The 70,365-nt window shown below is 43.5% G+C and overlaps 3 protein-coding genes across 8 annotated transcripts; 1 reads left to right on the forward strand and 2 right to left on the reverse strand.

Annotated features, from left to right (window-relative positions):
* Window positions 1–5,866: 5,866 nt before the first annotated feature.
* Window positions 5,867–9,638, reverse strand: LOC107143781 (HLA class II histocompatibility antigen, DM alpha chain). Its single transcript, XM_015487520.2, has 5 exons — window positions 9,474–9,638; window positions 7,750–8,034; window positions 6,821–7,099; window positions 6,461–6,589; window positions 5,867–6,107 (listed from the first exon to the last, which is right to left on the reverse strand). The coding sequence occupies exons 1-5, from the start codon at window positions 9,559–9,561 to the stop codon at window positions 6,103–6,105; spliced, it is 786 nt and encodes a 261-aa protein (XP_015343006.1). The 5' UTR covers window positions 9,562–9,638; the 3' UTR covers window positions 5,867–6,102.
* A 17,582-nt stretch (window positions 9,639–27,220) lies between these two features.
* On the forward strand, window positions 27,221–38,709 carry Brd2 (bromodomain containing 2). Of its 5 annotated transcripts, XM_015487524.2 has the most exons (14): window positions 29,150–29,279; window positions 29,863–31,180; window positions 32,579–32,882; window positions 33,137–33,228; window positions 33,519–33,656; window positions 34,151–34,289; window positions 34,382–34,596; window positions 34,702–35,076; window positions 35,560–35,688; window positions 35,867–36,118; window positions 36,241–36,506; window positions 37,093–37,397; window positions 37,751–37,873; window positions 37,970–38,709. In XM_015487524.2, the coding sequence occupies exons 5-14, from the start codon at window positions 33,546–33,548 to the stop codon at window positions 38,104–38,106; spliced, it is 2,052 nt and encodes a 683-aa protein (XP_015343010.1). In that variant the 5' UTR covers window positions 29,150–29,279; window positions 29,863–31,180; window positions 32,579–32,882; window positions 33,137–33,228; window positions 33,519–33,545; the 3' UTR covers window positions 38,107–38,709. The 5 variants fall into 5 exon arrangements, with proteins under 5 accessions (XP_015343008.1, XP_015343009.1, XP_048661060.1 ...); XM_015487522.2 differs by lacking the exons at window positions 29,150–29,279; window positions 33,137–33,228 and adding an exon at window positions 27,221–27,356; XM_015487523.1 differs by lacking the exons at window positions 29,150–29,279; window positions 33,137–33,228 and adding an exon at window positions 27,632–27,661.
* Window positions 38,710–54,966: 16,257 nt separating this feature from the next.
* LOC107143800 (HLA class II histocompatibility antigen, DO alpha chain) lies at window positions 54,967–59,622 on the reverse strand. Of its 2 annotated transcripts, XM_015487552.2 has the most exons (6): window positions 59,454–59,622; window positions 58,138–58,386; window positions 57,662–57,781; window positions 57,500–57,562; window positions 57,269–57,404; window positions 54,967–57,047 (listed from the first exon to the last, which is right to left on the reverse strand). In XM_015487552.2, exons 1-6 carry the CDS (start codon window positions 59,533–59,535, stop codon window positions 57,044–57,046), a joined length of 654 nt encoding a protein of 217 aa, XP_015343038.1. In that variant the 5' UTR covers window positions 59,536–59,622; the 3' UTR covers window positions 54,967–57,043. The 2 variants fall into 2 exon arrangements, with proteins under 2 accessions (XP_015343038.1, XP_015343037.1); XM_015487551.2 differs by having other exon boundaries at window positions 57,500–57,781; window positions 59,454–59,621.
* Between the last annotated feature and the right edge of the window lie 10,743 nt (window positions 59,623–70,365).

Here is a 70,365-nt window from a genome sequence, read left to right on the forward strand (position 1 = left end):
GGATATGTGTGGCCTGGACTGTCCACAAGTATAACTTTCTTCTCTTAATACCCTCCTAAAGAACCCAGGGGCACTCGACCCCTGAGCCACATTCTCAGTCCTATTTTATATTTTGAGACAGCGTCTCACTGAGTTGCTTAGTGCCTCACTTTTGCTGAGGCTGGCTTTGAATTCGCAATACTCCTGTCTCAGCTTCTCGAGGCACTGGGATTATAGGCGTGTGCCACCGTACCCAGCCAGAGACTCATTTTTGTCCCTTAAAAGACAGTTACATGGGGAAATAATACATAAACCCTTAATCTGTCTGTCACCCCTGTGGCAGAGGCAGAGCTGCTGAGAAGGAAGAAGGCGCAGAAAGAGTGCAGAGTGGACTGCTTTCAAAGCAAGACTGCAGAAGAAAGGAAGTAGTTCCACTTTTGAGACAGGGACAGGACAGGAAAGTCCCCCCACGGCCTCCTTGCTTCTCCCATTCTAGCCAATCAAGCTTCATTTCTCCCTCACCTGTAACAGCTGTCTTCTGGAGACAGGAAACTCTAACCTCCTGTGCTCAGAGCCATCTCTGGGGTAGACCGCAGGGCAATTCCACTAAAGCCCTTGGGTGAATAGCTGGCCCTGGGTCTAAAACTCACCTGTCTTCCCCCAAATTCTAAATTCCCTTGAGTGTCTCCCCCCATAGTCCCTTCAGTCCCAAGGCAGGTGCATGCATTATGAACACCACCAAAACAGTGAGAGGAAGCTTCCCAGTTAGTATTCTCCTGGAAAAGACAGATTTTATTTAGGTGCCAGGAATTGAATTGGGGGCCTTTCACATGTTAAGCAAGCTCCCTTCCACTGAGCTATGTCCCCAGCCCTGAAAAGACAGATTTTAAATAGAAATTCACTCTTTACCCTATTGTGAACTATACAATTGATGAATTTTTTTCACCCTAAACTTAAAACCCTAAATTGACTTCCTTCTGCTCCCCAGCAGGCTTCAGGGCTACCTGTTCTCACCTTAGTTTCTGAAAGCTGTTGTATTTAATAGCAGACTAAACAAAAGAGGGTCAGGAGGGAGTCCCCCAACACCACACTTACCTGCCCACTGCCAAAGTCCCTGACCTCAAGAAAATCTGGTATTTATGAAGAAAAAGGGGGTGGGGGGAATGTACCAAAAATGAATTCCAAGATTAATGTCAGGAACAAAAGATTTATTTTGTGTAACTAATTAAGATTAACTGAAATTCTGCTCATATTTCCCAACTATACCCATGATTTGTGCCCACCTTGATTATAGACTCTGACCTCTGTAAGGAACCATCAGGTGTGTTTAAGTAGGCAGAACCCAGGTGGTGGGTCCAGAATTTGTTGAATTTCAACTTTGTAACAGATACTATTCTAGGTAGGTCTTTTAAATGCTATCTCATTTAATCTTAAAAGACTTGTTAATTGTCTTCATTTACTTCTCTTTTCTTTCTTTCTTTTTTTAATTTAACTAGGGGTACTTAACCACTGAGCCACATCCAGTCCTTTTTATTTTTTATTTTGAGACAAGGTCCAGGATTTTACTAAGTTGCCTAGAACTTGCTAAGCTTCTGAGTCTGGCTTCAAACTTGCAATCCTCCTACCTCAGCCTCCCAAGGAACTGGGATTACAGGCATGCAACACCACACCTGGCTCAACTGTCTTCATTTTATAGATTTGAAAACAATCCAGGGATTCACATCTAAGGTCTAGAGGATTTAACTTATTTTCTTCTAACACACACACACACACACACACACACACAGTGCCAAGCTTCATTCCCTCTTCAGCTATAACAAGTGTGCTCACATACTTAAATACCTCCTGGAACTGGGATGGCCCAAATAAGGGAAGTTAGTAAGAACTCTGTTGAGAAAAGGAGGAAGAAAAGGGCCACAATCCACACCCAATCTATCCAAGATTCGTCTTTCCTGTGCGCAGAATTCCTTCTGCTTTTAAAACCACTCTCATCTACTTTCTGGTTTTCATTTTTTTCTCTTGTTGTTTTTCTCTTGTTTGTTTGGTACGGGGGATTGAAGCTGGGAACGCTCTACCTCTGTTCTACATCCCCAGACACCACCACCCCACCTTTTTTTTTGAGACAGGTCTCACTAACTTGCCCAATCTGGCCTAGAACCTGTGATCCCCTTGCTTCAGTCTCTTTAAGTAGCTACAATTACAGGCATGAGTCACCACATTCAGCCCACTTTCTCTTATGACAGTTTCAAAATTATGCAAATCCTGCCCCCCCCCCCACCTAAACTTCCTCCTCACATTCCTCCCCATCCTTTCCAAGTAGATAGTGAGCCTGAACTTGCAGGAGCCAGGTCTTGGCATCCTTTTCAATGTCTACAAAGCCTGTCCCTGGCAAAGGACTGCGTGCTATGTAGTCCCGTGCCATCAGGATGTGGCCATCACCTGTGGCAGTGAGGCTGAGCGGGAGTTCCCTCCTGTGACAGGTCTGGCTCTTGACAGTCAAAGGAGATGTGAAACCTTTTGTGAAGCAGCAGCAGGAAATGGTAGGAGGAGATTTCACTTCTCTATTCATGTGAACACTGAGAGATTTTTAGAATAAGGCTGGAGAAAAAAACCACCCAGAGACCTGTGCTCAGTGAAGCAGTTTCTTCTTTCCTCTTCTCCCAACCACTATTTTTACAGATGTAGTTCTGTCTTCCCACTTCCAGCCAACTCAAAATGATATTTCAACTGTCCTGTCCATTGTTGCTTTTTTGATCATGATTTATGAGGCAATAGGAAGGAGTGGAACTCTAGGCAGATTCCCACAGGTATCCTTCTTTTAAGGCGACTATGCAAGACCCACAGGATGAGTCTTCTGCTTTCCTGATGCCTCTTCCCCTAGCCTGGTACCATATTCCTGCAGTGGATGAACCCCAGTATTTATGTGTGAAGTGCAACAGGGAATGCCTGGTGGGAGATAGGGACACTGCCTTCATATCATCTTGCTTGAGGTCAGCTGGGGAGTGAGAACAAACACCTATAGAAAGAAGAGTTGATGTTAAACCAAGAAAGGAATAAAGCTGGTAGACTTAAAAGGGGGGAAAGAAGTTGTTGTAGGCATGACGGGCAGGGAGTTCTCTAGATCCAGGGACACTGGAGGTGAGCCACTGGGCTGGATCCATGTGGGAGAGGAAGGTAGTTGGCACTGCAGTCCTGGCACATAGCCCCCAAACCTAATAGTGGCATGAGACGCTGAAGGGGGTCTACAAGGCACATGGTGGGCTGAAACAGAAACGAGCTACCATATCATCACTGTAATTGCATGTTAAAAGAAGTCATTTGTCTTTTCCTGAAAGTATGGCCATAACAACATGAAGCTCTTCTGGGCACTTCCTAAAACCACTCAGTGTACATTCTCAGGTTCCTCTTCTGGACAGATGGTTTTAACTTAAGCTTCCATTTTATAAACAGAAAAAAAAAATCATTCAACCAGTCAATCATTTGCAATCTAAAACCAATAGCATGAGACCACTGGGTTTTGACTGACAAAATTAGATAATTCTATTCAGGTAAAGAATTTTATGCAAAGTTAGTTGAAGAGCAGCAAACTGGAAGAAGGCATTAGAAATATCCATACCACCCAAGGTTATTACATAGAATACACATATCCCCAAATGCATGACAAAAAGACAGAAAATGTCATTTTCAAATAGACAAAAGATATCAATCAACGATTCACAGAGAAAGAACTCTATGGAAAGAAGACCAGCCTTGCTAGGAGTGAGAGAAAGGCAAATTGAAACAATGAGATACCACTCTATGACCACCATGTGGCCAACATTTGAAAGTCAAATATGTCAAGTGTTAATGAAGACAAAGGGAAATGAGAACTATCTTGCTGTGATAGTAAATCGTTTCTGAGTTTTGAATTAGAGAAACTTCAAACTGGCTGAGTAAAAAAAAAAGTAACATTAGGAAACAAGGCCATATATATTTGAGAGTAAAGTCTGGGTTGAGAGCTCGAAGATTGGGACGAGTTTCATAAAGATCAGTTAGGGCTGGAGGATTCGGATAAGTTCACGAAGAGGTTGAAGGTGAGCTGGGCCTCCAGTTGGTTAAGAGGGGAATGAGCTGAACAGAGTGAAGAAGGCATTGAGTGAGAGGAAAGAGCCTGGAGAAATGCTCTAAAGGAGGAACAGAGAGAAGGTTCATCCAAGAATGGGATTCCTGGGCTGGGGGTGTAGCTCAGTGGTAGAACGCTTGCCCAGCCCATGTGAAGCACCAGGATGGGATCCATGTTGGGCATATGGGTAATATTTCTTTGATAGAAGAAGTGCACAAGATCAGAGAGGGTCTTAAATGCTTTTAGAGTATTTAAGTGACAATGTCATCAAATGTTTGATGAGAAAGCATCTAATCTAAGTCCATTATTTGACAGAGGAGGAATTTGAGACCCAGAGAGGGGCAGTGACTTGTCTAAGATCAGACAGCACGGAAAAAACAATTTTAAGCTTAGATTAGCAGGAAATTGCTGCATACATTGGAAAATAGAACAGAAATTAGGAGGAACTAGACAAGGGTCTGATTCAGAGGGATAAAATGAGAATAAAAACATATAAAGAAAGAATACAATACTGAAGATAGATTCAAAGTGTTTTTCAGAAAAGAAAAAAAAAGTCGACGATGCTACTAAGCTTTGTGAAATTCAAGACAGTGATAATGCTAAGTCGCTGTGCTCCTTTTCTATATGCCAAACTCTATTCTCAGCACTCTACATATATTAACTTGTTTAAGATTCATAACAACCTATAAGCTGGACACAATTTTTACGATCATCCTTATAGAGAAAATGACACCCAGGCACAAAGAGGTTAAGTGACTTGTCCAAGGTCACACCTCTAAAAATTGAGTCTTGATTGAATTCCCGGCAGTATGGATCTGGAGTTCATACTTTTTAACCAGTTTACATGCAGCTCTTAGAAACAAAATAGTTCAGGGGACATTCTAACTCCTGGAATGAATTGGATATTTTCCCCTCGATTAGACTCTGATACAATTCAAAGAACACAGACTCCCTTACCAAGACCAAAATAATTTCACTCTTCACCTTAATGCCATCCCATCCTCCAAAGCAACTTCCAGAATGGAGTGAGAAACAAGGGAAGTAAGAGATAAAGCACATGCAAAGCAATTTCCCACCAGTGATCACGCACCATCCACTCTTGCTATCTGCCCAGGACAGCACTGTCACGGTTCTCCTTGGACAGTTCACCTAGGCTAAAGAACAGATGGTTGGGAAGGACACATGAATTCTTTACCCTAGGCCACTCTAAACAGAATCAATCTGATCGAGTCAGAAGAACACTTGGGATCTTCTCCTTCTCACTCCTGAGCTCCTATTTGTCCAATTATGGTCGGGTTAGAGGGGGTTATGTATTCCTCAAGGAAGCCTGCACTAGACAATCATTTTCACAAGTAGAGTACAAAAAAAAAAAAAAATGCAGCTTTCTCAACCATTTTGTGAGCAGATTATCAGAAAGTAGTTCTTATCCTTCAGGTATTTTGCACAAGCTGAGAGGAGTAAAAGCTGTCGTCCCGTTGGGACCAGGGAAAAGGAATTCTCAGCTAAGGAGCCGAGGAGGGAGGGGGTTTTTCCCTGTTTCCCTCCCTAATGAGGGCAAGCTGTGTTCAGGCCAAGGCATGCCTAATTTGAAATGACAACCCACTCAAGTTGAGGTCTCCAGGAACAAACATCATGGGTTAAGAAAGACGCTACACTAGAGGGGGGGGATGGGGGGGGGGCTCAGTGGCAGAGCAACTGCCCAGCATGCATGAGGCCAGGGTTTCATTCATCCCCAGTACTACAAAAAAAAAAAAAGAAAAGAAAAGAAAAAGAAAGACGCTACACTGATAAAAATAATCTGAGATTTATTGCCTGAAGTAAGAAGTTGTCATTGTGACAGGCCACTCTGGGCTCCTCTGGATGCAAACTCAGGAACAGCAGAAAAACCTACATGCACACTCCCCGGGGGAGTCCCAGGGACTTCTGTTCTGAGGAAAGATCTTCGGCAGGATGTGAGAAACCTGAGGATTCCCCTGCTTGAATGGCTAAAGGTATTGGCATCAAACTCCGATCAAAAAGAATCAGTCTGAGGAGAGAGGGATGGAGGAAAGCCATTAGAAGGATCCCCCTCCTCCCCAAAGGCCTCCCTCTGCCCCCAGCACACCCTACTCAGACTGGTCTCTCCTTCCCAAATCATCTCCAAGCACCTTTCCTACAAGTCCCCATATCACTCCTCCCCCACTCAAAGCCATTCCCATGATGCATAATTGTCTGACCGGGTCCCCAGCCAGGAGGATGGACCCATGTGGTGCTGGACACAGGCCCCCACGCTGAGGGGTCCGTCAATCACTGGACACCCGCCCCATGCCACAGGATGATCCTGACATGTCCACGCATGCACCACTCTATCTGGCTCACTCATCCCTCCAGATGACATACCACCTGAGCAAGGCTTCCGGAAATAGATGATGAGGACAGTGCCCACAATGATGCCCAGCACGCCCAGGCCAAAGGCTATGCCACACAGCACATTCTCCAGGAAATCTGAAGGCAGGGCATTCTGGGGCACTGGAAAAGGAGAGGGACAGGTCAGCCTGGACACCGGGCTAGAGAGTCCTCTCCCCAGAGGAAGGACTTAGGTGGCAGGGATGATGAAAGAGAAACTCGGGCATGGAAGATCAGGGTTGGCTAGAGCAAGAGTGTTCTAAACGAGGCCCAAGTAGAGAAAGAAGGCCCCTCCAATGGGTCTACCCCTTTTTGCCCTCCAAAGACCAGTCTTGTTGCGGAAAGGGGTCTTACCCCAATAGGCAATTGCTGTGTGGCGGTCAATTTCGTGAGTCACGATGCAGGAGAAAAGGTCATAGGGTTCCGGTGTGAAGTTTAAATAAGAAAAGGCCTGGAAGGTGAGTCCATCCATAGCTGAGACAAAAGTGGGCCCAACTCCTTCCACAGGGACGGAATTATGCTGCCAGTTCACAGTCAACGTGGGCGGGAAGAGATTACTGATAAAGCAGACCAGCGTGTTGGGTTTGCCAAACTCCAGGGGCTTCATTGTGAACACCTCAGCAACAGGGAAACCTGGTGGGAGATCGGGGTGTTAGGGGGGAAAAGGACAAGATCAGATGGTACCCCGGTGTTTAGACAAGGCGAGGCACCTGGAGGGGAGGGGCAGGAGGAGTCAGTGGGTGGGGATTTGGGGCTAGAAAAAAGGGAGGGCAGGGGCAGGGACTCTGAGGGAGACTTCCAGGCAAGAATAACAACTGGACCTAACAGCAGAGCCAGATCCAAGCCACCCTGCAAGCCTCTGCCCTGACTGTTGATGAGTGGGTTTTTTTTTTGTTTTTTTTTTAACTTCTTTTCTAAATCTCACATTGATATCAATCAAGCACTGTCTTCTCATTAAAATACAAGCACATCATCAGATCCTTTCAATCTCTCTTCCATCTTGCTGAGCCCAGTATCACAAGTGCTAATATTCAGTAGGCATCAACTGGTCCCTATTGAAATCATCAAGTTTAATAAATGGCTTTGAATGCCTACTACATGCCAGGTACAATCTACCCACCACAGAGGGCAGGGTGCAGACTTTAACTTGCAGAAAAAGAAAGATCCTAGGGGAGAACTAGAAAACCTAAGAGATGGGAAGGGTGGGAGGGGAATAGCTCAGTGCATAGATTAATGAGGGTAAGAGTGCAGACCTCCAACCTCTGCCCCCCAAAAACCCTGACCTCTGGATACCGGGATTTTCCCTTCAAGTGCGGGGCCTATATGCTCAATCATCGCTTCACAGAATCCTTTGTCAAATACAATGGCAGAGGCATCTCTCTGATCCTGAGCCCAGTCAGCAAATTCAGGGAGGCGGGGCACCCGAGTATTCCGGGAAAAGTCAAAGGAGAAAAGCAGGTCTTCGTCATAGGTCTCAGTGAGCCCTATACTGGGACTCCCATCCTGGCAGAACACAGTGTGTCGGAATGTGTGGTTTTGCAGGTCATCTCGCCACAGTGGAGCAAGAGCTGCAAAGAGAGGGACACGGCAAGTTTCAGGGAGGTGAGAGCATCCTCCTTTACTTTTTTTGTTTGTTTGTTTTGGCGGGGTGGGGGAGCTGGTGTGGAGTACTGAGGATTGAACCCAGAGGTGCTCTTCCACTGAGCTACATCCCCAGACCTTTTTACTTTTTATTTTGAGACAGGGTCTCACTAAGTTACCCAGGATGATCTCAAACTTGCCCTTCTCCTGCCTCAACCTCCCGAGTAGCTGGAATTATAAGCGTGCACCACCACACCTGGCGTTTCCTCCCTTCTCAGGCCATGAGGCAGAGGTGTGGTGGAAGGCCTCCTGTGCCTGTCACATAGTCTCCCTCACCCAACTGGGGTAAAGAAAAAAGTTAAGGAATAGCTCCAAACCTTCCTCACCCATAAAAAGTTTAAAGTCCCATAAAGTGTTTAAAGTTGTAAAGTGCAGAAAGGTCTACCATCTTAAGCGACCAATTCGGAGTCGGCCTACTGGTTGTGTGTTTATGTCACAGAAGTACCAGCAGAGAGGACAGGTGAAAACTGAAACGCAGCCCACACAGTGCTCACCAAGCCATGCAGCTAGCACAGGGGTCATCCTCCCAAAGGGGATACCTTTGTCTAATTCACAGAAGGCCACCCTCTGGACTCTAGAAAGCCATGGATAGCTTCTCTGTCTTAGAAGAGAAGGAGAAAGAATGGTCATGGCCTCCCTAAGTCATAATGACACTGTCCTAGCCTACCCCAGACACACATGCAAACTGAAATCCCAGCCTCCAGATTCTCTTCAGTCATGTCATCAGCACCAAGTCTCTATGAAAATGTCTTTCTCACCTAAACCCTCCAGATCACACAATGACAGGATTTGGGGAAGTGACTCCCTGGCTGCAGGAAATAATCCCTTTTCTTTGAAACTCTAGGCTGAAACCCCCCAAGCCAGCAGGAAACCTTCTACCCCATGCCTAATACACAGACATTTATAGTGAGAGGGATCTTCCAGGTTACACTTCCATTCTGCCAGGTCCTTTACAGAGAAGAAACTAAGGAGCAATAAAGTTGAGAGATTTTTCCAGAATCACAAGGTGAGTTGACAAGAGTCAAGTCGTATCCTGAGTGGAGGAATGGAAATAACTTTTGCTTTGCTCAAATCTCAGTTCTGCTAACTTTCCAACTGTGTGAACTTGCACAAGTTACTTAAATTCCTCGAGTCTCATTTTCTCATCTGTAAAGTGGATAAAGTCATCTCTGCTTCAAGAGAGTATCTTCAATGGAACACGTAAAACACCTGACACTGTTTACCACCCAAGTCCACAGTTGTTGCCATAAACTCATAAATCTTCCCACCACTTAAAAGCATGAGTCTCTTCTTCCCATGCTCTTGGGGATGGGATCCCCCAACTCTAACATCCTCAGGATGGAATAAAGGGGAGGCATTATCTTACCTGCAGGGGTGGCCCAGGAGTGGGGCAGCAGCCACAGAAGCCTTAGCAGCTGAAGCAGCGTAGCTCCCTGGCTCTGCTCATGATCCATATCTTCACACCACACAGTAGGTAGTGCTACCAACAGGCAGACCCAGGTCTCCAACTCCCTCCCCCAGAGAGTAGTCTTAGATTATGTTTTGCCAGTTCATCTCCAATAGTTGCCCTTGTCATTTTGGCTAAACCAATCACAGAAGTGTAGGATTCAGCGTCATGAGTCACTAGGGAGAGATCTAGGGCCAGCAACCTTCTGAAGACTTGGCTCTTTGACCAGGTCCAGTGTGGTGTGTCACTGGGCTGAGCCGCCAGCTGAGGAATGTCTGCCTCCTGGTGGAGCTCTCCTCATAGCCTCAGGCTGCTGGCTCTTCAGAGCAGTGCCATCTTGTGGCAGAATGCTGCGGTGGGTGGCGCATCTTTGTTCAGCAAATTCCTAGTGTTCTTCAGACCCCGCCTCTTCCTCCCTTCCAACCCCTCTTCTTCTCAGAAAGATTATTCTCCTGCAGGCATTAGTTCTAATTCATTCTGTAGAAATACATTGAAAAAGTAATAAGTGCTAGGGATGAGGCCCAGTACTAGAAATTCAAAGATGATTATAGTAGTCCCCCCATATCAAAGGTAGCAGCACTTCCTGAGGTTTCAGTTTCCTGCAATCAGCTTGGGTCCAAAAATATTAAATAGAAAATTCCAGAAATAAACAATAAGTTGTAAATTGTGCACTGTTCTGAGTAGCATGATGAAATCTTGTGCCCTCTGGCTCAGTTCTGCCTGGGACATGAATCATCTCTTTCTCCAGTGTATTCACACTGTATAGTCACATAGTAGCCATCTCAGTCATCAGATTGACTATCATTGTAATGGACCCAAAGCACAGAGTAGTTATGGCAGCAATTCAGATATACCAAAGGGCAAGAAGTACAAAAGACAGAAAGTGTTCCCTTTAAGTGAAAAGGTGAAAGTTCTCAGCTTTATAAGGAAAGAAAAAAAATGCTTGAGTATGGTACAGTAAGATATAAAAGAGACTACCTTGGACTGGGTTTGTGGCTCAATGGTAGAGCACTCACCTAGCATGCGTGAAGCATGGGGTTCAATCCTCAACACCACATAAACATGAAATAAAGGTATTGTGTCCAACTAAAAAAACTATTTTTTTAAAAGAGAGATTACCTTCACATAACATTTAATATAGTATTTAAAATAACTTTTAATATAATAATTATTCTATTTTACTATTGCCAATGTTAATCTCTTACTGTACCTAATTTATAAATAAAATTTTATCATAGGTTGGTATTATGCAAAAAACATATAGGTAAAGTAAAGGGGAGGCATTGTCTTAGAAGAGAAGGAGAAAGAATGGTCATGGCCTCTCTAAGTCATAATGACACTGTCCTCGCCTACCCCAGACACACATGCAAACTGAAATCCCAGCCTCCAGATTCTCTTCAATCATGTCATCAGCACCAGGTCTCTATGAAAATGTCTTCCCCACCTAGACCCTCCAGATCACACAATGACAGGATTTGGGGAAGTGACTCCCTGGCTGCAGGAAATAATCCCTCTTCTTTGAAACTCTAGACTCTCCCCCCAGCCAGCAGGAATTAGAGCTAATTAGAGCTAAGTATATATACTTATGTGTATGGGTATGTAAACATATATTTAAACATATAGAATATATAACATGTAATATATAGTGTAATATATTGTATGTAGTATATATTATATGTTTTAAAATATACATTTACACATACTCTGTGGCTTCAGGCATCTACTGGGGGTCTTGGAATGTATACCCCCGTAGCATTACAGTCTAGTGGGGTTTCTATGAATAATTACATAACAATGTAATTTAGTCAAAAAAGAATGTGCTGTGTATTCAGGAAGCAGTAATTTTCTGAGAATGGGAGAAAAGGAGGGACCTAATCAGTCAAGCTTCTAAGAGTCTCTAAGGAAAAACAATTTAAACAGCAGAACATGAGGGAAGAGAAAAACATTCCAGAGCATGGGGTAGGCAGATGTGTGAAGATCAGAGGCATCAGAGCTCCTTCCTTTGGAGACCCTTGTAATAGCTGATTTGGAAGTTGTAAAGATTACCTGTTTCTGGGGAGTCATCACAATGAACTAGAAATTCAGCAAGAGCCGGATCACATAGACCTTGGCACACCACAAAGAAAGTCTGACTTACTTAACAGATGACAGAGATATTAAAACTGGGGAGTGACACAATTATTTTAGCAACTTAGAGAAACTGTTCTGATATTTCAAACAATGGACTGGAGGCTGGGAAGAAAAGAGGCAAAATTGCTAGTCAAGAGTCTAGAGTGTGCTGGGTGTGATGGCTATTCCCAGTGACTCGGGAGGCTGAGGGAAGAGGTTCGCAAGTTCAAAGCCAGCCGTAGCAACTTAGCGAGGCCCTAAGCAACTTAGCAAGATCCTGTCTCAAAATAAAATATAAGAAGGGCTAGGGTTGTCGCTCAGTGTTTAAGCACCCCTAGTCCCCCTGGATTCAATCCCTGGTACCAAAAAACAAAACAAAACAAAAAAGTCAACATAAAAAGTTACATGCACATATTACAAGAAGGTAGTATGGCAATAATTTAAGTGAGAGATAAAGAAGGTCGTGAATTAAGTCATAACCAGAGGAGATGGAGGGAATGGAACACTGAGATACTTAGGAGGTAGAACCTGAAGAGTTTGGTTACTGATTACAAGTGGAAGATGAAGCAATGGAGAAGGCAAGAATAATACCCAGGTTACTCTCCCGGTGTCCAGGTGGGTGCTCAGTGATGGACTGAATTGAAGCAGAAGAGATGCCATGAGAGCAGGTTTAAAGACAAAGAGCTTGAACTTGATTTTGTGCATGCTGAATTTGGGATGCCACTGGAACAGCCAGCTGGGGCCCCCCCAGGAGACAGTGAGGTGTATGGAGCAGGATCCCAGGTGTGGGTGAAGAACCTGATTGTGGGAGTGGTGAGCACAAAAACTGAAGCAGAGGTCACTGATAAAATTAGCCAAGAAGAAGGAGAAAGAAAAAGAAGGATTAGTAGTCCCTCCTAATCCATAGGGGGTAACATTCCAAGACCCCCAGTGGATACCTGAAACCACAGATAGTTCTGATCGATTTCTCTAAATAAATAAATATTTTTTTCCATACATACAAACCTATGATAAAAAGATTAACAGCTGAAGGTCAGTCTCAGCAACTTAGCAAGGCCCTAAGCAACTTGGCAAGACCCTGTCTTAAAATAAAAAAATAAAAATGGACTGGGGATGTGGCTCAGTGGTTAAACACTCCGGGGTTTAATCCCTGGTACTGAAAAAAAAAAAAGATTAACAGCAGGAATAATAAAATAGAACTATTGTAACAACATATTAAAAGTTATATGAATGTAGTCTCTCTCAGTATCTTACTAAAAGAGAGGAAGTAAAACAAAGATGTAAATCTGCATAGGTCAAACCCCAAATCTCATGCCATTTATTTTCCAGGATCCAGACAGGAGAACACATCCAGTCCATGTACTTCAGACAGAGAGAATTTAATATAGAGAATTGGCTTTAAAGGTACTAAAAGGGAAAGAGTTACAAAAAGGAGAAAGAGGCTTGGCTGGAAGTTCAAAAAGGAGAGATGGATACCTGGGAATCAGAAGCTGCCAAAGTCCCTGAGCTGGAATCCACACCTACACCTGCTGCTGCCCAGTGAAGACGCTGTCATAGTCAGATTCAATCTATTCAAGGCTAGAATCACTGAGGAGGTATTTCTCCTCGGGAGGCTGGAGTCCAGAATCACTCATTTTTCCTGTTGCTACGTCTACCAGCAGTTGCCACAATTGACAACCCAGTTAGAGGCTGAAGCAGGAAGCTTCTGAGTTTCTCCTGTCTTTTGAATCTAACAGGAAGCCAGCTGACCAGGGAGGCTGGGAGACACACACCTGGCTGACTCCTGGTTCAGAACACAGTACAGGAGGGTGGGTGCGGCACTGAGACACTGGAGCCTAACCAGTAACCAACACTGTGAGATCCGCTAATGAGTAAGAATCTAGCAACACCAGGCGCACACAGAAAGTTAACGGAACAAGAAGGAAGCATATCAGAGAAATGAAGAGTGTTCTTCCATGAACAAGGGCAATGTCAGCAGAATGCTTCTCAGAAGTCAAGGTAGGGCTGAAAAGTGTCCTTAGATTTGGTGATTATGAGATGGTTGACATTTTTATGAGTGCAGTTTCAGTGCTGTAGTGGGAGTCAGCTCCAGATTGTGGTGGGCTGAGAAGTAAGTGGGAAGTGAGGAAGAAACTGTCAGTGTGTATGCCTCAAGTCTGATAGAGAAAGAGAGACAGAAGGGGTGGGGGAAGAGGCAATGGGAAGGATCTAATGTGGTAATTAAGTCTGAGAAATTAATCTATGTGACTATGGTTCATCAGTATTTCTGAAAGTTTCCAAATTCATATCCCATTTTAATGAATAAAAGTAGCGATAATAACCAAAAATACAAAGAAAAAACAATCTCATGACCGCCTAGAGAATCTGGAACAGCAATGTGTGTGTATGTATATATGTGTGTGTGTGTGTGTGTGTGTGTGTGTGTGTTATTTGTCAGGGTGGTGGGGACAGGGTGTCAGGGTTTGGAGATCATTGTAACATTCCAAAGAACAAAAGGTGGTTTTTCTCAATCTCTCAGCCTTTGAAGACTAACTCACCAGTGGTTCCGGCAGTGGGGAGACTCAGGCTTCTAGGTCAGTAGAAGTTCATGATACCACCAGGACTGTAGGGGAGGAGCGTGGCACAAAGCCACCTGGTGCTAAATGAGGGTAGGCAAGCTTTACCTATAAAGGACCAGATAGTGAATATCTCAGGCTTTGTGGGTTGCCAATGTCTCTCATGAGGACTCAATTTTAGCAGGAAAACAGCCATAAGCAATGTGAAAATGAAAGGGTCTTGATTCTCTTCCAAGTCTCATCCTAGCTTCCTTTCCCACTTTGGGAGCATTTCCTGCTCCATCTCCTTTGTGGACCTCTTTCTTTCAGCTGATCTTTAAATACTGGTGTTCCCTGGGGTTTTGTCCTCAACCCTCTTTTTATTTGTGGGCACTAAAATTCAAATTTCACATAATTCCCATGTGTCATCAAACATTCTTTTGCTTCCCCCTGCCCCACCCTCAATCATTTAAAAATATAAAATCTATTCTTAGCATTTGGGTCATAAGAATACAGGCAGTGGGCTGGATTTTGCTCATAGGCCCATAGTTTGGTGAATGTAATTCTGTGGGTATGGTTAGAATTAGGATGGAAACCCCAAGAAACCCACTTTGTAAGAGCTCCATTGCCCCCTTTTTTTTGTGGGAATGGCAATCACTTAATAAACAGTGTGCCCAGTGACAGCAGAAAATTTGGAAGATCTGGGGAAGAACAGAAGACAGTAGGCTGGCAGGGAGGGATTAGAAATAGGTAGAGTAGACTTGCAAGTACTCTGGATAGAAGAGGAAGGCAAAGGGGTCCAAGTTCTCTGGAGAGTGCAGAATGTGAACAAGACCACAATGGGAAGAAATACAAGCACCTATCACCAAGGCTATGCTGAGAAGTGATTAACTTCTTTCTCTCCCTCAGGAGGCTGGAGTCCAGAATCACTCATTTTTCCTCTTGCTACATCTACCACCAATTGCCACAATTGACAACCCTGTAAGAGGCTGAATTAGGAAGCTTCTGAGTTTTTTTCTGTCTTTTGGTCTCCCACCAGTGCCTCCCACTGGCAGAATCTATCTTCTATAACCCCAGTATAAATGGTAACAAATCACAACATTTATAACTACTCTTCCCTCTGTGTAACTCTCCTTCCTGCAGGGACCTCCCAGCAATCTCCACCAAAGATATCTGGGACATAGTCTCTGCTCAACTTGGGGAAGTGGAAATCATGGGCAAGGTTTGGGGAGGCAGGAAGTTCTGCATCACAGTAACTCACCATCTACTTTGTCATTAGATATGAAGACCTCAGACAATCATGGCACAGCACCTGTAAATCTAGAAAGCCATAGCTAATGTTCAGCTCTCCCAACCTTTTCTGAAATTGCCCATCTTTCCCCACCCAGCAGAGCCAAATATCTTTAAAAAGCCACAGGTAACTGTGTCCTCACCTTCATATTTGCCATTTATTCTTAACCCTCAAAACAGAAATTGTTCACCAATATATTTGCGTTGATAAATGGATTCTTTGGAGTCTGCCACATCTGACACAGTTGGCCTTGCCCTCTCTTCTAAATCCGTCTATTTGCCTGGCATCCCTCATGGTACTCTCTCCTAGTTTTTCCTCCTACTTCTCTGGCATCCCCTTTTCAGTCTCCTTGGTGGATTCTTTTCTTTCAGCTACCTTTAAGTATTGGTGTCCCTTGGAGGTTTTTTTTTTTGTTGTTGTTGTTGTTGTTGTTTTTAGTTGTAGATGGACACAATACCTTTATTAATTTCACTGAGGATTGAACCCAGTACCTCACATATCTAGGCAAGCACTCTACCACTGAGCTACAGCCTCAGCCCTGTCCTTAACCTTTACCCTTCTCAAACTACATACTTGCCCTGGATGGTCTCAGCTATTCCCACATGCCTTCAGTTACCACCCATTTGCTGGTGGCTTTTCAATTCACCTCTTCAGCTCAAGTCTTGCTCTTGAGATCCACACTGCCTATATACCCAACTGTCTCACCCCACTTGGATGTTGTATAACAGCAATTCTCAAACCGTATTATCTGAAATAGTGTTCCTTAAGAAATAGAAATATGTAAGTTTGACGGTAGCAATTTTATTTTAAAGTTTATTTCAACATAGATATCACAAAACACCAAAACATATTCATATAATATTTTTATTATGTAATAATTTATTACATTTAATAAATCTTTTTATTTGCAAACAACAGAAACCAGTTCTGACTGACCTACTTTTTTTAATGGAGAATTACTGGAATGATACTGATCTGGCTCATGGAATCAGAAGAATTGAATAAGCTAGCCTCAGAAAGGGTGGTCACAGGACCTTTACAGTGTGGACATTAGCAGTGGGGGTTGAGTTGACATTAATATACTCACTTGCAAAGACCTCCAGCTTATCTTTTAAGTTTCACATTGTTTGTAGAGACAATTTGATGGGCTCAGCTTATATTAGGTGTGTACCACTGGACTTATTAGCTGTGGCCAAGCACAATGTCACCTTTATGTATTACAGCTGTTTTTGGAGAAGGGAGAATCATAATGAACCGAGCAACCACCTTAGTACAACTATCTTCAACAGATGGCATCTTAGACAACTGTATGAGATCATTTGAGATATACAGGTGAGATTAAATCTGTGTATTAATGCTCTGCATTTCCCAACTAATTGCTCAGGTGATGTGTGTCATCTACTTGGCGATCTCTGCTCTGCCACACTTCTCACCACATAGTTAAATTATATTTGAATCCAAATTGTATTTGAGTTACAAATTTGGATTGATGACTAAAGCATAGATATAATAGTTAACTTTCTTTAGTATAACACCATCACCCCAACCAACAAAATCAAAAGCAATTGCTTAACTTCATTTAACACAGTCTGATCATCTTCCCAATTATCTTGAAAATGTCTTGAGAAAGAAGTTTCAAATGAAAAGCAGTGTCTTATGGTTTTAAAGCTGTGCCTTTGGTTTTAACACAAGTGGGTTTTCTGTTTTATATTATATCTCATAAATCCCTGTTGATAGTTCAACAACAAATTCTAATTCAGTTTAGGAATAATTACCCTGAATGTATCTCCAGTTCAAGATTTACAAAGATTCAAGATTTACCTTCAAGTTCAAGATTTACTTTCCATTCCCAACGTTTTCCAAATCCTGTGGTTAAGACTTCAGCAAATAACATGATTGTCCATTCAATCCCCCAAGCTACAAATGTGGGAAGCATCCTCAACAGGTCCATCTTCTTCAAACCTTCTCATCCAATCGGTCACCAAGTCCTATCAACTCTACCTTTTTTATGTCTTTTGAATTAGTCCCTCTTCTTTCCATTCCCACCAGCTCAGTCTTTCATTGGTATGTTTGTTTTCCTGGATTATTGCAACTTTCTTATAATTGGTCTGTCTCCAATTTTTCACAGTGCTGCAAAGAGCAATTTTTGAGACAGGATCTCACTATTTTGCCCAGGCTGACTTTGAAACTAAAGATTTTCCCTGTCTCAACCACTTAAGTAGCTGATAGTACAGGCATGCACCACTATACCCAGTCAGAGGGATCTATTTATAATGCATATTTTATCTCGCTATAGTTAATAAGCATGAAAACTTTTAATGATTTTCCATAATATGCTTTCCTTAGCATGACCTAATAATCAGGACACTATATGTCCTTTGAGATGAAATCTCACCTTCCTCAGGCAGCCTTCTTGAAATCCAGAGTTGAGATAATTATGTTTCCATTCTTCAGTATGTTTCCACAACACCCTATGGTTAGTATTATCATTTATATTGTATTATTCTCTTCTATTTTTACATCTGCTTTATGGTCATCTCACCTCCACTGCAAGATCATTAAAAGTTGGTGTCCTATTCTTTCTTTATATTGCTAGTTGACCAAATAGGTCCACTGTTAGTCAATTTTTTACTAATATAGCAAACAAACAAAAAACAGAAGTAGGCTAGCTTTATTTTGGGAGGCTGAAAGTCTAAACAGTTTGATGTAGGCTCTGGTGAAGATCTACATTGGTTGCATCACTTTGTGGCAGATACCTTCTCACAAGCAGAGTCCTAAGGTGGCACGTGGCATTACATGGCAAGAGAGAGGGAGCACATGTGTCTGTCTGTACCTCTTTTGGTTCTCTCTCCCTCTTCTTATAAAGCCACCAAGGTTTAATTGTGGGGGCTCCATCTTAATGAACTCATTCAATCACAATCACTTCCCAAAGACTCTACTTCTAAACAACATAATTAGATTGTTTTCATCCTCTTAATACCATTACCATATGATTTGGGGGGTTAAGCTCCCACATGAGTTCAAGGAAACAAAACACATTCAAACCACAGCATCCACCAACAAGTGACTCCTCATTTGATGAATAGACTACCAATCACTGGAGATGTTGAAACTGAGACTAGAAAAATCTTCAACTATTAGATAGCAATAGATCATCCCTTCTAACACAGGTGTTTCAATTGTCAATCTTCTCAGGCATGTCTACTGGCCACTCTACAAACACCTTCACTTGCATTGCATTTGCTATGCACCCACCTCCCTTTCTATTTCACTCCAGGGCCTTCCCAAACTCCTTATCAAATACTATATTCTTCCCACCTCTGGCACCTCCTACTTCAGAGGACAAACCTAGCGGCCCAGCTCCCACATTTACTCTTATTCCAAATTCAGTGTTATCTCTCCATATTCCATATTCATTCATTATTTTTAGCTACATTATTTTTTTAAAGAGAGAGAGAGAGAGAGAGAGAGAGAATTTTTAATATTTATTTTTTTAGTTTTCGGCGGACACAACATCTTTGTATGTGGTGCTGAGGATCGAACCCAGGCTGCACGGATGCCAGCAGAGTGTGCTACCACTTGAGCCACATTCCCAGCCCTTTAGCTACATTATTATGATGTAGCAACCCTCACCACCACTCTGGAATTTATTGTCCTCAATATATAAACAAGAAAACTGTGACTCCAAAAGTTTAATTTATTTATTTAGCAAGCATTTATTATTGGCCCAGATATTAAACAAGTAAACGTACACATTTGCAAAAGTAAATTGTGAAAGATGTAAAGAAAGAGAACTGAGATCTATAAGAGCAAATAAGTGGAATGAGGAAACCACTGATATTGAAATGAGATCTGAAGGGTAAGTAGGCATTAGCCAGGTAAAGAATGGAAAGCAGAATCTTCAGCAGAGGGAGCAGCATGTGTGTGGTCCTGAAGCAGGAAATGGACCAATTCCTTCAAGAAAATGAGGGAAGATCAATGTGGCTGCAACACAATTGCAGTAAGAAGAGATAGCAGACAAAGCCAAAAGTTGTCAGAAACAAGAGCACATTGAGATCTTGGGCACCACAGTGAGAAATGTGGGTTCTCTTCTAAATGCAATTAGTTTTTTTTGTTTTTTTTTAAATATTTATCTTTTTTTAGTAATCGGCGGACACAACATCTTTGTTGGTATGTGGTGCTGAGGATCCCCGGGCCGCACGCATGCCAGGCGAGCGTGCTACCGCTTGAGCCACATCCCCAGCCCTGCAATTAGTTTTGATTCTGTGCCTACTTTATTCTTTCTCATCCCATGTGTGAATTGTGCTAGGTTCCTAACTGACCCACCTCTAGTCTCTTCAAAATCATTCCATAGTTACCAAATAAATAGATAAATCCTACAAATAAATCTTCCTATAAATAAGTCTTTCTACAAAGGTAGCCCTCAGTTCCCTTCTTTAAAACCTTAATTCACTCCTTTCAGGCTAAATCACTTTTTAAAAAATTAGGTATATATGACAGCAGAATACATTTTGATTCACTGTACAAAATTGTAGCACAAATTTTTTATTTCTCTGTACACAATGTAGCATTGCACCATACATGTACCTAGGTTAATAATGTCCATCTTATTCCACCATCTTTCCTATTCTCATACCCCTTTCCTTCCCCTCTCTCTCCTTTGCCCAAAGTTCCTCAATTTTTCCATGCCCCCCTATTATGTGTCAGCATCCACTTATCAAAGAGAACATTCGGTCTTTGGTTTTTTGGAATTGGCTTATTTCTCTTACATAATATTCTCCAACTCATCCATTTACCTGCAAATGCCATAATTTTATTCTCTTTTAATGTTGAGTGATAGTCCATTGTGTATATATACCACAGTTTCTTTATCCAATCATCTATTGATGGGCATCTCGGTTGGTTCCACAGTTTAGGTATTGTGAATGTGCTCCTATAAATATTGATGTGTCTGCATTGCTATAGTATGCTGATTTTAAGTCCTTTTGGGTACAGACCAAGGAGTGGGATAGCTGGGTCAAGTGGTGGTTCCATTCCAAATTTTCTAAGGAATCTCCATACTACTTTCCAGAGTGGTTGCACTAATTTGTAGTCCCACCAGTAATGTTTACTCATTGTTGTTTGTAAACAGAACACTAAAGAAAGAAATTAAAGAAGACCTTAGAAGATGGAAAGATATCCCGTGCTCTTGGATAGGCAAATTAATACTGTCAAAATGACCATACTACCCAAAGCACTATACAGATTCAATGTGATTCCAATTAAAATCCCAAAGTAGTTCCTTATAGAAATAGAAAAAGCAATCATGAAATTCATTTGGAAAAATAAGAGACCCAGAATTGCCAAAGTAATCTTTAGCAAGAAGAGTGAGGAAAGAGGCATCATAATATCAGAACTTAAACTATACTACAAAGCTATAGTAACAAATGGCATGGTATTGGCACCAAAATAGACATGTTGACTAATGGTACAGAATAGAAGACACAGAGACAAACCACATACAGTTATCTCATACTAAACAAAGAAGCCAAAAACATACATTGGAGAAAAGACAGTGTCTTTAATAAAAGGCTGGGAGAACTAGAAATCCATACGCAGCAAAATGAAGTTAAACCCCTATCTCTCACCATGCACAAAACTTAACTCAAAGTGGATCAAGGACCTAGGAATTCAACCAGAGACCCTGCATCTAATAGAGGAAAAAGTAGACCCAAATCTTCATCATGTTGGATTAGGCCCTGACTTCCTTCCTTAACATGACTCCTAAAGCGCAAGAAATAAAATCAAGAATTAACAAATGTGATGGATTCAAACAAGAAAGCTTCTTCTCAGTAAAAAATAATAATAATCAATAAGGTGAAGAGAGAGCCTTTACATTTTGGGAGCAATTTTTTGCACATGCATGTCAGACAGAGCACTAATCTCCAGGATACCTAAAAAAACTCAAAAAAACTTAACACCAATAAAACAAACAACCCAATCAATAAATGGGTTAAGGAGAACAGACACTTCTCAGAAGATATACGATTTATCAATCATACTGTCTTAATATGCTTTCTGTTGCTATAATGGAACACCCAAGACTGATTAATTTGTGGAGATTTACTTAGCTCAGAGTTTCAGAGATTGGGAAGTCCAAGAACATGATACCAGCATCTGGCAAGGCCTTCCTGCTGGGTTGTGACCCAGTGGTGGGTACCACATAATGAGACATAGCAAGGTAGCCAGAAAATGATTTCTTCTATAACAATGCTCCCATGATTATTTATTAATCCATGAATCAATCCATTCTTGAGAATATCCAGAGTGGTTGCAGAGCCTTCACAACCCACCTCTGATACCTCACAGTGGGGATTAAACTTCAACAGCAATTTTGGGGACCTTCAAACCATAGCACCAACCCAGTGAGTTTTTCCTTCTTCTTCATTCCCTTATACCTAGTGAGGAAGGGTCTCACTTCCTCAATCAGAACAGGGTCTTTTAACTTGTAGTCTACTGCCACAGAATTTAGAGGTCTATATATTGGAAGGAACTTTTAAAAGTCATCTTTATTTTCAATAAAATCTAATTGAAATTTTATTTTATGAATGTATATACAAAATAAAACTTTTTAATACAAATAGTATCTGTAACACTGTCATCAGTAGAAATCAACATCAAATAACATTTTCATATTACATTACAGTGATTATAAACCTCTCAAAATATCTCCACTTCATGATCTTGGGAGTTACTTCTTACACCTGCCAATAAATCATATTATTAAAGGAACACTATATTGTATCAGTGCAGAAACACACTACTAGATTATCACACGTTTATCTAAATAATTTGGTAATTGTATTTTATACACTTACAAATATTGCCAGATAAGGCCCAAAGTCTTCCCCAAAATGCCCAAAACAAGTACATGGCACAGAAAAGTCAAAGAACTTTGGATTTAATCATTCATTCAATAAATAACTGAACTTCACTGGAACTCTCTCTTGTTCTGGTTTCCTTATGCTATGTTGATGTTTTTCCTCCTGGTTGGATGATGTTATGGTTTAGAAACGATGGTCCCCAAAAGCTCATGTATAAGACAATGCAAGAAAGTTTAGAGGTGAAATAATTGAGTTGTGAGAGCCTTAACCTAATCAGTGCATTAATCCACTTCAGTGGATTAATGGGGTGGTAACTATAGGCAAGTAGTGTGTGGCTGGAGGACCCAGGCAGTCTGCCTCTGAATAGTGTGTTATTCAAATTACAAGGAACAGCAGGGAGATTCAGAGCCAGGATTGAAGTTGGAGGAAAAAAAGATTGGAGAGATATTTGAAAGTCATCTTTGAGGTGGTGTTTGAACCAGCTATAAAGGTTGGTAAGATTTATAAGGAAGGAAGTATAAAACAATTTAGGTTAGAGGCAAGGATTAGCACTGTGTTAGATCCTTATATAGGGAACAAGAACAAGAGTAGAACCAACTAACAGGAGTATGTTAGTGAGCTTTTTTACCTCTGTGAGTAAAAGACCTGACAACAATTTTAGAGGAGGAAAAGTTTATTTGGCAATCACAAATTGTGAAAAGCTGGAGGACATGAAAAAGTTCACTGCCTGGGTTCAAATCCCAGCTTTGCTAGTTACCAGAAGTGTGACCTTGGGTAAATGATTTAAAATTTCTTGCCTTAATTGCTTCATTTGAAAAATGGGAGTGATAATAATAGTATCTACTTTATAGGATAATAAGGATTTAAAAAGATGTATGTGAAAAGCAATTATAACACTGCCTGAAATATTTTAAGTAGTCAACAAATATTAGCTATCACCAAATGCATCTCCTTCCAATTCCTGACAGTTTTATTTAATGTTTATTAACATGTATAATGCTAGCCATTGGAAGACAATGTCCCTATTTAATGACATAATTCTGATGAAGTTATTGCTCAAAGACTTTCATGGCTCCCTAGCAGGTCCATACTTAACAGCATTGGAAACTCTGGATAATATGGACTCTATAAACAAATTTAACTTCTAGTTTTCTTCTACTCTACTTCTTGTAGTTTATATTATGGCCATATTGGACTGCATTGCTCTCTGTGAAAATAAATTGTGCTGTTCTGCTTCTCTTCCCTCACACCATTCCAATGTTGCAAATGTATACCTGAAAGCAATATTGTCTGATTATTCCCCATTATTATACAGGGTGCCACAAGTACATATGCATTGTAATTTTACCTAAGTCACACACTCACTTAAGCAATTCCCTTCAACATTTGCTCAATTTGTGAGCACTTTATTGTTGGTCAGGTACTGTGGGTATAAGAAAGAAAGAAAGAGAGAGAGAGAGAGAGGGAGGGAGAGAGGGAGGGAGGAAGAGAGGGAAGGAAGGAAGGAAGGAAGGAAGGAAGGAAGGAAGGAAGGAAGGAAGGAAGGAAGGAAGGAAGGAAGGAAGGAAGGAAGGAAGGAAGGAAAGAAGGAAGGAAGGAAAGAAGAAAGAAAGACAACATAGCCTTGCTCTCCAGATCAAAGTCTAGTAGTGAAGAAAAACATGTAATCACATAAGTGTCATTCACTGTAAAAGGTACTACCATAAAAGAAAAGGACACTAAGGAATGAGCAATTGGGCAAGCATTGACTTTGTGTGTGTGTGTGGGGGTGGGAGGGTGCTGGAGATTGACTCCAGGGCCTTATGTGGCCAAGTGCTCTACCACTGGGCCACGCCTCCAGCCCAAATTTGGGTTTAGACTGACAAGGGAAACACCTATCCATGCAGAGTGGGCTGAAGCAAAAAACATGGAGGCATGAAATAAAATAGTGTGTTTGGGAAACAGTTCAATGTGGCTAGAGCATAGGGCCCAAGAGGAAGTGGCTAGATATGAGGGTGGAGAGGTAGGCAGACCTTTCTGCCAAGCACAAGAATTTGGACTTTATCTTGCAGGCAACAAGAAATAGTGTTTAAAAAATAATATATGGTCAGAACTGTATTGTGGAAAGCTCACTCCTGGCAGTATGGTGGTCAGAGGCCAAGAAGAAAACCTAGAGTAGCACTGTCCAAAAGACCTTTCTTCAATGACAGACATGTTGTATTCTGTGCTATCCTATATGGAATGGAGAAACCACTGATATTGAAATAAAATCTGAAGAGTAAATAGGCATTAGCCAGGTTGAGTGGGAAGCAGAATCTTCACCAGAGGGAACAGCATGGGTGAAGTCCTGAAGCAGGAAATGGACCAATTCCTTCAAGAAAATGAGGGAAGATCAATATGGCTGCAACATAATTAGTAAGAAGAGATAGCAGATAAGGCCGAAAGCTGTCCGAAACAAAAACATATTGAGACCTTGTGCGTGTGTGTTCTCAATAGGTACCTCTGAGAAATTGAAATGTGGCCAGGGCACTGAGGAACTAAATTCAACACTATAATTAATATTAAATTCAAATAGCCACATGTGGCTTGTGACTACTGTATTAGTGCAACTCTGAAGATAAGGACCTCACTCAGGAAACTGTGGACCTAGCCGAGGTGATAAAATTGAGGCAGAAGTTTGACTCAATGGATATTTAAGAGGCAAAATTATAAGAGTCTGATGGATATAAATTTGTGAGAAAAGAAACAAGGAGCGACTGTCAGATTCTAAGCTTTGTAACTGAATACCTACCATCACTCAGGGTTACGCAGGAAGAGCGGATCCAGAGAACAGACAGATTGAACCAATTTTGAACATGCTTAAGTGTCTAAGAGCAATCCAAGTAGGAATATTTGGTGGAAGTTTAGCTCAGAAGAGCTGTCTGAATTGAAGATACAGATTTGAAAGGCTTTGAACCCTTGAGCAATACAACCTAGATAATATGAACAAAAGTAGAAGCAACAAGTACAATCCTGGAAAACATCAACACATAGGATGGGGCTAAGTTAGTCCAGAAAGGAGAGCAGGGAGACAGGTAGGAAAAGAAACTGGTGAGACTGGTCACAGAAATCAATAGTATAGAGAATGTCAGGAAGGAAGCATGATCAAATAATTGCCAAATGCTCTAGAGAGGTCAAATAAGGTGAAAACTGAAAAGTGCTTTCTGACTTTGCCAATTAGGAGATCCTTGGTGACATTTGCCAGACTTTCTGGTGGAAGTCTGACAAATATGATTTGAAGGGCAGAGATGAGAAGTAGGAAGGGAGGGAGGAAAAGGAGGAGATAGAAAATTCAGACAGTAAGTATGATTTTAATTTCAGGTTCTGGTTGCTCAAAGGAGCTGAGATAAAAATGAGTCTACTGAGGAGGTACAATACTGAGAGAGTTGTTTCCTTTTTTTTTTTTTTTAATAGGAACCCAAGAAAGATAAATTAAAAATTACAAAGGGTGGAGAATGGAGGATGGCCTCAGGGTAACATAAAGTTGACCAGGTCAAATATAAAGTACTTCCTCAAACAGGGAAGACCTTCTAAAGAAATGGGAAAGCAATACACACTGGCAGTTTACTGGGGACGGTAGTTGGTCTTTCTGTTATTAAAGGGGCTATCTGTCTGCGGGGACAGGAGATTAAGAGCTTGTAGAGTGAACACCTAGACTTCACTCTGAGGGATGAAGAGTCATAATAGGCTACAAACAAATTAAAACATTGCCTTGGTAGCAATGTAATCATTTTGTTACTAATCCCTAAAATTTTATGGGATTGATCCAAGATTAAGAGAAAGCAAGGACTCAGGAATTCCTGAGTTGTACTGTTTGTACCAGGGATTGAACCAGGGGTGCTTAACCACTGAGCCACATCGCGGCCCTTTTTCTATTTTTTGTTTTTTTCTTCTTTTTCCTATTTTGAGACAGGGTCTTGCTAAGTTGTGTAGGACCTAAATTGTTTAGCCCAGGCTGGCTTTGAACTTGTGATCCTCCTGCCTCAGGCTCCCAAGCCGCTGGGATTACAGGAGTGCGGCATCGCGCCAGGCTCTTGAATAGGGAATTTTAACTTAAATGGTCGACCACAGGATCTGTATATAAGGAAGAGTGATCGGTTGGCAAACTTTGTAGAAGGGAGTCCACGAACTTGCAGGTCTCATCATCGAAGCAAAGTAGTCTAGGATATGTTCTGGGAACAGCAGAAGTTGTAAAACGGTCTAAACACACTTAGAGGGCACACCTTATCCCCGTTGCTGGCACCACCCGGGTGATCAGCTTCCTCTCCATTCCGCAACTACACTACACCAAGGGAGGGGCCCCACCCTGCAAACCCTCACTTCTCCAGCCAGTCTCTATTCTACTTCACGGACAACAACTAGGCGCCGTGTGCTTTCCGTGAACTCTGGCCAGGTCGAACCAAGCCGCACCTTACACTAGGCCAGAAGGAACTGACTCGCGCCGTCCCTAGCTGTCCCGCAAAGCCTCCGTAGTGGGGGAAGGGTGGCCCAGGCTGGAGGTCCTCGCGCACCGACTTCCGCCCCCCACACACCGCGAGCTCCGTGGCCCGCGGCGGGAGCTGCGGTTGGGCTGAGACGCCTGCGCACTGCCGCCCTCCTCACGGCCCCGGGCACCCCACCCCCCCCCCGGTCTGGTCGCGCCCATGCGCCTGCGCTGTGCACGTTTCGGGGCTGCGGCAGCCATGCTGAACCCGTACAGAGAGGCGAGTGGGGGGGACAAGGTCGACGACAGCGGGATAGGACGCGGGAGATATGAAGAGGCAGCAGCATTAGCGCGCTCTGGGTGTCGGGGGACAGGCCTAGGCCTTGCGGCCCCGAGGCCCCCTCAAAACGACCCCCAGGAACGTTCGNGGGAGGGGCTGGGGGCTACGCCCCCTCCCCCAACACTGCTTCGGTTTCCGGGGGGGTTGACACCCCGGATTACATCCTCCCCCCGCACCAAGCCGAGGGCAACATTGGAGCCCCCCCGGAAGGCTCCACCATCCAGGTGAGAAGGGGCACTTGGGGCGGGGATGATGTTAGTCATTTAGATGCCAGTGACTTAAACCTATACGGTGAAGAAGCCGGGGTGTGTATGGAATTCTTGGGGTTCAAAAAGAACCTGAGTGGGATTTGTCCTTCAAATACTTCACAGCCAATGGGAGTGTGGAGGGGGACCAGCAGGAGAGGGCCACTGTGATGGGGGAGGGAATGGCCAACCTCCTGCCTCCATACCAATTGGAGGGCAAAGGGGAAGAGGGGGCGGCGTGCCCCCCCCATTCGTCCCCTGGGGGTACAGGAGCCTGCAGCCAGGTGAGAGGGATCCTTCTTGGCGGCTGAGGGGGTGATCTGGTAGGCTGAAGAGTGAGAATGATGGCTGTAATTCCTAATCATGGATGTAAATGCTTTAGTGTTGTCAATTCAGGCTGTGAAATGAGGTTTTTCTTAGGCGCCAACTCACTTTTCCCTAGAGACTCTGCTCAGAGCATTTCTGTGCTCCCTTTGTGTCAAGGGTAGGAAGCTCGCAGTCACCACAAGGCATGCTGGAGCTTAGACTTGTCTGTTATCGAATTTGTGTGCATTCGCATGGACATGGCCTGTGGGGGCCCTGTGCCCAAACCTTCGTTGCCCCTCTAAGAGCTACTTGAGCACTTGTCTACTAGGGGTCGGAGGAAGGTTACAAACCGAAAGCTTGGGGTCTACTTGGGGAACAACCCAGGCCCAAAGTGGGTCCTGGTAAAAAGTGTGGCCTGAGACAGCAGGAAAGCTCAGAGCCTGGAATGAGTTCCTAGGTCTCGGGTTTCTCCGGGGTGGCCTCGTCTATTGCGTCTTTCATCCCCTCCCCCAGTCCTGAACAGCTCTCTCCTTGTGTACTGCGGGGGAGGGAACGGAAAGGAGGGGAAGAGTTACTTTTCCAAATTACTGAGTAGCAGTAGCCTCCCCTGTGACTCATGTGGGGGAAGGGAGGATTAGGAGAGATTGGGGAGCAGTGATTTTTCCGGAATGCTGGGAAATGAGAGTTAAAATTCTGGCCACCCTTTCCCTTTCTAAAGCCCAGTATCTCTCTGCCGCCCCAATTTTTTCTGCCCTGGCCGGCCCCCTGATGGGCCTGTGTCCTGACCTGCAAAGCCCCGGGCGGAGAAAAGCAGATTTGGGAGGCTGGGCCACTAGGGGGAGGGGAGAAGGCCTTTGCAAAGTTGCTGTGTCATTGCCCTCCCTGCTGCAGCCACCCGGGCGGGGCTGCATGTACTTTGGGGGGCCAGGACCGGATCCCAGGTGGGCTGGGGGTGGGGCGCCGGGGGACTCTGCTTTCCCTACGCGCACTTCCGTACGGGGGGGGTCTGTCCTCCTCGGGTGGTCCTGAAGACCGGAGGCTGGCGGCCATGTTAGGTGCAGTATGCAAGGTTGGAGCACAAGGGTTACTGCAGATGGAGGGTGGCATGATTGCAGCTCAAGGACCTAGGAGGCCCTGACTAGCCCTTCCAGGGGTAGAGGGAGCTTTCCTTATATTCGTTGCCCTACATTAATTTCCTTGCCTGGACGTGCACACAAACCTATTTTCCTCGGGGGTGTCAAAGCGCAGCTATTCTGTGGTGGGGGAAATCCTTTTATTCTACGGTAGGGGTACCTCCTCTAGAGGTGCTTCAGAGATCCTGGCCTTGGGCTCCGGTTCTTTATTCATACGTAGTCTGTAAGCCTATTCAGATAATCAAATTGTGAGGAAGACTTAAGAGGGAGTTAGGGGGAGGGGGCGAAACTGAGCTCCCAAAATGGCTCCTGCCCCTCCTCGGAGGCGGACGGCCCGGGGGGGGGAGGGGAGAGAAGGAGGGGGAGGGCTAGTCTGAGCTACAGCCGCCGCCTCCTCTGCTCGCCCTCCTCCCTGGCGCTGACCGATGGACGAGCAGCTCCGTGGGGAGGACTCCGGACCCTGGTGGGGGGATGGGGGCGTTCTTTGGCCCCCGCGTGCGAAGGGACCCCAGGAGGGCGGTGCGGGTCTGCCCGGGCGAGGGGCGGGAAGCACGGAGAAAGGTCTGAGCTCGCCTGGAGAGGGGAGGGTCCCTCCCCCATTTCGCCCCTTGTAGGACTTGTTTTTTTCTGTTCTGAGCCAGACGCCGGAATGAGTTCGGGTAGAAGGGTATTACAGGATGGATGGGTTTGGAGATTTTGTTCCCTCTTTAGGGCTGTGGGTTTTTGTAGGCAGGTATTTGTATTGCTAATGAAGGGACGAGTGGGCTGGGATTGGAGAAGTGCTTGGGCGTGAAAGTTTTGGGTTTGGTGGCCTTGTTCATAGTATTTGGGTGTTTGCAGAAAGGAGAAGTATTTTGCCTTTGCTTTCGATTATTTGGTCTAGGGGAGGGAAGGGAGGATTGTAAGACTTTTAGCAAGCCGTATTTTAGGTCGTAGAAAAGAGGAACGTTAGACCCCTTCGCTGTTAACGTTCAGGCGCCTTTAGTTGTTCGCCACAGGAGAATAGGCCGCGGCTTCTAAGATGGCGTCTTTCTTCCTCATTTCAGATTCTTCACTGCAGCGGCCTCCCTGCCAAGAACAGCATTCCGCCCTGCGTCCTGCAGCCACACCCCTGGCGAGCCGCGCCTGGCTACGCCCACGCGACCCCTCCCGTTCGGCCAATGGAGAACTACGAATGGCACTACCAGCCCAAGCTTGGCAGTCGGGAGTTACTTCGTGCTTGGGAGAACTTAGTTGGAAGAGGAGGCGGGGAGAAGGTGCTGGAGGCTGTGGGGAGATGGCCCTTGCACCTATTCCAACTTCCCTGTTTCCCTGGAGTCGCCGAACCACAGCGCAACCAAGCGGCTCAGATATGGCGGGTTGCCTATTCCCTGTGAGTCTATGCGGCACTCTTCTGCCTGGTGACTGACGACTTGGAAATGAAGTTTGTGACGTCATCGCTTCGACAGACCAATAGAAGAAGCTCCCGCGGAGATGGGATCCACCTCCTTCGACTTTGCTACTTCACGCGCGTGAGCGAGCGAGCGCGCGCGGAGGGGGTGGGGAAATTCTGGAGCAGGGTGGCGCGCATGAGCAACGAAGCTCCTCCTCCCCGCCTATATATAAAGGGCTGGCGCGGGGCTCGGCGGCGCCATTTCGCGCTGGAGTGGAGCAGCCTCTAGAACGACCTGGAGGATTCTGCTTACCGATACAGAGCCTTTGACTCGTCGGGGGCCGCCATTACAATCCACGTCCATCCGTTTGGAAATGGCCTTCGTCTCGGCCTATGACCGGTCCCGGCGGACAGTACAGACCCCATAGAAGCCCCTGAAGCTCCCCTTTTTCGGGCCCCGCCCAATTGTCGGAGTCTGTCCACCCCCTCTACTCCGCCCTCAAGAGGATTTCAAAGATGGAGGCGGCGGCTTCCTAAACCACTTTTCGTGTTCATCCGCCTCCATCCGAGGTCGAAACGGGATCTTGTCCAACCCGTACGGTCCCGACAGGAAGAGGGGACCCCTGCAAACCAACAGCGGGCTGTATTGACGACGGTGTCTAGGATCGGGGACTGTCTTTGGTTTTGGGGAGTCTATCCCCCTTGTCGTACGCCGGTCTCTGCTGAGGCCGCCGCCATTTTCTTGCTGTCCGCTGCCTGCGGAGCGCGCCAAGCTGCCGGGAGTCCTGCGAGAGGCCGCGCGGAGGAGACTGCTCGTGCCGGCCCAGCGGGGAGATTGTCGCCTGGAGGGCCAAGGGCAACGGCCTCCCCCCCACTTCCCGGGTTATGCTGGACCGGGCGGTGAGGGGATCCGAGGCCACCCGGACTTTACGCGGCTGAAGGCAGCGCTGGTTCCCCGCGGTCAAGATGCTGCAAAACGTGACTCCCCACAAGTACGTCTCCCGAGAGCGCGCGTGGGAAGGGGTCGTTGTGGGGCGGCGGCACGGGTGGAGGGCGCCGTGTTCGGGGGGCAGTACCGAACCACCCAGCGCCGGTTGCTATGCGTTGCCACTTCTTGGCGCAGCTGTTGGCTCGGGCTCGCGGAGGGGGTTGGACGACGGTTTTGGAACGGTGGCGGCGACCCAGTTGCTGCGTGTGGGGGGAGCGCAGGTTGTCAATTTATAAGCTACAGCCATGGCCCGGTCTTAACCAAGTTAGAGATAGTTCGGTGGCTGAAAGGGTAGGAATGGGTAGTTTTAAGTAGACGAGCAGGTCCTGCGGGTATTGGGCCTGGTGCCTAGTTTTGGTTTGTCATGGTGTTTGGGGGGTTCGTGGTCAACCTCTGCCAGTAGTTGCCATGGTGACCGAGCTTCAGGACTTGGCAGCGGGGATTCCCAACTTTAGGATAGAGAGGATCCTACTGTCTAGGGTGTCATAAAATTCCTGCTTGTCTTTCAGTGAGTGGAAGGAGGGGGCTGGTTTTTGATGGTGTCGAGTGTTTGATTTAGGGCAGGAGGGTGGAGCTGAGACTTTTGCAGTGCTGCGGATGTAAACAATGAGGTCTCTAAGTAGTGTCTTAAATCTTAGGTGGTGGGAAACACCTGGCCTGGAGGAGTAACAGGACCACTGTTGGTCTTTAATGTGCAGTAGATGCTACATTGGGAACTGTTAGACCGTGTTTTTCTAGCAGGGTGTTGGGAGGTGTGCTGTCACAATCAGGTTGTGACCTTGGCTGTTGGGTGGCTGTTTTTTGAATTCTTGGAGGAGGTAGTTTGCAAATCTGGAGGGCAGTTAACTCCAATTGTGAGGTCTCACAAGATGTTCCCTTGTCTGAATTTTTAAGTTAGACATTTAGTGCATTTTCTTTTATTAAATACTCAGCTTAATGAAAATAACATTTCTTCTACCCAGGTGGATTGATTCTTGGGTGCCTCAGCATTTTATGAAGTTTTTCTTCCTAGTTTATTTCCTCTCTTTTTTTCACTGTCTTCCCTCAGGCTCAACCACCATGGCAACCACCAAACCCCTGGTGAGGAGGAATCTTGGTCTTCAACTCCACCCATTTTTGCTTAAGAGCCATCCCCATAGGGCTTTCTTATTTTTAATTGAGCATGGGTTGCCAGACTCCAGAAGGTGGGATCTAGATTAGCTATACTAAAAATAAAAGGAGGGGGGAGGTGGGCATCAACAGAATCTCTACAGATGATTTTGATATTGGTTCATATTTGGAGCCACTTGCAAGCTTAGTTGTCTCACTAGGTCCAGAGCTTGGATTTATTGGTGACATAGTGCAAATTGCACTTTGAATTCCATGAGATCTCCACATCTAATGTTATTTACCATTTTTGCAGGCTCCCTGGGGACGGGAATGCAGGGTTACTGGGGTTGGGCCCAGAGGCAGCAGCTCCAGGAAAAAGGATTCGAAAGCCTTCTCTGTTGTATGAGGGATTTGAGAGTCCTACTATGGCGTCAGTGCCAGCTTTGCAACTAACCCCTGCCAACCCACCACCCCCTGAAGTATCCAATCCCAAAAAACCAGGACGGGTAACCAACCAGCTGCAATACCTGCACAAGGTGGTGATGAAAGCTCTGTGGAAACATCAGTTTGCATGGCCATTTCGGCAGCCTGTAGATGCTGTCAAACTGGGTCTGCCGGTGAGTAGGAACATAGAATTCGGGGAGGTATGGGAATGAGCAAGAATGTGTGTGAGTGGGGGTGGGTTGCCTAGTGTAGGTGCTGCGGCCCCTAGGGAGTTCCCAATTCTTTTCTGTAGGGCAGATAGCCACCATAGTTCTGAATTCTTGGTCCTTTGTGATTGTTCCAACCGCTTGCTATCTCTATCTTGGCATCTCTTATTGTGCCCTCTGTGTCCTTCCTTAACTTTTTGTGCCCTGGCTCCATTTTACAGATTCCCACCCCGGGTTGGGAGAGGACCACGGTGGCCAAAATTCTTAGCTTCTTCCTTTCCCTCATGCAGCCCATGGATAGCCAACCCCAGAGGTAATGTCACAGGATGGGAAGTTTCTAGAATGGGTGGGAGGTGGGTGGTTAGGGAAAGGCAGTAGGGGCCCCCAAAGTGGGTTAAGGATCTTATTCCCCACCCTATCCTCCCCCCCTTTTTTTTGGTCCTGTAGTTTAATTGGGGCCGCAGTTTAGGGAACTGTATTCCTTTGATACATAGGGTGTGTATGTGTGTGTGTGTGTGTGTGTGTGTGGGTCGGTCAGTGATTTCCCTGGGAGAATAGGTATTTTAATTTTCAGTGGCTCTGACGTACCATTTCTTTTTTTAGGATTATCACAAAATTATAAAACAGCCTATGGACATGGGTACTATTAAGAGGAGACTTGAAAACAATTATTATTGGGCTGCTTCTGAATGTATGCAGGATTTCAATACCATGTTCACCAACTGTTACATTTACAACAAGGTAAGTTTTTCTGTGTGCATTTAGCAGGTGATAAGAGGACATTTATTATAGCCAAATGGAAACGTTTTGTTTTCTATTGAAGCTGTATCCAGTTAGTAATGGTCCAAAGAAAACTGAGTCCAAATAGTGTTATCAGTAATGTGGCTTCAGAGCTCTATAGTTTAAGGTTATTTAAGTAGAACACTTTCATACTTGGGGATGGTGGCCCTGTTTCTCAGAAAGCTCCAGAGACCTGAGTAGAGCAGGATCTATTTTACTCATCAGTTCTCATTCTCTTAAGCTTGTGAACATTAAGGGACCATGTATTTTCATTAGTTTGTATTTTGAGAGACAGGAAAGAAGGGGACATTATTGGCCTAATGTGGTAATTTGCAGCATTTGATGACAGGTGCCTACGGGAGAGTGGTCATGCCCTAGGGCCCGGAATTTGACAGAAATGGTCTCTTTTTTTGCTATCATTTGGACCTTTCTAAATTTGTTTTTTGTTTCACTAGCCCACTGATGATATAGTCCTGATGGCACAGACACTGGAAAAGATCTTCCTACAGAAGGTGGCATCAATGCCTCAAGACGAACAAGAGCTTGTGGTGACCATCCCTAAGAACAGCCATAAGAAGGGGGCCAAGTTGGCAGGTGGGAAGAGTGAGAGTTTTGCGAATGGACACCTGAAGAGACAGGAAAGAGAAACAAACTAAACGGTTTTTGCTTTGTTTTCCTTTATTAAGCACTCCAGGGCAGTATTACCAGTGCCCATCAGGTGCCTGCTGTCTCTTCTGTGTCACACACAGCCCTATATACTCCACCACCTGAGATACCTACCACTGTCCTCAACATTCCCCATCCATCGGTCATTTCTTCTCCCCTTCTCAAGTCTCTGCATTCTGCTGGACCCCCGCTCCTTGCTGTATCTGCAGCTCCCCCAGCTCAGCCCCTTGCCAAGGTATAGATAAATGTATCTGTTTTGGACAGTGGGAAGGGAAAGGTTTTGAATGAAGTAGACCTGGAGTAATAGTCTGTTGGTTTTTTATTTTTTTTTTTTCTGCAGAAAAAAGGGGTTAAACGAAAAGCAGATACTACCACCCCTACACCTACAGCCATCCTGGCTCCTGGTTCCCCAGCCAGCCCTCCTGGGAGTCTTGAGCCTAAAGCAGCACGGCTTCCCCCTATGCGTAGAGAGAGTGGTCGCCCCATCAAGCCCCCACGCAAAGACTTGCCTGACTCTCAGCAACAACACCAGAGCTCTAAAAAAGGAAAATTGTCAGAACAGTTAAAACATTGCAATGGCATTTTGAAGGAGTTGCTCTCTAAGAAGCATGCAGCCTATGCCTGGCCTTTCTATAAACCAGTGGACGCTTCTGCTCTTGGCCTGCATGACTACCATGACATCATTAAGCACCCCATGGACCTCAGCACTGTCAAGGTACCCACTGCATGGGGCAGATGGGATGCTAAGGCAGTGATTGGCATCTAGGGATCAATAAAATAATGTTCATGTCTCCTTATGGGTACACAGCAGTCTTTGATTTTTGGTTTTACAAAATTGTAAAGGGGCAGGTCAAGCAGTTTGAAATTGCATTTCCTACAGTAAGGATGAGTATTCTGTTTAAAGAGTAACCCTAATACACAGTTCTACTATTTAATGGGAGGGTTGGGTCAGAGAAGTTAAGGGGTGGAAGAACAGTCGGGTTACCTCCTGTATCACTTAGAAATGATTTCTTTTTCTAGACTTAAGATAATTTCTTCAACCTACCCAAATTCCTTTGACTTCTAACTTTAACCTCAGGGCACAGATCCATGTGCACATCCCCACTGTGCTCTCAAGAGAGGGCCTGTTGTGTTGTCTGGGGTTGGCAGGGAAAGGTGAGTCTGCCTGTGCAGCTTCTGATGCTGCCTCCTTCTGCAGCGGAAGATGGAGAACCGTGATTATCGGGACGCACAGGAGTTTGCTGCTGACGTGCGGCTTATGTTCTCCAACTGCTATAAGTACAACCCCCCAGACCACGATGTTGTGGCCATGGCACGAAAGCTGCAGGTGAGTGTAGAAGTTGAAGCTTAAAGGATAAATGGGTATGGGAGGGAGATTGCATCAATTTGTGCAGTATGTCCTCCACATGAGAGGACGTACAGCCACAAATTGAAATTATATGACGATGACTGGGTATAGCCCAGAACATTGTACCAGCATAATTTGGAGTGTGTTTTTTTCCTAGGACGTATTCGAGTTTCGTTATGCAAAGATGCCAGATGAACCACTGGAACCAGGGCCTTTACCAGTCTCCACTGCTTTGCCCCCTGGGCTGACCAAATCCTCTTCAGAGTCCTCCAGTGAGGAAAGTAGCAGTGAGAGCTCCTCTGAGGAAGAGGAGGAAGAAGATGAGGAAGATGAGGAGGAAGAGGAAGAAAGTGAAAGCTCAGACTCAGAGGAAGAAAGGGCTCATCGCTTGGCAGAACTACAAGAACAGGTATATTGTCACTCTTCAGTCTTTTAACTGGGTAAAAGTTTGGTTCATGCTCTGTCTTGGTCCTATTTTTTTCTCTCAATTTTACTTTCCCACTTCATGTCTTGACTTTTCTTTCTCTATAGCTTCGGGCAGTACACGAACAACTTGCTGCCCTGTCCCAGGGCCCGATATCTAAGCCTAAGCGAAAGAGAGAGAAAAAGGAGAAAAAGAAGAAACGGAAGGCAGAGAAGCATCGCGGCCGAGCTGGTGTTGATGAAGATGACAAGGGGCCTCGGGCACCCCGCCCTCCTCAGCCCAAGAAGTCTAAGAAAGCTAGTGGCAGTGGGAGTGGCAATGCTGCCACGCTAGGCCCTCCTGGCTTTGGATCTTCTGGAGGAAGTGGCAACAAGTGAGTTCTAATAAGGTCAAAGCAGACTAGTTTGGTTTCTATGCTATCTTCCACTCGTAATTTTTTTTTTTCTAAATGTGAGGGTGGTCAGCAAATTTTGTGATAACTGATCAGGGTAATATCCTTCAAGAACCATGGGGTCTCTCAGGGTAACTGACTCAGATGTGTAGTGCATAAAAAGCTGTAGGCAATATGAAAACAATTAATTATGACGCATGATTTACAAAAATCACGTTAGCTAGATTTGTTCCTCTTTGCCAGTTTGCTTACTCTTGTAAATAAATGATTCTAGACTTGTGTGTTTTTTCACGATGGCTTTAGTTGTGCTTTTAAAGGAGCAAAAAGATGGACTTGTACCAGTATACTTTAAAGCCCCAAATAAATACTTACATTGATATAAGAAGTCAATAAAATGCTCAGTTTTCTTAACTCAGTGTCCTAGTAAACCTACCTCTAACTTGGCTTTTGTGCCTTATGGCAAAAATATAGGCAGGAAATAAATTTCTGGGTTGAACAGTGGGACTATGTTTGGAGAGGTAGTTTTTGTAGTTGACAGGGTTTTTTGTTTTGCTTTGTTTGCCTATAGGCTACCCAAAAAGGCCACAAAGACAGCTCCACCTGCCCTGCCTACTGGATACGATTCAGAGGAAGAAGAAGAAAGTAGGCCCATGAGTTATGATGAGAAACGACAGTTAAGCCTGGATATCAACAAATTACCTGGAGAGAAATTGGGTCGAGTTGTACATATAATCCAAGCCCGAGAGCCTTCTTTACGGGACTCAAACCCAGAAGAGATTGAAATTGATTTTGAAACACTCAAACCATCCACACTTAGAGAACTTGAGCGTTATGTCCTCTCCTGCCTACGAAAGAAACCGCGGAAGCCCTATAGTGAGTATCACCTGAAGTCCATCGTGGTTCTGACAGCTTAGAAAGAGGTAGTGGTACACAATATAATGCATTCGAAATAATTTGTTTTGAAGATGATGTGATGCATGTGCGGTGCTGCTTCCTTGATGTTCAAGAATGGAACTTGGAGGGCTGGGGTTATATTATAGTTCAATTGGTAGAGCATTTGCCTAGCATGTGTAGAGGCACTGGTTCATTTCTCAGCACCACATAAAAATAATACGTGTTTTATGTCTGTCTACATTTTTTTAAAAAATGGAATTCTGAAATCTATGTGGCCGGTAACTCTAGGCAATCTTAGTGAAACTTTCTGTTATCCATCCTCCCGCCCCCAGCCATTAAGAAACCTGTAGGAAAGACAAAGGAGGAACTAGCTTTGGAGAAAAAGCGGGAACTGGAAAAGAGATTACAAGATGTCAGCGGGCAGCTCAATTCCACCAAGAAGCCCCCCAAGAAAGGTGAGAATACTTGGAGACTGCTGCAAATGTGTTATACTTGTTTTCATGTTTTCAGAAAAAAAATTGTATCTTTTAACTCTCACCTTTTTTGTTCAGCGAGTGAGAAAACTGAGTCAACCTCTGCACAGCAAGTAGCAGTGTCTCGTCTCAGTGCATCCAGCTCCAGCTCAGATTCCAGCTCCTCCTCTTCATCTTCCTCTTCTTCAGACACCAGTGACTCGGACTCAGGCTAAGGGGCCAGGCCAGATGGGGCAGGAAGGCTCCGCAGGACCGGACCCCTGAACTACCCTGCCCCAACCCATTCCCCCTTGCTGTGACACTTCTTCATCTCACCTCCCCTCCCCCCTCTGTAGGAGAGCTGGCTCTGCAGGGGGGAGGAATGCAGGAACATTCACTGAAGGAGGGACATGGACAAAAAATAAGATTGAATTCCCAGCCCCTTTGGGAGTAACCTCTTGGGCATAGAGCCCCCTGTTCAGAATGATGGGGATGGGGCAAGAGTACAGGGTGAGTGGGCAAAAGCCCCTGGACACAATGTTACCTGAGGCCATAGCTGCCCTGTTCACTTCTAAGGGCCCTGTTTTGAGGTTGTTTGTTCTAATTTATTTTAAGCTAGGTGAGGCTGTGGGGGATATGGCCATGGTCCCCTTGGCCTCCATGGGGAGGGAAGAAGGGGGAGCTCTTTTTTTACGTTGACCTTTTTTTTTCTACTCTGTTTTCCCTTTTTCCTTCCGCTCCATTTGGGGCTCTGGGGGTTTCAGTCATCTCCCCATTTGGTCCCCTGGACTGTCTTTGTCTCTTGATTCTAACTTGTAAATAAAGAAAATATTATTCAAGTTTTGAGTGAGTCATCTTTGTGTAATATTTTTTTTTTGGTAGGTTTGAAAAGAACTGATTGGTTTCAATTTTTTTTTTTTTTTAACAGTGCCAGGCACTAAACCCAGGGCCTTTGAAGTGCTAGGCAAGTACTCTACTATTGAGTTACACTTAGCCTGCTGCCTGGGTTTTTTTTTTTTTTTTTTTTTGTCCCTTAAAATTTTCAGGAAAGTGATTTTTGAGAGGAATGGCCATACTGCAGTTGGGTTACTTTAGTGTTGGCTATGTTGTTAATAGTACTATCAGCCCTTTATAAATGAGTCTAATCTGGCTCATTTGTGTCTGTATCAAGTTTGGCCTGGATATGGGGCACACATGTTTTGTAATCCCAGCTGTTGGAGGAGGTTCTACAGCAGCAGAATCACAAGGTCAGGACCAGACTGGGAAATAGCCTTTTTTGAGAAGGTTAAGTGTAGTTCAGTGGCAGATAGCACTTGCCTAGCATGTATGAGCTCCTGGATTCAAACCCTAGTGCTGGGGCTTGAGGATTTTCTCTTGATATTGGTGTAAATTGTCTCCTGAACACACTTAACTAAAATGTGAAAGGGATTTAGGAGTTAACCAACATCTGTTTTGCTTTCTTCTTTCTGTCTTGAAAGACTACCATGAGCCTGTCTTCCCTTGCTAAGGGTAAGAGGGGGAAAGGTAGTTAAGGAGCTGGGATGTACAGTTTTCACAGTGTGGGTTTATATTGTATGTGGGAGACAGTTTTGGTTTAGTATAATGGATTGTAGTTGGAAACCTGAAGCTTGAATTAGGATTTAAAAGTGGGAATCTGATACGAAGAAAATGGCTTATTGTGCCATACATGATGCCATCAGAAGCAAGGTATAGGATGGACACCAGAAAGATGAAGATTTTGGAAGTAGCAGTTATTCTCAGCTCCTATCTTTGGGAATTCTGGTTAAATTGAATCCTGGCCAACAGCTCAAGCTCAGGAGATGATAAATCATAATGGGGTGATTTAGTAACAGGAGAAAACCTTTGCACTATGAGCACCTTTTTGAAAAGGTGCAGTGGATGGTAGGAATTTTACTACAAAAAAAAAATTGGTCATTGAGGTTGATTTTTAAATATGTATGGAGTTGTATTTCGTTTTCGGGAGAGTAAGGTTTGAATTGAATAAGTTTGCAGAAAGTCATTGCTGTTGTGTGCACACCCTTTATTTGTGCCTGGTTTTGAACCCAGGGGCATTTTACTTCTGAACCACATCCCAGTCCTTTTTTAAAGCTGCTTAGGGCTTTAAAAAGATCTTTTTTTTTTTTTTTTTTAAATGTAGTTTGAAAGAATAATTCTATCCATCAAAAGATTTATGGAGTGCCTTTGGAATTGCTTTGGTTCTTCAGAAACTGAATCCAGGGAACTTCAAATGATTTAAGAAGAGGAAGAGAACTGGCTCATAGAATGAACTCTAGGCCAGAGAAAGTGGAAAAGACCTCATACTTGTTAGATCCATCTGGGAGTGAATATTGGGATTTGACTTTTCCTTAGCTGAATTAACTGGTCAACACCTCAGCTGTACTTCATGCTGACTCCCTTAGGCATTTTAAGTTTCAGGAGTTGGGTTGAGTTCCATCTGGATTGTCAAAAAGTATTTCCTAAGTGGCAAGTACAGGCTTCACAACTGGTGAAGTCCTTTGGACTATTATTTCCTCTTGTGCTCTTCCCTGCTGTTGGTATCTTGTGCTCTCTTGCTGTTTCTCTCCCCTGGCCTTCCATGCCATTTGAACTTTTTTCCATGGGAATCCTTTTTTTGTGGGGAAGGAGGTATGGTTGAGATCAACAGATTATTCAGTCAACATATTGAGTTCCCTTGATTTCCTCTAATTTTTCAATAGACAAGGGGTATAGGGTGAAGATATGAAGACAGCCTTATCTTCATGGAATTTGCTTGGTATCAATAGGATGCAATTAATCACCACCAGATCAACGATTATACAGATTACTCCAAGATAAAGGTGTGACTCAGTCTTAATGCACTATCCATTTTTACTGCACCACACTTTATGAACCTAGTCCCTTTATTAGGTTTTGCTTCCATGAGTGACCAGCATGAAGAACTCCCAGGACAAGGACCACTAGTTGGAGTTATCCTGTGGGCCTTGTGCAAAGTAATCAAAGGGAGGTCTATCTGAGCAATGAGCACCTGTGACAAGCTGTGGAAATGTTAGAACCAATGTGATAGCTCCCAATGATAAACTAATTTCCTTTTTTTTTTTTTCTGGATCATCCCTAGTTCAAATTCTACAAGATCCCACTTACTGAATAAGTCAGCTCCTCAGTTTCTATGTGGGGAGAATGGAAAATGGCAACATTAGACAGTTTTGAATAAAAATTACTAGTACTTCTATAGTGTGCCAAGAATTGAGAAGTTTTTGTAATCGGAGGAAGGAGTATACATTGCCTTCAGAGTTTGGCCAGGAGAAGCCCAAGGAGGGCATTTAAGTCAAGTTCAATGTATAACGAATTTATCAAAAATTCACATTGACTACTTTTGTGCCAACTACCATGTCAAATCCAACTTCTATTCGGTCTTCACTGTAACTCTTTACGACTTAACCCCTCTTAATAAGTGAAGAAATAAAACAAATGAAGCAACTTACCCAAATCACAACACAGCCATTGAGTGGCGGAGGTGGGAAGTGAACCCGGACAGCCAAGCTTTTTTTTTTTTAAAGAATTTTTAAAATACTTTTTTAGTTCTTGGCAGACACAACATCTTTATTTGTTCGAACCCGGGCCGCACGCATGCCAGGCGAGCGCGCTACCACGTGAGCCACATCCCCAGCCCGGACAGCCAAGCTTAAAGATGCATGTTGATGGGTACACTGAACTAAAAGTGAGCCAGGAGACAGATTTTAAAGAAATTGACTAGAGTTGGTGCCTATAGTCCCAGCTTGAGATGGGAAGATTACTTGGGCCCCCAGGAGTTTGAGAACAACTTGGACAGACAGCAAGAATTCATCTTAAAAAAAAAGTGCTAGCATATCATTATGAAGTAACATTAACAGAGTGGATAATTTAGGAAAGAATTGCAGCAATTAGTCCCAGCAAACAAGGATAGTGTTTTGAAAATGGAGAGGCAATCATGTAGATGAAGGGCCATTGATAGGTTTGAAAATTATGTAGGAGATAAATGGGAATTTTCTTTCTTTTTTTTTTTTTTGTATCAGGGATTGAACTCGGGCACTCAACCAGTTATCCACATCCCCAGGTGAGTTACTTAGCACCTCGCTGTTGCTGAGGCTGGCTTTGAACTTGTGATCCTCCTGTCTAAGCCTCTAGAGCCGCTGGGATTACAGGCATGTGCCACCATGCCCGGCAGTGGACTGTTAAATCACAACACTAAAGCAGTTTGTGTATGTCTCTACATACATACATACATACATACATACATACATAGAATATGTGAGATACACACACACACACACACACACACACACACACACACACGTATAGATATCAATGCCCCTTAGTCCCTAGTACAGCTATCGAGTAATGGAAGCAGGATAGTTGGATCAAGGATTGCCTCCTGTCTGGCTAACAGATGAGAATGAAATCCAGCAAGGTTTGCAGAAGGCAATTCTAAGGTACTTGAACACTGCCACGGAGGGTCTTTGGTGCCATCTGTTGGCTGAGTAGCTTATTGACTTCTGAATCTTGTCATTTTTGTCCATCTTTAGGTTTCCTCATTTTCATTCCTTTAACTTGAAATCTGAGCCTTCACTTTTTTGATGGAAAAGGCCCTTGAGGGAAGCGCAGGCCCTCAGAACTTGTCTTCCTTTACCTCCGAGGCATCTCACATTCTTCCCCTGGATTCGTTGACACCACTTGCTCCCAATGCACATGATTTTCAGACAGCCCCTCTTGCTCTGTTCTAAAGCCTCTGCCTCAGCCTTCCATAAGATGTTGTCCCTTGTGGTATCTTTCTTTGTCCTCTTCTTATTTAAATACTAAGCAATTTGACCTATTTCTCTGGAAACAACTCCAACCCATAAAATCCATGTCTCTACATCTGGCATCCCACTTCCAAGAAGTTTTCACTGAGGTCTGTTGAGGCTTCCATCACTTCTCTCTCTCTGCCCCCTGTCAGGCTGGGCTCAGCTCTTCTTACCAGTCCATGTCTTCCAGCTCTACCACATCTCGGGAGCTCATCACCCACACATGCCCTCATGCCCTGTCCCCTTCCCACCCTGCTAGTAAAGATCTCCTTTCCTGAGGTACCAGGCCTGTCTCTTCCAGGCAGACCTCACCTCACCTCCTCTCATCATCCTTGCCAAACTTTCAACAAACCCCAAACTTCAAATATATCTTTGTAGAGCAAGTAAATGTATATCATAAAGTATTTCTCATATCTGTTTGCCAGATAAGGACATTGCTAATATCAGATAAGCTAATATTTGATTTGCATTTGGAGGAGAAAAGTGGTTTGTTCTCCAGCAATAAGCATTTTTTGTCAGATATTTCGGTGGAAAAAAAATGTTCCTAAAACTCTCTTTTTCCAGACCTCAGAGTCAATTGCTGGAATTGCTGAGACTATAAGTAACACTGGTTAATGGATATTTCCTTTTCTTCTAACCCTGAAATACATGTGACCCTGGTTTCCCTGTGAAGGTAGGTTGTAGAAACACAGAGATCCTCCAAACATGATTATTACCTTGTATTCTGCCTAGTTTTTTTTCTTCTTATCCAGAGTCACTGCAAAAAAGTTTACAGTTTCATCTACCCCTTCTTTCTCAAAAAAAAATTTAAAAAATTTTAAAAGATCTACTACTTTGTGTTTTCTAAGTTTGATTATATGAACTCCAGGAAAGTGAAAACTGAAAATTTACTAACCAATCAGGAGCCAGGAAGTCCTGAGTGATGGGAAGTTGAATGATGGTTGCTCCAGATCCATGGTTACCACCATATATTGCTCTACATTCTTGAACTTGAGAAAGCACAGCATGTCCAGTCCTCCTGCACCCACTGGTTCCTATGTCAATTAGTTGTATCTTCCATAAGGAACTCTTTACTTGGCCTCCAAGTCCCTGATGTCTGGTCAGTGACTTGGTGCTGAGACTTTCCGTAACTCTTTCTTACACTTCCCCTTAAAATCCTGCATCTGTTTCCAACCACATTAACCCCACCCACTAATTTGGTGTTGTTGAATCCATCACCTGCCCTTCAGGCTGACCCCCAGTGTTGTCCTGCTCGTATCACTTGCCTTGCAAATAGACCCTGCAAAGCCTTACCTACCATGATTTGCTCAGGGAGTGTCCAAGAGAAAAATTAAAGGCAGGAGGTCGGGGTTGAGCTGCTGATGCACAGAGTAGTTATCTGGGGGTGGAGGGGAGGGTAGCTGATTTTGCTGCAGAGAATATCAAAGGCATCTGCCCTGAACTTCAGAGTCAGGGAGAAAACTAAACAGAGAGGGCCTTGTTTCCTCACCCTGGGAAACGGAGAATGCTGGGGAAAGGAAACTGACAATGAATCCTTGTTATCTGACAGGTATTTTGATGGGCATTTTTCATAGTTATCTCTTAATCCACACAATCCCTATCACGTATTTATTATAACTCCTTTTTTAGTGATGAGGAAACTAATTTACTGTGCATAGATCAAGGTCATAGAACAAGTGAGAACAGGATAAAACTGATTTCAAATTTTCTATTCTATACCCAAAATTTCTGGTTGTATCTTGGATATAAGTATAAAAGAAATTCAGAAGTGAAACATAGAAGAAAATCTGGATATTGTTAACTCCACTAATGTGAACTGAAGAATAAGGCTAGACAGACAGACAGACAGACACACACACACACACACACACACACATCCATTCATCTATCTTTTTAATATAGTTTCTGCACAAGATAGTTCCATGCTGTGAAAAAAATTTTTTTCAAGTCCAGTTAATTGAACTTAGCTAAAGAATCATTAGAAACTGTGAAGACATGAAGAAGAAATTGAATGACCTCATTCCACAATCCAGATGAGGGAAACTTCAATAATGGCTTTGGCTGTATGAAGAGGAACTGGGATAAGTGAAGATTATTCACTTTGGGCTAAATAATAACTGGATGGCAGCTACTCCTACCTACCATATTTCCTAAACATACCTCCTGCTTGGCTTGGAAACCAGGACCATGGGGACCAGACTGTAGGAGGAGGATGGTGGAGGAATCCTGGGGATGGGGGAGATGAGCATCTGGACTTGTATTGACAATATAAGAAGGAGAGTCACAAATTACACGCCAGGCACTAAAATTATAAAGATTTTGTAATATTTCATAAACTTTGTGCCTTCTCTGTTTTTTTTTTTTTACTATTTTTTAAAATTAATCTTTGTTTTCTGATTGGGATTGGCAATAAAAATCAAACACAGCAAAGAAAAACTTATAAAACATCTTAACATTTTTACAATAAGTTTACAATTACAACTTATTCTTGGTGTTTCTGGAATGCTTGTAGGCAGTATCACAGTAATTTAAAACTGTCGAACATTATTTCTCAAATGATGATTTTATTTTATTTTATTTATTTTTTTGCACAGTGCTGAGGATTGAACGCTGGGCCTTATACCTGCTAGGCAAGTCCTCTACTGCTGAGCTACATCCTTAACCCAAAGGATAAGATATGAATGAAGCAATTGTAGAATCTCAAGATAGAATGAGTCTATACTTTAGCCTCACATTTGAAAAAGTTGCTAGAAAAAAAATGGTCAAATTTTATGTGTATTTTTAATAACCTGGTAACAGAGCAAAATAATTGAAGTCATTACATCATGTTTATTTTATTTTAATTAAAACAATGGAACAAAATCACTGTTTAAATTATAAAATATCTCTTGCAGAGCAGTAATTATTTACTAGGTAACACACATCAACTTATGGATTCAAGAATCCAGTGATCTCATGTAATTTCCAAGTATGAGGTGGCACTGTAAACATATACAGACATCTTTTTTACTTACAAGTTGTCAAACATTTAGAAAACCTGGGAAAATACACAGAATATGTGAATACCCATCACCTAGATTCAACAGTTCAAGAAATCTTGCTGCATAACATTGTACCATAATCGTATTGGCCAAAACTTGAAACAACTCCCTAGTATCACCGATTACCCAGTTTATGTTCAAATTCCCCCATTTGTCTTGGAAATGTTTTTATAACTGCCTTCTCTCAGATACTGCCAACAATCATTCATTAAATTTGATTATATTGTCTCTTATAATCAATCCCAACCTTAGCTCTGCCCAACCATTTTTTTACATTGTCTTTTTAAAAAACCAGGCCACTGGTCACTCCTGTAATCCCAGCAGCTCTGGAGGCTGAGCAGGAAGATCAAAGTTTTCAAAGTCAGCCTCAGCAACTTAGTGAGGCCATAAAAAGTCTGGGGATGTGGCTCAGTGGCTCAGCACCCCTGGGTTCAATCCCTGGTACCTAAGTAAATAAACAAACAAACCAGACCAGTTATCTTGTAGAATATCTCACATTTTGAATTTGTGTAATTGTTACTTTATGGCTTCATGTGACTTATTCCTCTATCCAGTGAGTTCTCTGTAGACTAGAACTTTGGACTAAAGACTTGATTATATTCAGATTAAAGGTTTGGGTAGTAATTTTTTTTTTTTTTTTTTTTAATTTTTTCGTGGTGGTGCTGAGGATTGAACCCAGGGCCTTTCGCATGTGAGGCAAGCACTCTATCAACTGAGCTATATCCCCACCCTCGGTAATAATTCTTCATAGGTGATGTGGTATACCTCACATTTCATCAGGAAACATTTTATTGTCCCATAATTGGTGAGGCTGTTTGATTGCTGAGTTGAGGGGGTGACAGGCAGATCTCTCCTCTGTACAGTAATCTCTCCTTTTTGTCAACAGCAATCTATGGGTGTGATAATTGGCATGATGTGACTCTCCAGTTCCCCATCCTCTCTTCTCATAATGGTTTTATCACCTATGATAACTTCCCTGAATCAACAATCAGATTAGGCTTTCAAAGTGCTGGTTTTGTAATTCTATTGCTTCTTCTACATTTATTAGCTGGCACTCATCTGAAAAGAAAGAGTTTTTTTTTTCAATCAATGGAACTATAGTTCTTTCTGAAATGACAGGATAGATGCTTGTTTCCCTTATGTACCAATTTTCTGTGTTAGGAATTAGAATACCATATCTAGTGATGACAGAAAAGGGTTATTATTATCTGTTTTATTCTCATTCAGTTATTAATAGGGACTCATGAATTTTTAAATAAGCAATGTATTTACATCTATTCTAGTAATCCGCCCCCCCAGGATTCTACTAGTATTTGAACACAGCTTTATTTCCTGAACCTGCTTTATATTTTCCTTGTTGCAGACCTAGAGTCTCCAAGAAACTGTATTTCTAGTCAGTGAGAAATGGTATTTAGAAACCACAATCTGTGCATGAAGACGTTCATTGGTACTGAGGTGAGGTATCATTAGGTTCTTTTGTTTTCTAGAGCTAGGATACATGTATTTAGAAATAATTAGTTAAAATGGACATTTCTGATTCAAATTTAATATTAGTGTTTTCATTCAGCTGCTTTAAATTCCTTTTTACACACTTGGGGCTGGGATTGTGGCTCAGTGGTAGAGCACATGTGTGAGGCACTGTATTTAATTCTTAGCACCGCATGTAACTGAATGAATAAAATAAAGGTCCATTAATGTTAAAAAATAAATATATATATTTTAAAAAATTTTAAATTCCTTTTTACACTAAAAGTCTTAGTTCCCAGTCAGAATAATGTAATTACTGACTTGCTTTATCCTATAATATATACAATATGGTTTCAAATAATCATACAATATAACTTAACAATAAAACTACTAAATGAGGTTCAGGGTTCTGGTAGTTCTTTTTGTCCTTAAGATATTTTCCACTAAGAACACACAGTATTGTCTTCTAATTAGTTGAAATAATTCTTTTTTTCAGTAGTTTCCATTTGTTTCAAATTTTAGGGATTTTAGCTTAATTTGTATAAAATTCACAAAACATTTATGTCTCAAAAGTAAAATATTCACTTTTATCCCTGTTAAATCAAACCCATTCTCCCACCTCTATTCCCTCTTCCCCCATTTTTATGAATTTTTGATTTATTTTTCTAGTGTAGCTTTGTGTAAATATATATTCTCTGTCTTACCCCAAAGTAGCACATAGTAGTCTTTTTTGTTGTTGTTGTTTTTGTATTGTGTATTTTCCATTATATCCTAGAGACTTCTCCAAATCAGTTTGAAGAGATCCTCCTCATTCTTTTTTAACAACTTTGCCTCACTCCATTGTGTGGACATATTTCCATTCTTTTGCTACTATAAATAATGGTGTACCATTTTCAGAAAGCAGATTACAGTATAATAAAGATACATACGTTTAGCATGTCCTTACACATATTAAAGCACATTTTAAAAGGAAAATGTTACTTGTATTGATTTGTTTTTAATTAAATGCTAACACTCTTCTGAACACTTGGTTTCCATGGAACAATCTAGGAAAGAACAGGTGTGCTCCCCTCTTCTCCTTGTACTGGGGATTGAACCCAAGGGTGCTTTACCACTGAGCTACATCCCTAGCTCTTTCTCATTTTATTTTGATACTGAGTCTTTCTAAATTGCCCAGGCTGGCCTTGAACTTGCAAACCTCTTGCCTCAACCTCCCGAGTAGCTGTAGTTACAGGTGTGCTCCACCACACTTGGTCAGGTGTGGTTCTTAGCGAGTGTGCCAACTGCTTGATTTGAGAAATGTAAGGTTGTTGCATGACTGCTTGGTGCAGTAGATATGCTCAATAAATGAAAGATAATAGGAATAATAAAAGCAATATGTTAATGATAGCAGAATTGTTTTCAATTTATTTTTCTTTATTTGGACATGTCATCAAAGCATTTAAGATTAGAGTGACTGAGTTATTCTTTAGTCAGTCAGTTCCTTAAACACTGCAGAACTTCCCTGTTCCAGGCGTGAACTTGTACCTGGAGCAGATACATATGCTGAAGGTCAGAGATAAGGAATAAGGGCATTCGGGAGACCAATCAGGTACCAGGAGTGGTGGAGAAAGACTAGGGAAGAGGCAGCAGGAAGTTTTGGTTCAGGGACACAAAAAAACGTCAAGGAGCCCTCTCCTTGAGAGGCTAGGCTTACTCCAATCGGAGCCTCCACGTGCAATAGACTCAAACCACAAGATGGAGCCAAATCACAAACCTTTGGTAGCAATTTTCTAAACCATGATGAGAAGAGAGGAAGGGAATCTGTTCCTCTCTATATATGTATGATCACTTCCACAGAAGGCTTTCCAGGAGGTTAAAGAGAGAGGGAAGCCTGAGAAGAGGGACCCTATGCAAGAAAAAGTATCTGTCTACAAGGAGACAGTAACATGAGAGATAGGAACCAGAAGCCGGTGGTTTATTTAGCAAAATTGGTCAGGGAAGCCTCTTGGAGTTGGTGCCCTAGGAGTGTGAATGGAAGACCAATTGGAAGCATTCATGTTAAGGCCTTGGGCAGGAGGAATTCAGGGGGAAAATAATGCACATAAAGCTCAAGAAGAAGAGTGCAGAGCCAGCTCATATAGAGTCTTGCTAGTATGGGATTTATTTTTTATTTTTGGTACTAGGGATTGAACCCAGGTGCATTTTACCACTAAGTTACATCCTGGTTCTTTTTATTTATTTATTTTTCATTTTGAGATAGAGTCTTCCTAAATTGCTGAAGCTGGCCTTGAACTTGTGATCCTCCTGCCTCAGTCTCTCAAATTGCTGGGATTACAGGCGTGCTCCACTATGCTTGGCAGTATGGGATTTAGATTTTATTCTGAACAAGGGAAATGACACAAATGATACAGGTGAGGGAAGTGAAATTTTATTCAGTGATATCAGAACCTTTTCATTTTTCAAACTTGCCCCATTCCCGTTTGTCTATTCCTGCAGAAGCTTCAAAAGAAGTTAGTTTCTGAAAGAGAACAAAATCTCATATACATTTCCTAGCAATGCTAATGTCTGCCCCATGTTCACAAGCTAGTATCCATTTGCTTCTGAGCAGTGATGGTGCAAGGGAAAGAATATGGGCTCAGACAGACCTTCCCAGCCATGCTCCAGCTGTCTGACCTTGGAATCCCAGTTTCCTCCTCCAAAAAGTGGGGATAACTGTACTTAACTTGCAAATTAATTATAAGGAAGAAAAGAAATAATGCACGTGTCAGAACAATGCTTTTCTTTTATCTTGTATTTAGGTTTGGGATACAAGATAATAGCAGATGTCACCTCTAAGATGCTCACTCTTCTGGCTTTGAATTTCCCAAAACTTGACACATGCTTGATATCTGTCAGGTGTCCCAGACATTATATCAGAAGACAGGGGATGAATAGCTTGGAAGACAGTAAGGCTAGAAAGAGAGAGGAGGTCCCTCTAAACTGAGGGACCTAAAAGTCCTAAAGAGCCCTGGGTCCTAAAAGAGCCCTGCTCCCTTGCAGCCACCAAGGCAGATAGGGAAACCTCTGAGGGAGAAGGAAAGAATCTGTGTGATACATCTTTTCAGGCACTGGGAATCACCCCTCACCAAAGATTCCCCTGGTACAGAAGCAGCTAAGCTGCAACTCAGAAAGAACCATGCATATTAAGGTCAAAGCACAAGTGTGGTCCTCTCTCTGCCTGGAGGAACCAGTCTAGACAGAGGCAGGAAGACAGGGAGCTCCTCTAAGGCCTCAGCAATGTGTCAGGACACAGACCCTTTGATGAACCATGAGAAAGAGAAGCCCCCCAAATAACTGAGGTCAAATTTAAAACTAGACTTATGGCAGAAGTGGGGAGCAGGTTTTGAGCCAGATTTAAAATTATGTAAAAGAAATTTACTTCAAACCCACTACACATGAAAATCATTTACCGCAAGACCTGGCACATTGTATGCGTGCAGTAAGTGGTAGCCAATGTTATTAAAACCAGCTGCAAGGCAGTGGGAGCAGGCTGGACTGGATGCAAATAAAACTGAATTAAATAGACTATGTCAGGTGTTGGAAATATAAGACACAGACCTCCCATGTCCTTGAGGAGCAGTTAGTGTTAAAGGCAGACACACACAAATTAGTTGTGACACATAGCAGAATGTGCCAAATACCACAGTAAGAAAATGGGCCAAATATTGGGGTTGGGATTGGGAAAGCTTCACAAACAGTGATGTTTAGTTGGGTCTGGGGAAGGATAGGTACAATCTTGATTGGTTGGTAAGGCAGGTCTGGCACAGAAAATAGTCTGTGCAAAGGCAGGAAGGAACCGATATCAATGGAAAGTGTTGTGTGACTTAATCATTGACTGTTTTCAGGGGAGCTATTAGAAATCAGATTAAAATGGCACACTGAGAACAGTTTCAGGAAGATCTTCACACTATAGGTAATGGGGCACCTGTAGGAATTTAAAACAGGAGGGCTCTCTGCTTCCTGGCTGTCATGAATCAATCATCTTTTCTCCACCACACCTTCCACCATGATGGTCTGCCTCATCTTAGGCCCAGAACCATGGAGTTGGCTGACCATGGACCGAACCTCTAAAACCAGATTCTCAATGCAGAAAGAAGAAAACAGGGGCTGGGATTGTGGCTCAGTGGTAGAGCGCTCGCCTCGCACAGGTGGGACCCGGGTTCGATTCTCAGCACCACATAAAAATAAAAGCATTGTGTCGTGTCCATCCACACCTAAAAAATAAAGAAATATTAAAAAAAAAAAAAAAGAAAAACACCTTCAGCTTAGGTGCCCTGGTGCTTAAGACATTTCCAGACCCAAAGGGCTTCCCAGCCTGAATACTGTTAATATTTGGGACCAGAAGAGGGGAAGATACAGAGATAGAGAAGAAGCCCATGGAATGAGGGAGGCAGAGACTGGAGTGACACAGTGACATGACAAGGAGCACCAAGGACAGCCGTAGTACCAGAAGCTAGGAAGGGGCAAGGAAGGACCCTCCCCTAGAGCCTGCAGAGGCCCTGCCCGCACCTTGGTTTTGGACTTCCAGCCTCTGGAACTGTGAGAGAATAAATTTCTGGAGTCTTCAGCTTTAAAAATAATTAACTGATTAAAAAACAGGAAGAAGAAGAAGAAGAAAATAAAATAAAATATCCTGGGAGCTTTCAGAGAGGCAAGCAAAACAACAGATACATAAAGAGTTTCAGGACTCTGAATATCCTTTGGCTTGTCAACACCAACGCTGGAAACTAAGACACCGTGCAGGAATGCCTTGGAAGTTCTGATGGAAATAGTTCCAACCTTGAATTTTATACATATGAGCTATTGGTTCAAGTGTGAAAGTAAAATAAATACAATTTCTGACATGCAAAGCATGAAGCTTGCCTCATGTACACTTTTTCTCAGGAAGCTAAAAAAAGATGTGTCACACTAAAATAAAAACCACCAAAAAGCAATCACTAAGTACAAGAAACAGAAAAGCCAGCACAGAGGGTAGGTAGACACTGTCAAGAATGGTGAAGGACAAACCAGGCCAATGGCAACTAATGACCACTAGTTGAGGTTGTTGTTCTCTTTTGGGGCAGGGTGAGGGGGTGTTGGATACTGAGGATTGAACCACTGAGCCACATCCCCAGCCATCGTTTGTTTGTTTGTTTGTTCTTTAGACATGATTTAATTAAGTTGCTTGAGGCCTTGCTGAGTTTCTGAAGCTGGCCTCAAACTTGCCATCCTCCTGCCTTAACCTCCAGAGTGAGTGGGATTACGGGCATGTGCCACTCTGCCTGGCAATTGTCGAGTTCTCGGAGATAAAAACACTCAGGGTCACTCCAGGGGAACTAGGCTACAAGAAATAACCACACAAGAGACAGAGATACTTTTTTCTTTGGGGGTCCTATGATGGCTCCTCTGACCTTAAGGGTCCGCAGAAAGAGAGCGAACGAGCATGTGCTGAACCCTTTTATTGAGGAGAAGCCATTCACATGAGGCTGAGTCTAGCTTCTGATGTCTGCTGTCAGCAGGTTGACTGACATCTAGGAAGCCCACACCCAAAGGCAGAGCAAGAGAAGGGGACACACCAAGGGCATTTCCATGGAACATTCTATCCCAAACAGGGCAAAGGGGTAATATCACAAAGGAACAGGTGAGCGCACTCAACCCATGGGGCTGCAGGAAGGCACGCCTGTGCATGAAGACACATTCTGCTACTTCGTGGATCGGGCAATCAATGTCCAGATCACTACGAAAGTGACCGACAGAGCCTCTTCCGATCAAGGGAAGGAGAATGCCAGTCATTCAGTGAGACCGCCTCCCACAGGTAATTAGTTGAGACTGGATCAGAAAGAAGGTTCTGAACATTGTATCTGATCATAAAATTGACAGGATGCCTAATGTGTCTGTGTTGTGAGGAAATTTGTCATTCATTAATGATAGGTACAGCTAGCACTAAGCAAAGAGAAAATCGGACAAGTATGAGCTCCAGGGAAAACAAAAAGCCACCTAGAGAAAGAAGAGCTGGCATAGTTTACCCTGCAATTTGCCTTACATGGTCATAGTAATATAAATAATGAACACTGACCTAGCCAAAATTACAATATAACTCTATTAAAGGGAGGGGATATGAGAAGGGGGCATGGGTGGTCTTTGAAGATTAAAAAAAAAAGTCGGGCTGGGGTTGTGGCCTCGCATGCGTGGGGCACTGGGTTCAAGCCTCAGCACCACATAAATAAATAAAATAAAGGTATTGTGTTCATCTACAACTAAAGTAATTATATTAAAAAACCCATATGTTCCCCTTCCATAGTGAAAAGAAATAAAACCTAATGCTGAAAAATCAAGATTTAGCAACTAAACATTTTATTTAGCGATAGGACTCAATACCAACTGCATCAATCCATTTCTCATTACTATAATGAAATGCCTGAGGCTAGCTACTTTAAAGGTTTTTTTAGCTTGTAGTTCTGGAGGTTCTAGGGCATGGCACTAGCACCAGCGGGGCACTTGATGAAGGCCTGAAGGCTACCACAATGGCAGGGGTGCCTGGGAGCAGGAGAGGTCACATGGCCAGACAGGAAGCCAGAGAGCTGTTTGGGAGTCAGGCTCCCTCTTTAGTAACAACTCCTTCTCACAGAACTAACTAGGGGTCCCAGGAGGACTGCTTTAATCCTTCTGAGGAGAGTCCCCAGTGGCCTAAGGACCTCCCACTAGGCCCCACCTCTTAAAGGTCCCCCTGCCTCAACATCACCACACTCAAGACTGAAATCCCAACAACATGAACCTCGGCTGAAAAACCACCCTCAACCACAGCGCCAACAGAATCTGTTCAAACAGCGGAAAGCTGTTGCCTTTGAGGATGAGGAGGGAGGAGAGGGGATTGAAGGCTGATTTTTGTAGCAAGTCTGTAGAACTCCTTGACTCTTAAACTATGCACAGAATATAACTGTTAAAAATTAAAATTGAAGACGTTTGGAAGAGGAATCTGGGGGCAGCCCAGGCAGAACACTCAGAGGACCCTGGGTGGAGCTGGGTTATGGAACAGAGAGGAGAGTCAACTTCTCATTAGATGGGACAGATGACATATTTAATATCTGTAGGAGGGAACCCCTGTGAAGAGGGGGAGATTGACTATATGGAAGAGAAGGTAAGTGTTAAACATCTATTCTCAGAGACTGAAGAGAGTCAACTCATGAACGAGAACATTTTTTTTAAATAAAGGACTATTTACCTTGAAACTAGAAGGGGAAAAATGTGACCATAAGACACTTAATTTAAAAAAAAAATATATGGTGCTGGGGATTGAACCCAGGAGAGAGTTCTACCACTGAGCTACATATCCCACCCCACCCTTTATTTATTTAGAGATGGAGTCTCATTAAATTGCTATTCTTGAATTTGTAATCCTCCTGCCTCAGATTCCCAAATAGCTGTAATTATAGGTGTGGGCCACTACACCCCAATAAATAACATACAACCCTTTTTTTGATACTGGGGATTGAACCCGGGGGCACTTTACCACTGAGCTATATCTCAAGCCCTTTTAATTTTCTATTTTGAGACAGGGTCTTGCTAAGTAACTGAGGGTCTTGCTAAATTGCCAAGGCAGGCCTTGAACTTGCAATCCTCTTGCCTCAGCCTCCCAAGTCACTAGGATTACAGGTGTGCACCACTGTATCCTCAAAAACTTTGAACTGTTTCTAGAAATTTTGAATGGTTCAAAGTGTTCTGGGTAATATGTGCATAGTGAAAAAAAATCATACACCTTTGATCAAAAGACATTTTAATGACTTTATTAAGCCTTAGGATAGTCGAGAGAACAACTCTCCAAAGATGCATGAACTTCCCAAGCAAAAGACCAGCAGAGATCGGGAAATGCTGGGAGAGACGTCTGGTGTCTCTGACAACCAGCCAATTCTTTCTCTGAGGACGACCTGTTATCTCTGAGGTGGGGGCTCAGCAGGCACATTTGTACTGTGGGATCTTGTCCCCTGCTCTAAATCCACTGGACTGGGTGTACATCTACCCCAAGTTTGGCCGGTCATTTACTTTTCTAAGAATTTGCAATTGTGACTGGGAGACACAGTCTGTGTGGGTGGTGACAGCTGAGGTGACAAACCCAAGTGTGAAAGTGTGAATGTGTCAGCTGAAGGGACAGTCAGTCCACACACAGAGAGAGAGGAATGTGACTTAATGTCCACAGAGAGAGAGGAATGTGACTTAAGTGCAGACCATGTGGCTCAGTGAGAGTGTAAGATGGGCTGCTCCAGGTTCTGCTGGCTTTTCGGTTCTGAGTTCTGTTCCCATGAGTCCTGGTAAACCCACCCTTGGGTTCTGTGCACCACCCCTGTGTCTCTAATTGCATGTGATCATTTTAAGAGGGTTTTTGTTACTGGCAAACAAAATCCTTGACTAAGACAATCTTTGCCCACCAGGGTCTTCTGGTTCATGATTTCTCCCAAAATTATTCTCTTTTAAGAAGCCCATCATATCCTCATCAGCGCTTGGTTTCTTTGTTTTCTAGGACCAAATACTCATAGTTCAAACCCCCATCTTGCCTCTTGGACTTGTATCTTGATCAAATATGGTACCCCAACAGACCTAGGTTCTCCAGATAGCTTTCCTGGCCCAACTCAGACCTCAGGATCCCCCTCCAGTGACTCCTAGTAACACCAGACTGTCAGGGTGTCCCATGTACCGCCTACAGCCTAGGTCCAGGAAGGCTGCATGAGAATCATCTGTAGAATGTTAAATTAGAGTCCCTGTCACTGCTCCTCCATCCCTGAGACGCTAATCCAGTAGGTCTGGGTGACACCTGTACTTTTTAAAGATTCTTAAGTGCATTCTAGTTTGAAAACCACTAATCGTGACGCTTAATTGGTACTGGACACAAACTACCTTGTAGGGTTATTTATCTCTTTGTTTTTCTAATTTTGTGCACTGTTAAATGAAATCTCCTGGGCACATGTTTAGGAAGTGCTCAGATGGATCTCTTCCCCTCTTACTAAATAAGTTCTGTCCCCTGCCAAATATGACTGACTCCACTGAGAAAAGTGGCCATCGAATCTTTTTCTTTTTAGTTGTAGATGGGCACAATACCTGTATTTCATTTATTTTCATGTGGTGCTGAGGATTGAACCCAGTGCCTCACCTGTGCTAGGCAAGCGCTCTGCCACTGAGCCACAACCCCGACTCTCTAAGTTTTGCATGCTTCTTTGTCATGCCTGAGGCTATAGGGAATGTAGAAAAAGGACATGACGTCGTAGACCATAGTTGCACACCATGGCCTCTTCACACAGAGGACGGCCAGACAGGTAGAAGCCCCAGGAACCTTTCCTCTCCCAGTGCCCTTCAGGACTGACGTTTTTGAGGGCCATTGTGCAATGCACAGGATACTCTGTATCCCTCTCAGGGAAATCTGAATTCAGGAGGCGAATTTCATGAAGTCCTTGTGGAATGCCCCAAGGGAGCAAGACACAGTTGGACCAGACAGAATGACTATCCCCAATATGTCCTCACTCAGACTCACTCTTCAGGTCCCAGTGTCCCTCAAACCCTGGGAGTACTGGCCAAGATCTGGTAAAAAGAATAAGGGCAAACACCACTGAAGAATTTGGTGCTGCTAGTCAGAGCTTTGGGCAGAGCAAGGTATGTGTTTGTGTTGGAGTAGGAAGGGGAGCTGGCTGTGCCCCACAGGTGTAAGTGCTGAGGTCAGAAAGGAGGGGACCTCAGGGACAGAGGTTGATGCCATTTAGGGGACGTGCTTCGTAGGCTGTGGCGCTGAGGATACAAAAGCTGTCAGAAATCTGAGAGGAATCCATACGTTGTTCCCACAGTCTGTCTCAGAAGGGTTGTTACCTAAAGTAGCAAACACCACGTGACCAAGGCTGTTCAAGCTCACCATTCTAGGATCCTCTATTTGGGTGCCCACCTCCCCCAAACTCCACTCCCTCACTGCCCTTCTGCTATTCTTGTCCACTCTTGTCTCTAGCACCCTTTCCTCCCAACAGAGACCTCACTCTCCACCTCTATCCCATAACTGCCCTGCCCCCACCCCCAGACTTCAGACGTTTCTGCACCTGGGGGCACTGGACATGCATGTCCCTGTGATGATGAGGATGGTGCCCATGAGGAAGCCCATCAGGCCAATGGCCAGGCCCATGGCACAAATCAGGGTCTCTGTGGTGTCTGGTGGTGGGACAGGCACCTGGGGCTCTGGGAGAGAAAGGAAGGGTCAGGGGGCACAGCAGGGGGATTCTGTCATGAAGGAAACACAGGCCTGAGCAAGGGGCTGGAGGGGAGCTCCGTACCCCAGTGCGTGAGGAGCGGCTCCTGCAGGCCCCAGTGCTCCACCTTGCAGTCGTAGAAGTCATCTGCTGAGGGCACAAAGGTCAGGTAAGAGAACTTGCGGAACAAGTGGTCGGGCTGGGCATAGAAGCTGGTCTGGGCCGCTCCCTCGGTGATGGTCTGACCGTTGCGCAGCCAGGTGACGTTGATCACAGGAGGGAAGATGTTGTCCACGATGCAGATGAGGATGTTGGGCTCACCCAGCTCCACTCGAGACTTGGGGAGGACCGTCACCCTTGGAGGCACTAGGAGGAACGAATCCCTGAATCTCAGAGGTTCATCCCTTACAATGGGGCCTTGTTAGGACTAGGATTAAGGGACACTTCCTCCTACTTAGACACCTGCAGGCAGGGGGCGCTCGGGGATGGTAACCAGTGGAGCAGAGGGGAGAAGAACAGGGGGAGAGGAGGCTGGGGACGGGGAGGAGGCTGGGGACAGGGAGGGGGCTGACTGAGAGGTCTGAGAAGACCTAGAGCTTCTAGGGAAAGAAGGGGACTGACTGGTTGAGAGAACTTGTGCCAGAGGGAGGGAGGCCAGGGAATGGGAAAAAGCTTCTCTGGGCCCCTCCTGCTTGGCTGGATTGGGGGAGGGGGGCAGGTACCGCTGGTGGCTCTGGTGCGGTTGGAGCGTTCCACCAGGATATCCAGATGGGCTCTGATTATGGCGATGCTGGCCAGTCCGTTCTGTGGGTCAAAGTGCGTGAAATCGCCAAACTCAGGCAGTCGCCATGCAACCTCCCCATTCTTCAGGTCCACAGAGAACAGTTGGTCTCCATCAAATTCATGGGTAAACTGGCCCGAGGCACCATAAGACTGGAAGAAGGCTGGTCCATAGGAGCCCATGTGGTCAGCTGTATTGGGTAAGGGCAGGGCCAGGAGAAAGGAGAAAAGGTGTCAGCCTCATCCATGATATGTAATGTGTGGAGTCTCAGCCTGAGCCCCATCCGGGGTCAAGTGTGGGGACAGAGTTCTGTTCTGACAGTGAGCTGGCCCTGGGGGAGTGGAAGGGCTGCAGAAGGACAGAAGAAAGAGAGGATGCTCATGCCCTGCACACCACGGGTACATTCTGGCAGAGCAGCCTAGGAAGAGGTGAAGCTGCCTAAGATGGTGCTTAGATTTTCTCAAGTTAAAAGTCTCAGCCATAGTCATTTGCTCTGGTTATGCCGTCAGGTCCTGTGTGTGAGTGTGTGAGACGGTGAGTTGGGGTGGAAATGATTAAGGACAGGAGCATAAATGGGGCTCTCACTACAGAGGTGTAGTGTAGATGGGGTTGGGGGGAAATGGGCACTGACTGGCAGGAGCAAGAATTACACAGAGACCAGGGGGATCCATAAAGGCAGCCCCAGACATTGCAAAGAGCACTGGACAGGAGCTCAAGGTTCATGTCCCAACTCTGCCATCTCAGAGAAGAAAGGCTGAACACATCTTGTCCTATAACTAAGTGCATAGTTTCCTGGAAATTAGGGGACGGGTCTTAATTGGTAAGGTTCCTTTAGAACTCTGCAGTTATTTGTTGAGCACTGAAGGAACACTGTGTGCCCAGCACAAAGCCAGGCCAAGGAAATAAAAAAGACAAGCCAGCTGTGGACGTGCACACCGAGAGCACACGTCTAGACACTGTGAGTGTTAAATGCTGCAATGCAGCTGGACTGGAGTGGACACACTCCAAGTCAGGAAGTGGTAGAGAAGCCAGGGTGCTGGACAGCACGGGGGTGGAGCTTAGGGTCTCAGAAAGGAGGAAGGAATGGGGAGGAATCTGAATGAGAGAAAAGCCATAGAGGTACGAGGAACTTGGGGTGGAGGATCGGGGATTTCTAAGTGGAAGAAGTGGCCCACAAACCAGAGAGTGACAGGAACATGCATCCTCTATGCTGTATCCCTAAATCTCTTCTGTTCCCCTGGGGCCCTCAGCACTCACCCTTGATGGCCCCTGATTTATGGGGACAGAGGAGGGTCATCAGGGTGTGCAGTCCCAGGACCAGCCCAGCACGGAGGGCCATTGCCCTCTGGGGTTTTGACCAAGTAAGCCGAGGTCTGTGGGAAATACAGGAATGAGATGGAGGCGAAGAAGAAGAGAAGTCTTAGTTAGCGGGAGACCCTTGCTATCTGCAGCCAATCAGAGCTGTTACCTGAGGTAATGTAGCTGTTGCTGGGTAAAGAAGTGAAAAGCTGGGGAGAGAAGGTAGAGGAAGTCACTGGGCCCCTGGGCCCGAGGCTGGTCCACAGGGGAGTTGAGAGGAAGTTGTTGCTTTGGAGGACGAAAGGCCTTGATCCACTACCTCCCCCAAGGAAGAATGTGTAATGGCTTCATCTGAAGCAGAGCTGCCAGAAACTTCCACAGATTGTTGTGAGGAGGGTGGAGGGTGCTGATGATCTCCATTTGCCCCTCCTGGTCCCCCAGCACTCTCCATACTGCTAACATGCTGAGCCATGTGGGCTGCATCCACCTGGCCTTTGCCTTCTAGCTGGGCTCTGCCAGTGGGAGGCATTTGAAGGACTTAGTGTGATAATAAAAATATAGAACTAACTGTTATCCAGGTAAAGAGAAATCTAACCAAATCTCCAAAGGCCATTTGTCAAAGATCCTGCTTTAAATGATTTTCAACCCGGAAGGGATCTGAGAAATCATCTGGGTCTGTAGTTCCAAACATGGCAACACATGACAGTCACCTGTTTAAAAATACAGACCCCTGATCAACTTAAGTATCCATCAACAGATTAAGGGATAAAAAAATGTGGTATATAAACAATGGTCATTTTAAAAAATGAAATCCTGTCACTTGAGGCAACATGGATGAGCCTGGAGGACATTCTGTTAAGTGAAATAAGTCAGGCACAGAAAGACAAACGTCACATGTGTCGCTCATATGTGGAAGCTAAAAGGACTAATTTCCTAAAGTAGAGAGTAAAATGGATGTTTCTAGAGGCTGAGAAGGGTGGGGAGGGGATGAGAGAGATAGTTATGTTAACCATTCAGGGCTACAGTTGAATAACAGAAATAACTTTTAATGTTCTATAACACAGTTGTATAACTATGGTTGACAATGATTAATTACCTATTTCAAAATAGCTAGTACTGAGGATTTTTTTTTAAGAGAGAGAGAGAGAGAGAGAGAGAGAGAGAATTTTTTTAATATTTATTTTTTAGTATTTGGCGGACACAACATCTTTGTTTGTATGTGGTGCTGAGGATCGAACCCGGGCCGCGCGCATGCCAGGCGAGCGTGCTACCGCTTGAGCCACATCTCCAGCCCAAGTACTGAGGATTTTGAATATTTTCAACACAAAGAAATGATGAATGTTTGAAGGAATGGATATGTTAATCATCCTGATTTGATCATTATTAAATTAATATGTATTAAGTGCATGTATCAAACTACCATACTATGCCTTATAAATATATATAATTATTAAATGTTAATTAAAAGAATTAAAATCCACACCTTACTTCAATTTATCTGCTATTCAAAAAAGAACAGTTTCCTGGGTTCCATCTTGAATGAGATTAGCCTCTGCAAGAGTGCGGCCAGCGGCCTGGGTTCTCAGCGTGCTCCCTGGGTGATTCCCAGGCAGCCTGTGGCCCATCATCTGATTCAAACTGCCTAATGCCCTTTCCTCTAGATATAAGGGATTCCTCACTGAGGGGAGCAGACCACTGACTCTAACTCCAAATTAACCAAATTACGGCTAGTAATGGACTTGGGGGGGGGTGTAGTTTACGGGGAGCCTAATCCAGTTCTTCTTTATTCCATTCCTGAATGTCTAGAATAATACCTGGCACAGAGTGGGCACTCAGTGGGTATTTGTGTGGATGGATGAATGAATCTCCTCACTGCTTTGGTCCTGTCCTGGTTAGATCCTTGCCTCCTTTGTCTCCTCTCAAGTGGGGCAGGAGCTGGAGACCTGGGACAAAGGGACAATAGATGGGTAAGTCATGGAAAACTCATGACTGTGGCTTCCTTTTTTTGTGTGTGTGTGCCTGTCTTTTTAAAATTTGATCTTTTTATTTTTTTTATTTATATATAACAGCAGAATGCATTACAATTCTTATTACATATATAGAGCTCAATTTTTCCTATCTCTGGTTGTATACATAATATACTCACAACAATTCATGTCTTCATACGTGTACTTTGGATAATAATAATCATCACATTCAACCATCATTAATTACCCCATGCCCCCTCCCTTCCCCTCCCGCCCCTCTGCCCTATCTAGAGTTCGTCTATTTCTCCCATGGTCCTGCTCCCTATCCCACTATGAATCAGCTTCCTTATATCAAAGAAAATATTCGGCATTTTGTTTTTTGGGATTGACTAACTTCACTTAGCATTATCTTCTCTAACTCCATCCATTTATCTGCAGATGCCATGATTTTATTCTCTTTTATTGCTGACTAATATTCCATTGTGTATGTATGTCACATTTTTTAAATTCATTCATTTATTGAAGGGCATCTAGGTTGGCTCCACAATTTAGCTATCGTGAGTTATACTGCTATAAACATTGATGTGGCTGTGTCCCTGTCGTATGCTGTTTTTAAGTCCTTTGGGTATAGACTGAGGAGAGGGATTGCTGGGTCAAATGGTGGTTCCATTCCCAATTTTCTAAGAAATCTCCATCCTGCTTTCCATATTGGCTGCACCAATTTGCAGTCCCACCAGCAGTGTATGAGTGTACCTTTTCCCCCACATCCTCGCCAGCACTTATTGTTGTTTGTGTGCATAATAGCTGCCATTCTGACTGGAGTGAGATGAACTCTTAGAGTGGTTTTGATTTGCATTTCCCTAATTGCTAGTGATGATGAACATTTTTTCACATGTTTATTGATTGATTGTACATCATCTTCTGAGAAGTGTTTCTTCAGGTCCTTGGCCCATTTATTGATTGGGTTATTTGGTTTTTTTCTTCTTTTTTTGGTATGTAGTTTTTTGAGTTCTTTATATACCCTAGTGATTAGTGCTCTATCTGATGTGTGAGAGGGAAAGATTTGCTCCCAAGATGTAGGCTATCTATTCACCTCATAGATTGTTTCTTTTGCTGAAAAGAAACTTTTTAGTTTGAGTCGATCCCATTTATTGATTCTTGATTTTAATTCTTGTGCCATAGGAGTCTTATTAAGGAAGTGACTGTGGTTTCTTTGTTTAGTAACTATTGGATGTTGGACATTTTTATTTAAAAATATATGGAGATTTCTTAAATGTATTTTTTTGTTATTAACTTAAACTTAACCACAGGATAATGCAAGAACCTTGTCCTTATGATGCATCTTCTCTGATGTTTGTTTGTTTATACTTTTTTTTGGGGGGGGGGTGAAGGGATTTAAGGGGCACTCAACCACTGAGCCACATCCCCAGCCCTATTTTGTATTTTATTTAGAGACAGGGTCTCAATGAGTTGCTTAGCACCTCGCTGTTGCTGAGGCTGGCTTTGAACTTGCGATCTTTCTGCCTCAGCCTCCTGAGCTGCTGGGACTACAGGCATGTACCACCGTTTCCATCTTCTTTGATGCTTACTGATGCTTGCTTTACTGCTGGCCATATGATCAACTTTTGTAAAGGTTTCACATCTGCTTTGATTAGATGCAGAATTTTATACAGCGCATGTTTGTTGCACATGTAGATTTTGCCATTCAAATCTATCATCTTTCCTTCTTTTGGGACTGGCTTAAAAATAACAAAGAGTGCTGTAGTTAAATTTGTAACTTTTCAATTTGTTTCTATTTTTTTAAATCTAATTTTCCCTCTAGGAAAATGAGGTTATGAGGTTAGGTGACGAGGTGCTTCCTTTGGGGAATTATTATCGTCTTGGTGAACTGAGTGAGTCTTTTCCTAATTTGTCCTGACAGTCTTTCCACCTTAAAGTCTGTCTTTAAGCTACATAGCTTTCTTGAGTTAGTATTTGTTTGCTTTGCATTTTTCTATCCTTTTGTTTTTATTCTTCCTGCACACTTATGCTTTAGAGGTAGCCCTTGTAATTATTATAAAGGCAGATTTTGTTTTTATTTAGTTACTTTTGTTTGGTACTGGGGATTGAACCCAGGGGTGCTTAACCACTGAGCCACATCCCCAGCCCTTTTTATTTTTTATTTTAGGACAGGGTCTTTATAAATTAGCTAGGTCCTTGCTAAGTTTTAGGAGGTTGCCTCTGAACTCATCATCCTCCTGCCTCAGCCTCTGGAGCTGCTGGGATTAGAGGCATGCACCCACCGTGCCCAGCCAGATTTTGTTTTTAATTCAAACTGATCATCTCTGACTTGTGCTTGGGGATTTAATCAATCCATATATTAGTCAAAGTGAGCAAACTTGCTTCTTCAACAACCCTGGAGTTTCAGTGGTTTAACAAAACTCAGATTTATATTTTTAACCTATGTGCAGTTCAGTGGAGCTGTAGCTCTGTGTCTCCCCTCCACAAAGTGCCTCATGCACCTAGGTTAGCTCCAGCTTGCACCTTCAGGATTTTCAAGAACTTTGCTTCTAGCCTTGCAGGTAGGAGAGAGGGACTGGCAAAGGCAAATCTATTCCTAAGGCTTTGGACCAAAAGTCATGTGCCTTCTCTGCTCCAATTCTGTTATATTCTGGCAAGAAATAAACGATGACCCCACCACGGGGCGCAGGTGCTGCTGGAAGCATGCATATCAGCTGTGTGATGGCTTGGTGAGCTCACAGCACTGTCTTTGCCCACTCCAATTACACTTATTGTGATTACTGACATATTTGGAGTTCTAATACTTTTTTAATTTTGATATTTCTGTTTTCTAAATTTCCTTTTTAGTTTGTAGTTTTATTAACTGTATCTTCCCAATCTTCTGTATAAGCAGATAAGAAATTTAGCATGTTCTCAAATCCATTTACGTACTTTCTTTCTCCTTCAACAAAGTATTTGGTCTACTTTACTCCCGAAATTTTTCGTCTGATTGTAATATTGCCTCCAAAAGTGTTTTAAATATGGGTATTTATTGAGCAAACTTCTGAAACCCTGTGTGCTTGAGAACAGTTTTACCATACTATCATTTTAAAAAAATTTTAATTGACACAAGAGTTGTTCATATTTGTGGGGTGCAGTGTGTGATGACTCAAGGTGTGTATACAGAGCATAATGATCAAGTTAGGTTAAAAGTTTAGTTGAATATTAAATTCTAAGTTTGAGGTTTTTCCCCTTTAATTTTTCCCCTGGGGATTGAACCCAGGGATGCTTTACCAATAAGCTACAAATCCAGCCCTTTTGAAATATTTTTAAATTTAAGTGTAAATTTAAATTTATTTTTTTTTCATTTGTAGCACTAAGGATTTAATCCAGGGGTGCTCTATCACTGAATCATACCCCAACCCCCTTTTTATTTTTTAATTATAGATGGACACAATATTTTATTTTATGTGGTGCTGAGGATCGAACCCAGTGCCTCATGCATGCTAGGTGAGCACTCTACCTCTGAGCCACAACCCCAGCCCACCCCCAGCCCTTTTAATTTTTTTTTTTTTTAGACAAGGTCTCATTAAATTGCCCAGGCTGGACTCAAATTTTCAATCCTCCTGCTTCAGCCTCCAGAATAGCTGGGGTACATGTTTGCATCTGGCTCTCTTGACTATTATAGTAATATCAGCCTAGTGTGTTTTTTTTTTTTTCCACATCCAGTGTTGCAGTTAGGAAATCTATATTTCATGATGGAATCTGTTAGAATATTCTTGTTGTCTTTTACTATTCAAAGTTTTGCTACAGTGTATATAAAGTGGGATTTTCCTTTTCTCTCTGCAGGGTAAGTCCTCCCTATCTTTTAACACAATAAATTGATCTCTTATTTCTCTATTTTCTTCTTTTTGTTTTTTATTTACTTTTCTTTGTTTTTGGAACTCACATTTGTATATGTCTCAAGTCATCTCTTTTGATATATCTTTATTTTCAATGTCTTTTTTCTCCCATCTTCGATTCTGGGACAATTCTTCAGTGTAGTTCTCCAATTTTCTCAGTTTCTCTCTTCCACTTCTTATCCCATTGATGTGGTTTTTATTTTGAGTATTATATTTTTCACACCTAGAACTCCTATGTAGTTCTCTCTATATGTCCTAAATTTTTTAATTTGTTTTATAATAGCTTCTTATTTTTTATGCTCATTTTCCATGGCTGGTCTATATTTTCTAATCCTTCTTTTGAGGATACATGGTCCTGTTTGATGGTTTTCTTTTGAGGTGGTGGTATTCCCCAAAGATCTTGTGATTTTGACCCCTGAGGGCCCATCTGTGTCACTATCATGTGTTTAAAGAACAGGAAGGCCTGGCTGGAGTCCTAGGCCAGCACAAAACCAAGATTACTACCCTTTTGGTGACACTGCACCATGTGACACTCCAGGTACTACTTCAGAATAAGAAGCATTGGGAGGGGCCACCATTGTTGATCTTAGCCTCCCAGGCCCAGGGCTGGCAGCTGGGACAGGGCAAAAGGGAATGACTACAGCAGTCAGTTGTGACTGGCTGTCCCCATCTCCTCCCTCCTCCAGCAAAGATTTCAGCCTTGATTTTCTCCCCAACCCTCCAAGCTATACAAAAACATCCAGGATCTTGCCATTGCTTTTGCAGCATGAAACAAGCAATGCTTGTCAAGGCCAGTACTGGGACAGGCAAGAGCAGACAGATGGCTGCTAGTGAATCTTTACACACCCACAGCCGCCCACCTGTCCATCAGTGCCAAACACCTCTCAGTCTCACTAGGGGTCCTACTGTTTTTTCTCTAGGGTTAAGATTGCTTTTTAGAACTAGGAATCAAAAATATATGCTGGCTTATCCTGACAGAAAGCAGGTTTCTCCAGTATTTTCTTGGCGTATTAGTGCATGACTTGTGTTCCCTTCTAGAGAGAGAGAGGTCTTATGAGAGGTCTTATGAGGGCCCATGGTTTCTTACATTTTTATTACACATTTCCCCCTTACATGCTAACAAGGTATTGAATAAATGTTTATCAAATAAACAAAATAGATTTGAAATAAATAAAGTGAACACTTATGAGCCTGTGGAGAAACTTTCCAATAATGGAGCAAACAGACTCACAGCCAACTAATGTGTCTACTTTCTAAAAATACACTTGGTTTCTCTAACTGGTCTCAAATGTTGATTTCGAGGTAAAGTGGGATCTATCATGTTCTCTGGAGCTGACAAGTTGAGCTAATGTTAGGAGGTTTTATTCATTAAATAAATATTTCTTGAACACCTACCATGTCCCGGTCACTGTGTCTTGCAGTGGGGATCCAGAAAGGAGCAGAAGAGCCCTTCCTTCCCTGTAGGGCTGCACTGTCCAATACAGTAGCCACCAGCCACATGTGACTCTTGAGCACTTGCAGTGCGGTGGTCTAAATCAAGATGTTCTATAAGCATAACACACTGGAATTTGAAGGTGTATGTAGGGGTGTGTGTGTGTGTGTGTGTGTGTGCGCGCGCGCGCGCGTGTGTGTGTAAAATCTCATTAGTAATCTGTACACAGATTAATGTTTGACAATATTTTGGATCTATGGGGTTGAAAATAAATTAATTTTATCTGTTTCTTATTACTTTTTAATGGGGGCTACTAGAAATTTTGAAATGGGTTATGTGTGGCTACCATTTTATTTCTATTGGACAGTGTTGCTCTTGGTTGGCTACCAGCTGATCACTCCTGTTTTTTCTTCTTCAAGTCTTGCCTGCTTGCCCGGTTTGGGGGTCCTTTCCTGTTGCTACCTAAAAACCCCACTAGAGGGCGATCTTACCACTCAGTTTCAATTCTCTAGCTTAAATCCAACTATTTGGTATGTGCATATATGTATCTATTTTGATTTATTTTGCTTATCGACTTTGCTAGTCTCTGGAACAACCATTATGGTTCTTGGCATCATGGATACCTCAACCTATCATGGAACTCTATACACAGAACTAAATATGATGTGAAAAGAACAAAGCCTGTTATATATATGTAAAATATAAATGTTCTCATGTCTTCAATTTCCTAGGGTCATCCTTTCCTAGTAATTAATTAATGCCCAACCCACAGAACTGCAGGAAGTCAAGTGGTCCAGTGCTTTTCCCAAAATTTCTTAGGACTCCTGGATAGAGAAGTGTGTGCCTGCTGACCTGTGCCAGGTGGTTGACCTCATCACCTGCTCCAGCCTCCTACGCGGTGTCCACTGTTGCGGTCGTTTTGAGGAAGTTGTTAACGACAGTAGTTTTCTTTTTGGTCATCATCACTTTTCAGGCTCCGGTCTTCTGCCGTGTTGCTGGGAGAAGCTCACTTCCCCTAGAACTTTCCCTTCCCATCTTCTCACTTCTCTAAATTCCAGACCCCCAGGCTCTCCTTCTCAGGAAGTGACTGAAAATTCTAAGCTAAAAAGACTATTTCTTTTTATTTGTAAATAGTCTTAAATCTGCACATTAAAACTCATCTGTGAACAGCCAGGTGAGGTGGCACAACTGTAATCACAGCCACTCAGGGAGCTGAGGCAGGGGGACTTCAAGTTCAAAGCCAGTTTAAGCAACTTAGCAAGACCCTGTCTCAAAGTAAAAAACAAAAAGGGTTGGGGATGTGGCTCAGTGGTAAAGTGCCCTTGGTGGTTAAATCTCCAGTACCAAAAAATAAAAATAAAACAATCTGTGAAAAAGTAATATATATCTCTCTCACATACATAGGAAAAAAAAAATATATATATATATATAGTCTCATTAAGCCATACAGAGCAACAATGATAATAAGAAAATCCCTTCACTTGTCATTTGGCCATTTTTTAAAATATTAAATTATACATTTAGGTTTAGATGCAGCTCTTCCCATATAAAAGAGGTTTGTTTTGGTTTTTTGTGGTGCTGGGGATCAAACCCAGGGTCTTGTGCATGCAAGGCAAGCACTCTACCAACTGAGCTATATCCCCAGCCCTATTTCTGAAAACTTTTCTCTCTTTCTTAGGAAAGGCAGAGTCTTTCAGGTTTCTTCTTCCCTTTCTCCCTTTCTCCTTTTGGAAGTCACGCCTGGGGCAGAGGGTAAACTTAGAGAATGTGATGGTGCAAGACACTGTCTCTGGCTGGCATTTTTTCCTCTCTTCTGATGGTTCTCTCCTTCCAGTTCCACTGTGGACATTGGCTTCAGCCCCTCTTATTCAATCATTAGAGCTTCTGTGCCTGGTCCAATTTGTGATCAGTACTCCCTGGTAGCGGGGGGGGGGAGCTCAGCCACTCACCCTGCCTATCAACCCTGCCTGGCTGGCTTCTTGCTGTATAGCCCGTAGGTCTTGCTGGGGCTGTGGCCTGATCCCCACCCAGACAGTGGCCCTTCTGCCCCTCTCCATGGCCACTCTAGAAGTTAATTTACTATTTATATACAGAGTTACAAAAAATTGTGCTGTGAATGGATAATTATGAATGTACTGTACTCCACTATTGTCATCTATGTGAGAAATAAATTAAAAAAAGAAAGAAAAAATAAGTTAATTTACTAAATATAAACTCACTAAAATCATCCCATGAAAGCACCAACTAATCAGAATTAATTCACCAGGTCATCAGTTTTCCAATTTTATCAATTTATCAGAAACCCAACACTTTAAAGTTTCTGCCATTTTATATTTATATTGGTTTTACAGTTTTTGAAGATTTGTGGCAATTTTTAATTAACTTGGTTTTCCTTTTGTCTTCATGGTAGCTTTTAAAGGAAGTGTCCGTTTGTCAGATGTTTGGAATGCAAGGAGAAGATGGTAGCAGTGGTGGAGTTTTTAATCTCCCCAAGTGTCTTACAAAAACAGAGTGCAATTGGAATAGCAAAGGATAATGCCCATAGACGGCATCTTTGCCAAAGTAGATTTAAGGCATCCCCTGAAACTCCAGGAGAGGGGTGCATTGGCCCCACCAGCCACACAGGAGCCTGTGTGTTCCAGCGCTACGTGGAGGTATGGAGGGGTGAAAGGGAGAGCTGTGGGGTTTTTGAGATCTCAGGACACAGATGGCCAACGAATGGCCACCCACTAAAGGAGCTGGCCTCAGTCTCGAATGACTCCTCACCAAGGAGCTGTAGGAAGCGAGCCTTCTAGAATTTCAGAAACCCCCTCTTCTCTTGCCAATGTCTGACTTCCAGGACTAGGACTTTGCCACAGCTGTCAGTATTCTATTTGGGAATACGGTTTCTCCTTGCGATTCTGTGACAAAAAGATCCTAATTTCCCTCAAAACAGTGACTATTTCTGGGTGAACAGGTATAAGGCAATAGACAAAGAAGAGTGGAAAGGAAAATTAAGAGCTTTAGCCAATTAATATTTTTACAAGTTACATCTCCCTACACTTCACAGAGACACGTGAGCTTCTACCTTCCTCTACTGGCTTTGAGTATTTCAGTCATTATGAAGAAGCCATCCAGGTGTGGTGGTGCCCACCTGTAGTCCCAGCTACTTGGGAGTTGAGGCAGGAGGGTCCCAAGTTCAAAGCCAGCCTCAGCAACTTAGCAAGACCCTGCCTCAAAATAAAATTTAAAAGGGCTGGGAATGTAGCAAGCATGAGGGCCTGGGTTCAATCCCAGTACTAGAAAAAAGGAAAAATAAAAATAAAGACAGGTGATTATATTATTAAGAGAGATTAGTGACACTGTTGTAGGAATGAGTTCTCTCACAGGGTGGATTAGTTACCACTAACTAGAGTAGATTATTACCAAGCAGGGCCACCCCTCTGCTTGCTTCTTCTTCATATACACACTTGCCCTTCCATTTTCTGTCATGAATTGAAGTAGCACAAAGCTCTTCCCAACACTGTATCCTTGAACTTTCCAGCCTCCAGAACCATGAGCCAAATAAACCTTTTCCTTTATAAATTACCAAGTCTCAGGTATTCTGTTAT

The sequence above is a fragment of the Marmota marmota genome, unplaced genomic scaffold, assembly GCF_001458135.2.
Source record: "Marmota marmota marmota unplaced genomic scaffold, marMar, whole genome shotgun sequence".
Taxonomy (NCBI): Eukaryota; Metazoa; Chordata; class Mammalia; order Rodentia; family Sciuridae; genus Marmota; species Marmota marmota.

What these genes read in the sequence shown, in the direction of transcription:
- Brd2 (XM_015487522.2), top strand. Translation starts at nt 31,155, where the DNA reads ATGCTGCAAAACGTGACTCCCCACAA. An exon ending in TCTGGAGGAAGTGGCAACAA is followed by an intron (nt 36,507 to 37,092) that starts GTGAGTTCTAAT and finishes GTTTGCCTATAG; the next exon opens with GCTACCCAAAAAGGCCACAA. An exon ending in CAAGAAGCCCCCCAAGAAAG is followed by an intron (nt 37,874 to 37,969) that starts GTGAGAATACTT and finishes TTTTTTGTTCAG; the next exon opens with CGAGTGAGAAAACTGAGTCA.
- LOC107143800 (XM_015487551.2), bottom strand. Translation starts at nt 59,535, where the DNA reads ATGGCCCTCCGTGCTGGGCTGGTCCTGGGACTGCACACCCTGATGACC. An exon ending in TAAATCAGGGGCCATCAAGG is followed by an intron (nt 58,387 to 59,453) that starts GTGAGTGCTGAG and finishes TACCCAATACAG; the next exon opens with CTGACCACATGGGCTCCTAT. An exon ending in CCGCACCAGAGCCACCAGCG is followed by an intron (nt 57,782 to 58,137) that starts GTACCTGCCCCC and finishes CGTTCCTCCTAG; the next exon opens with TGCCTCCAAGGGTGACGGTC.
- LOC107143781 (XM_015487520.2), bottom strand. Translation starts at nt 9,561, where the DNA reads ATGGATCATGAGCAGAGCCAGGGAGCTACGCTGCTTCAGCTGCTAAGG. An exon ending in CTCCTGGGCCACCCCTGCAG is followed by an intron (nt 8,035 to 9,473) that starts GTAAGATAATGC and finishes CTCTCTTTGCAG; the next exon opens with CTCTTGCTCCACTGTGGCGA. An exon ending in CACAGCAATTGCCTATTGGG is followed by an intron (nt 6,590 to 6,820) that starts GTAAGACCCCTT and finishes CTCCTTTTCCAG; the next exon opens with TGCCCCAGAATGCCCTGCCT.